The sequence below is a fragment of the Capra hircus genome, chromosome 7 (genome assembly GCF_001704415.2).
Source record: "Capra hircus breed San Clemente chromosome 7, ASM170441v1, whole genome shotgun sequence".
Taxonomy (NCBI): Eukaryota; Metazoa; Chordata; class Mammalia; order Artiodactyla; family Bovidae; genus Capra; species Capra hircus.
Window position 1 is genome coordinate 4278341 of NC_030814.1, and position 72089 is coordinate 4350429.

The 72089-nt window shown below is 42.8% G+C and overlaps 1 long non-coding RNA gene across 1 annotated transcript; it reads left to right on the forward strand.

Annotated features, from left to right (window-relative positions):
- On the forward strand, positions 19021-37436 carry LOC106502373. Its single transcript, XR_001295937.2, has 4 exons — positions 19021-19175; positions 19270-19395; positions 36823-36898; positions 37350-37436. It is a non-coding gene; the product is annotated as an uncharacterized LOC106502373 (long non-coding RNA).

The window sequence follows — 72089 nt, forward strand, 5'->3', positions numbered from 1 at the left end:
ATCTAGGGACAAAACAAGTCTCACTTACTCAGTCAATGCTGAGGACTGACGTTCCTGTGTTAGCCTTTGTGTCCCCAGGTGCTGGGATACAAACGTTACCCCGTCCTTGCCTTGAAGAAGCTGGCTGCCTATCGGCTGCACTCAGAACTCGCCTGGGGCGCCATCAAACGTCCCCAGGTGCCACCCCTTGAGATTCTGATTTGATTGGACCTGGGTACAGCTTGGGCATTAGGATTTTAGAAGCTCCTGTGTGATTCTTCCGTTTCAATCCATGAGACAATACAGGCTTCAGTCTGGCCTAAAGGATCTTAAATTTTAGTGCGTCAGAGTCACCTAGGGGATTTTTGTCAGGCATGCTGATTCCCAGATGGATAGGTGAAATTATGATTCACAGAATCTCGAGGGAAGCATAGGAATCTGGGTGGTTAGTAAGCGCTCCAAGAGAACCATGTGGAGCACTCCTGGACCTCCCTTCGAGAAACATCTCCAGTCTTAAGAGGGCAATGGCAAGAGTGAAAAAGATTTCAGAACAGAGCCCTAAGGTTGTTCGTTAATTGAAGAAAATGATGAGGACATATTAAGATTATTTACTCTGATGACAGGGCCAAAAAGAAAAATACTTTTTTAAAAGAAAGGGTAGAGATTGTTCCTCCTGGTGGGGGAATGTTTTGTGGGTGACCAGCTGTTCTTTATCTCCTCCAGGACAGATGACTAGCAAACGCCTTTAAACTGTAGCATGTGAGCTTTAGCTTATACGCAAGAAAGGAATTCCTGGCAGTAAGCATTGTTAAGCACTGATTTAGGTTATTAAGGAAGGCTGTGAAATTTTTTTTCCTCTAGAGGTTTTCAAAACCAGTATAGATTCTCATCTGTCTGGGCTGACGAAGGTATGATCTTGCTCAAAGGCAGAGGGAACCGACTGGATGAGTTTTTAAGTTCTTGAAAGGCTCTGACATGGGTCTGTATGAACAGCAACAGTTAATGTGAGTGCGGAGGGATTTCCAGAGGGGCAGGGGCAGGAGCCTGGCAGGCGCTCTTCCCAGCGAGACATTTCAGCTCATGAAAATGTATATATATGTATATATATATATGTAAGTGTTAGTCACTCAGTTGTGTCCTACGCTTTGTGACCCCGTGGACTGCAGCTCACCAGGCTCCTCTGTCCATGAGATTTTCCAGGCAAGGATATTAGAATGGGTTGCCATTTCCTTCTCCAGGTGATCTTCCTGACCCAGGGATCAAACTCAGTCTCCTGTGCTACAGGCAGATTCTTTTCTGATTGAGCTACAAGTCCATATATATATATGTATATGCTGCTGCTGCTGCTAAGTCGCTTCAGTCGTGTCCGACTCTGTGTGACCCCATAGACGGCAGCCCACCAGGCTCCCCCCGTCCCTGGGATTCTCCAGGCAAGAACACTGGAGTGGGTTGCCATGTCCTTTTCCAATGCATGAAAGTGAAAAGTGAAAGTGAAGTCGCTCAGTCGTGTCCGACTAGTAGCGACCCCATGGACTGGAGCCCACCAGGCTCCTCTGTCCATGGGATTTTCCAGGCAAGAGTACTAGAGTGGGGTGCCATTGCCTTCTCCGATATATGTATATAGATAGATAGTTAAAACTCTGGAAGTTGTCCCAGAGGCACACAGCAAGTGGAGGAACATTCATTCAAGAAAATTTATTCAGCCAGTAGGAACAGTCAGACCTCCTCTCCCGGTCCCCGCTCCTGCCCGTCAGCTCGATGTTTGGGAAAGATTTTTCTGGGAATTCTACTCTGGGTGACACAGCCCAGAAGACGAGGAGGTGTGGGCGTGGAAGGGGCCTCCTTCTCTCCCCAGCTCTGCTCTAGGGCTCCGCTTTCACTCTGCAGGGGCCAGGCTGCACCGTGCTTATCAATTCCCTCCCCCGCTCTCATTGCAGAAACTCTATTTAGGGCATGTGTGGCTGAAAGGACTGAGGTCCCCTGTCCCCCACCAGTCCCTCCGAGAGTGAAGACTACCCCAGGTGTGGCAGTCTGAGGGTACTGGGGCCAAGAAGGGAATGGCAACCCACTCCAGCATTCTTGCCTGGAGAATCCCATGGACAGAGGAGCCTGGTGGGCCACAGTCCACGGGGTCGCAAAGAGTTGGACACAACTGAGCGACTAAACAACAACAACTGCCTGTAGCCCAGAAGTGTGGCTACGCCGCCCTTGGGGAGGGGCGGGCCAGCCGAGAAGACGAGGGGCACCAGCACCCAGCCCAGCACCCACTGGTAGGGCAGGGGTTCACTCTGGAGAGGCAGACTGCTGTCCCTGCTCCCAGCTCCTGTACAGCAGCCTCCAGGTTCTGCTCAGGGAGAGAGGAAAATTGTAAACAACTCTGTTGGAAGGGACTGACTCTATTTGGAGCAGAGCTTGGAGAATTCCAGGCCTAAGGGTGTTTTTCTTTTTGTTTGAAACAATGGAGATCTTGGAGGAGAGCAATTAAGCGGGTTTGGTAGCTGCACAGTACTGGTAGCAACAAGTGAAACCGCAGACCAGCCAGGAGTTGAACAGAGGGAACCATAGGAAAAGGCAGCCAAGAGTAACCTGCCTGGAACCACAGTCCACCCTGTGGGTGGAAATAGCTGGGCCCGTGGACTAGTTTGAAGAAGGGAATGGCAACCCGCTCCAGTTCTTACCTGGAGAATCCCATGGACAGAGGAGACTGCTGAGCTACAGTCCATGGGGTCGCAAGGAACTGGACACGACTGAGCGACTAAGCCACCACCACCACCACCGTGGACTCACTACCTACTCAGAAGGACTCCAGGGGCTGGGCTGATTTGAAATCCTTTCCGAAGCTGCACATGGATCCCTTGACACAGGGCAGAAGCCTTACTGGCACAAGAGGTTTGAGCACAACCTCTGACCAAATGCTGGCTGAGCACTTACCTGCTCTGGCCGAGGGGCAGCTCCTCGGAAGCCAGGCTTAAAACTACGCGCATCACTAATTGGAAGATTGTGTTTGGCCCCAAGCGCTACCCTCTCAGGACCTACATATTCCTGGTTGATTGTGGGGCAAAAATATAAACCCTCTGAACTGTGATAGCAGTCTCCAAGTCACACAGACACTCAGTGGTAAAAAGTAAAGCCTAACTGACCGTGGAGGCTTAAAATAACCTTTGATACATAAGTAGATTCGGTGACAACCTCTGGGAAGGCAGGGCAAAAGATAAAAACAAGGGGAAAGTCATCTTAGCAGTGACATCACAGACTGCATATCGAGGGGAAAGAGATTTCACAGAGTCTGTTCAACCAGGTCACTGAACAAATAAATAAATGAAGCAAGCAACAATCCTTCAAAGGATGTCTGTATCCACAACCGCTACAATATATTATCAAAATTATCCAGTTCTCAATTAAAAATTACATATTCAAAAACAGGAAACCGTGACACATACACTCAGGAAAAAAAAAAAAAAAGGCAGGTAATAGCAACTGCCTTTGAGGGGCCAAGATATTGGACTTAGCAGACACAGACTTCAAAGTATGCATTAAAAGTATGTTCAAAGAACTGAAGGAAACCATGTTTAAAAACTTTAGGGAAAGCACAGCGACAGTGTCTCATCCAATAGAAAATATCAATGAAAAGACTGGAAGTTTAAAGAGAATCAAATGAAAATTCTGAAGTGGAGGAAAACTATAGCCAAAATGAAAAATTCACTAAGAAGGGCTCAAAAGTAGTTTTGAAATGACAGAAGAAAGAATCCGTAAGCTGGAAGTTAGATCAATAGTAAGTACATAATCTGAAGAATAGAGAGAGAAAAAGAACAAAAAAACACAGTCTTGGAGAAATGTGAGACATCATTAACATACCAACATGTATAAAGGCAATATCTGAGTGAAGAGGAGAGAGAGAAATGGGGAGAAAATGCATTTGTTGAGCTTTCTGGTCATGTAGTATTTTTCATCAAATTTGGAAGTTTTCAGCCATTATTTTTTTCAGACTCCAAGTATGATAACACAGAGAGATCCATACCTAGATACATCATAATCACAGTGTCAAAAGCCAAAGATAAAGAGAAAATCTTGAAAGCAGCAAGAGAAAAATGAATTGCCATGTACAAGAGAACCCCAAGAAGATTAATAACTAACTTCTCAGCAGAAGCAAGGGAGGCTGCAAGGCAGTGGGAAAGCACACTCAAAATGTGAGTGCGTAATGGGAGGCCGGATTCTGTGGACATTATTCCCCAAGGACTTCTCATCATGCACTTGTCTCTTTCTCTCTATCCTGGATGATTTCCTCATTATTCCCCACATTATCTCCTGATGCTTTCTGAATCCCTGTGTGGGAAGTATTTCATTATTTCACTTAGTACAAATTTATGAAAGTTTGCAAAGATAGTCCTAGAGCTTCCACCTCCTCTAGGATTAAGCATGCATCTTTGATTCTTATTTCAGATTGTGAGGACAGAGGTCTTTGTCACAGATGTTTGCTGTCGTTTGCCATCCATGTATTCCTTCTTATGATGGTACACCTGATATTCTTTTGGGGAACCATACCTCCTTCCTTCTGAGTCCATATGCTTTAATGTGAGGTTGATCTAAAATCCTGGCTTTATGGAGGGCATATAACAAAAATCTGTTTAATCGGAGATTTCCTCTGACCATACCGAATCCTGACGGTTTAGGGCTAGGCACATACCCAAGTCATGCTAATGAAACTCAGTTTGGAGACTCTGGTCAGAGCAGCTGGGCAGAAAGAGATGCCATTTCATTTGCGTTACTGGTAGGGTGGAAGCCTGGGGCTGTCATGGGCCGCCAAGCAGAGAAGGCCTCCTGGAGATCAGGCTGACGTGTGGCAAGGCGGAACTGAGAGCTGGGAGAGAGAAAGCTTGTCCTCATGGCATTATATCGAGCCACAGTGAACCCAGCTGTGACAGAAGGCCAATTTGACCTCTGATTATATGAACAATATAATTTTGCATATCAAGTTTGAGTTGGGTTTCTAGTGGTCAAAATCAAAAGGGTCATGAATAATGATACGCTCTTCTATACTTTTCACATACCTGTGAATATGTTAATTTTATAACTGAAAAAAAAAAAAAAAACCTTCTATACAAGAGGCAAATATAGATACCCAGAGACATGAAATTAGCTTAGGATGATAAGCCATTTTCTCTTTTTGTGATTTGCTTTGAAACTGCAACAACTTGAATAATGAATTCAAGACACTGATGCCAATTTGATCTTCTAAGAGCTCGTGTGTTGGACAGTGCCCAGCAAGTGATGTTGATCACAGTGTGACCACACCTATCAGTAGTGGGCCTACATAGAGAGGTTGTGGAGGTTCGAGTTGAGGGCAGAGTGGGCAGAGGTGACTAGTGCGAGCACCCTGAACATTAGCTCGGTGCCTTGTTGAGCTATGTAGGACATACGGAAAGATCCAAGGAGGCCACATTTAAAAATAGCACCATGAAATTAGTACACTGCAGTCTGCCCTGAGGAGCAGGCATGACCTGACTTGATGAAGCTTCACATGCAAAACGGATTTTATTTTTAGGGCATTCTATCTGGGATAACAATGGCTCTGCTGATAGGAAGGTGGTGGGTATAGTCTGTCTTAGTGGCTGGCACTTAAGCTTGAAAAGAACAAAACAGCATATTTAAACTGTCAAGTCCTAATTGTTTCATTAGACGGTGGTAGTCTTTGACAAAAGGAGCTGGCTAACTGCTGAAAGCAAGAATGATGAGCCGCGATTCCGGCAGGGCACTGGGGCGCTGCTAGTTACCTCTCCTCCTTTGTTTCTTCCCAGTTCATCTCTGTTACAAGGGAAAGTCTCATTTTCTAATATAATGACTGCTATTAAAATCAGTTAAATGCCTTTCACGAGCTCAGTGGGATATCTTCTACATATTTTTAAATGTGAATGAACCACAGAGGCAAGTTCCACCATTTGCCTGCGTCTGTGGGGTCTCCCGCATTCAATTTAATGTCAATTATAGTAACGACAGATATTTATTTAGGACATTGAAGCCAGCAGGATCCTAAGATGATTTACACATTTCAGAGTGGACCTGTCTTGTTTACCACTGACTTGCAGCCAGCTCACCTTTGATTCTTGAACCCTCGTCACCACCGTGTGGAAAATGGAGACCCTGGTGTCTGGCAGGAACCAAGGAAGACGTTTTTGGTAGGCAGAAGGCAAGAACTCAGCTTAATATCTTGATGGGGCATGGTAGAGAAAGCCCCAGGCTAGGCATTTATGGTAAATAAAGCAGTTTCCACATATTAATTTTATAAAGCATTTCTGCTCTTCCCTCTAACACTGCACATCTGTGAGGTATCAGGGGAGAGGCTGAGTGGGGGTGGGGGGATTCTGATTTATTTCCTGCTGCTTGGTGGAATAAAGACCCAGAGCATGTTTTCCATTTACACACATTTAAGAATTTAGAGGCTGCTTAGAGTGAGAGAGTGGTTATATTTCACCAAGAGACATCATAAAAGCTTTCTCCAGTCTGAAACACACACAGAAATCAGATCCCAGAGATAGCTATTTTTTTCTCAGGTACAAGGAACCAAAGTTGATTAATGCCCTTTTCAAGGGCCACAGGCTCCTTCCCGGGACATCCAGGGAGCGCTCGCAGAGGAATCCTCCCAGCTGCGGGGGGCTCTGTTCTCAGCGGGGAAAGGGGGAGACCCCTCCGCTGGTGGGCTGTGTGTGTGGACCTGTGCTGGGAGAAGGCCCCTCTAAGTTCAGAGAGCTGATTGATCTTTGATTCGGGTTTTTAAATTCGCCTTGTTTCAAACCGTCTATCTTTTTCCAAGGGCAGGCTTTCCTTTTAGCCAAGCTTCATATTACACACTGTATGTAAATATCAGCCAAGTTGTCCAGATTAGAGTCGGAAACGTTGCAGCCCACGTTTGTCATCATCCGGGCTGAGCTGCAGCAAGCTTGCCCTGGTCGGAGGGTGGTTCCCGGCCTGAATGGGCTCTCCGCTCTATTGGTGCTTGTTCAGTGTTGCAGAACAATGATTTTGTCGGAGAGATATCGGGCGTTTAAACTGCTCCTCCTGGACTTACGTAGGTGTAGACGGATGAAGGGTCCAGTGGTTGAAAAACTCCATTAAGCAAGAAGAAACCACCAGGAAATTGTGGAAAGTGTACTGAGGAGGAAAGGGGCTCCCTGAGCTCGAAACTCAAGTGGAAGGACGATGCCTACAGCCTTTCCTCCTCTCCTGGGGAAGAGGGGCCACAGAACATTCCAGAACCTGGGGACGCTCACCAGAAAGAAACTGCAAGCCACAGCGTGCCTTCCCGGTTAAAAGAAGGAGCACGCAGATGCTGACTTGTAGTGAGCAGAGCCAAGCACCAAGGCGTGGTACAAGGTTCCCCAGCACAGCCTCTGTTGCTTCCAGTGCGAAGGGGGCTTCAGCTATGGCTTCCAGCGCGTGCTGGCCCGGGGCTTCCCTTATTCTCCGGACTCACTGCCATCTCCCAGGGCACTGCTGCCACACGGCAGGCTCCTCGGAGGTGTGAAACGTTCAGAAGCTGGAAACAGGTGGTCCCTTGCCAGTGAGGACCATTGAGGCAAGGGAAATACACTTTCATTTTCAAATGTTAATTTGGTCTGACCCATGGAAGAATGTTTCAGTGGTCTAATTTGGCAGTCTAGGTCATAAGGTCATTTGGTTTTCTAGGTCATAAGATGAACAAAACCTCTTGCAAGGATCACCACCTCTCCCTACCCCCATTTCTTAAACTTTCCAACAATATATAAGTAGATATGGGGTGAGAGAAAGGGTTTATTAAAAATTACAAAATATTTCTGGTTCTGAAAAAAAATCTACAAATTGAATATTTGCATATATGTCCCAATTTTTTTTTATTTCCCAAATGCAAACAAATAGCCTGGAAACCTGGGAAAAATAGTTACTGACCTAGTTTTAAATACAGAGCAAATAGCCTCACCTATGGCGAAATTAAAGTATAAGGCGATAAATTTCTGTAGGTCTACACAGAACTAGACTATTGATCAAAATTGTTATTTGTGGGTTAATAGGTACATTGACTTTCTTATGTTTGTTTTTTTTCACTCTGAAAAATTAGTATTCACATTGTTTTCATGGATTGTTACATTATACTCGTGGATCAATCAAATGTTAAAGAAATGCTTTGGATACCAGGCCTCTCTATGTTTAAGGTGTTATCATCAAAACATCAACAGTAATTTATACACCCTTAAAACTGCCGAATTGGAATCATAGACGTAAACTGAATCAGGAATCTGCCATCACGAACCCTTTCAACCGGCTTCATGAGACTCTCTGAGAATGTGAATGGGATTATCCTGATAGAATGGTGTGGCTGGATGTGACTATAGGGGCGTCTGGCTTAACTGAGGAGACTCAGGTCTAGCGAGGTTGAGCAGGTAGCTAATTACAGATGGAGCTAGAGGTCAGATATCCATTTGTAGCTGGAGTTCCTTCAAAGGACATCTAGGAGTGCCAGTTTATAGAAGGTAATTAACACTTATCTTACAGATTCCAGTGTTATTTCTGTGAACTTTTAAAATAATCATTTAGCATGTTTTAGGGAAAAGAGTGCTCAAGCTTTACTAAGGGTTTTGTGCTAACTTTTGAATGCTATCATTTATAAGCACTCAGACACAAAGCCTAAATTTATATGCCAAGTGGGAGTAGAACAGTATGACAGGAAATTCCACTGAGAGAGCCCCTCTGCATTTGTCCCAGCCCTGATCCTTCCTGAGAAATGTGGCTCTAGAAGGTCTCTAAGGTATCCTTCAACCCAGAGGCCTAAGTTTCGATGTGGAGAAACGTGATTTGCCAAAAGGCTTTACTTATGTTTCACGTGTATAACCTTCTCCTGCTCCCAATCCTTGCCCCTCAGCCACTAAATCATATCTTGACTTTAACCACCCAGGGCATCCATTTCTGATTCTTTTGACTATCTAATGAAGGCACAAATAATTTGGTCAGGATTTAAAAATATAGTTTAAAATAACCATCTGTACATTATGTTGGTACACATTCTAGATCTTAAAAATAAGCCTGTTGTACAATTGCTTCAGCAAAACCGCTAAGACTCAGATAAAGGGAATAAGAAAAACGAAAAACAATGAAAATTTCTTACGCTTCAATACACTTACATGGAATAATAGTATATATAAAATATTAATGCTGCAGAATTACATTAAGTCAGCCTATCGTAGCATGCCTGACTTCATAGAAAAAATAAAATCTGGCATATCTAATGCATGATACTGATTAAAAACGCCACAAGTACTGGGAGGGAAGGAGGGAAGTTTAGACAATATGGTTCAATTGGCTCTGATCTATTAAAGTTGAATAATTTTTGATGTAGACAAAATGGTGGTAAGAATTACAGAATGGTAGGATTAGCTCAAGACAAAAGGAAAAAACCATTCTAATACTGCACTATTGTTTCTGGGACAGTGGGCAGGAGGGGAGATATTGAATACTAATAAGTAAGCTGCATAAAGAGAATGTAAGTGACATTATGATTTTTCACCCTATTGACTCACAAATCTTTCTTAAAAATTCGATCACTTCCCCCGTATATCACTTCCCTTCATGTGCTAGACATCAACCATGAGATATCTTGCTGTCACCTCAACCGTAATATCTTTCAAATGGAACTTCCTTGGTTCTTGAACACTGTCTCTTATAAAGCTCTTCTCTAGGTTACCCAAGTTTGAAATCCCGAAGTAACCCCTGACTTATCCCTGTTTTTATCAAGGAAACTTGGGGATTTTTCTCAAGAATCAACTCAATTCTCTACTCACCTTTTAGTGATGTTGTTGTTATTCAGGCTAATCTAGTAAATAACTGATCAAGAGACTTCATTCATTGCTCGTCTTTCCTCTGGACTTTGTAAATTTATTAGAATTCAGTGCAAGACTTGTTTTGCTTCATGGAATTTTGCTGAATTTTACCAAACTCATGCCGTTGCTCTTCTCTTTCTCCTCTAAACCTGAACAATAAGTTAATTTATACTGCTCCTCCCACTAAATTATTGTCTGCTTCAAGATGTTTGATGTTGTTTGCACATAGTATAACCTTCCCACTGAAATACAAGCTCCTAGTGTGCAGAGATTGCCTCTCACAGTCATTCTAAATTTCCTACAGAACCTGGCTGGTACCGTGGAAGTAATAGGTATATTAAGACAGTATGTGTTAATTGATTTCCTATTTACTGAGAGCTATCAAAAATGTCATTTATATTTTCATAAAAATGATCTTCATGTCTAGCTTCAGAAAATTAAGGGTGAGTTACTTATCTTATATATATGTGTGTGTGTTTGAAATTTGGCTATTTTTTTCCATGTCCCTGTAATTCTTTGCTGCAAGCTAAAGGCAACACCTAATGAGACAAGTGTGTGGGACTAAGGAAAGTTTGGTGAAAAATCAGAAATCTCTCAATTCTATGATATCTGAGAACCCTCAGAAGGTTATACAAATACAATCTTGTTTTTATCATGGAGTATTTGGCATTTTGGCCACTTCAAGTATAGATATTATTGAGGTCACATCACATTCCACACTAAGAGGCCTAAAAGCGATATATGTCAACCAGATTTCTGATAGTCACACAAAATTGGAAAATATAGTGAAAATGCAAATGTTTTCAAATTCTCTCGCGTCCTGTGCTTTATCGAGGTTATCTCCTATAACTGATTCTGTACATTAACGCAAATAGCGTCATCAACATTTAGAAACTCAGTCCAGTGCTAAAGATATCATCCAAAAAGAGAAGATGAGCAATGCTGCGTCAGATTCACAATAAATCTACGTGAGACTTTGAATTTTAGGCAATAGCTGTATTTATTTTTATTGTATTTTTTATGAGGAGCCTTTGGAAAAGCTTATGTTCCATGATCTGGTGTTTATGGTCAGTTCAGCCTTTCTTTGAAGATGAGCTACACTCATAGAATAGGCCATGACTCATTCCCAATGCTTATGACTACATGATGCCACTTGTAAGGTTCACATCTTTACAGCCTGATGGACACACCTCTTCTTGACAAGCCTGAGGTGCCTGGGCTCGGGAGAGATGTAAGTGTGTGACACCACAGGTTCAGGAATGAGCGTGCTCTTCCATTATCCAGGCTGACCTCAGTGTCTCTGGCTGTATAAACTAGTCTGTCTGCAGTGAATATTAATCATGTTGGCTTTAAACATGAGAGTCTTTTAAAAGAGAAGCTTCCCACTCCTCAACAATAACAAACAATTTAACATTGTGTTTAGCAACTTGTCAGCTACTTCATCTTTGTCAAAGGCATCCCTTTGGTGATTATATCTCAATCATGGCCAGGCCAGTTTGCAACGTGAATTATATAGAAGTTCTGTGCTGGGCTCAGTCGCTTCAGTTGAGTCTGACTCTTTGCGACCGCATGGACTGTAGCCCACCAGGCTCCTCTGTCCATGGGATTCTCAAGGTAAGAATACTGGAGTGGGTCCCCATGCCCTCTTCCAGGGGATCTTCCCGACCCAATAACTGAACCCTTATCTTTGGCATCTCCTGCATTGAGGGAGGTTCTTTATCCACTGAGCCACCTACAGAAGTGAGGTGTCCATAAAACAATTTAATAGCGTTTCTTAGTGTGAAGGAAAAATAAAAATTGAGAGAGAAATGAGAGAGACAGAGAGAGAGTGGAATAGAGAAAGAGAAAAAGAAAAAAAAAAATGAAAGGTTATAGGTAACACTCCTTAGGCAATACCAGGAGCTTCTACAGACTTCCTATAGACTGACTCACGTAATCCTTGTAACAACCGCATAAGATGGCTATTGTTATTATTTACATTTTTTCTGGTGAGGAAATTAAATCACAATGAGTAAATGTAGATTCAGGACTTGAACTGAGCAGTCTGACACCAGAGCAGAGTCTTTAAGCCTCTATGGCATATTTCTTTTCTATATAAAAATTGCTGGTTATTATTTTGAAAATAGTTAAAACACAAAATAAACTTGGATTTGAATTTTCTGTTTACTTCCCTGGTGGCTCAGATAGTAAAGAATCCCCCTGTAATGCAGGGTTCATCCCTGGGTTGGGAAGATCCCCTAGAGGAGGGCATGGCAACTCACTCCAGTATTCTTGCCTGGAGAATCCCGGGGACGGGGGAGCCTGGTGGGCTGCCGTCTATGGGGTTGCACAGAGTCGGACACGACTGAAGCGACTTAGTAGTAGTAGTAGTATGCAATTTATTGAACACTGAAATAGTCCACCAATCATTTGATTGTGAGTCCATGAAATGAAGCTGTTTGGTTGGTGGGAGGGGAATGAACTGACAGGTTGTTTCCACACAATGGGGAGATGACAAATGTCATCTGAAATCTCCTAATAGTTAAGAAATGCATCTACTCTTTGGGTTCAATTGGCTTCTTTTCCTCAAGTCTTATTCTTGATCACTTTGCTAATTTTATTTTAGAGTTTCATGCAGATGGGCCCAGACTTTGTAAATGTCAAAGCATTAGCCAGCAAATATTAATTAATGAAACATTCACTTCCTTCCCTGATGTATATGTCGAGAGAGTAGACTCTTGTGGGTACTCTACTGAGGGCTGATCAGTAGAATTAGTCATTCAGCCAAAAGCAAAGGGTAAAGTGTGAACATGAAGTGTGCCATGCTTTATCTACAGACCACGGGAAAACGACTTAATCTTGATAGTCAGTATCTGTTCATGTGAGGTTGAGCTGTGTGCTGTGCCCGGTCACTCAGTCGTGCCTGACTCTGCAACCCCATGGACCATAGCCCACCAGGCTCCTCTGTCCATGGGATTCTCCAGGCAAGAACACTGGGATGGGTTGCCATTTCCTTCTCCAGGGGATCTTCCTGACTCAGGGACTGAATCCAGGTCTCCTGTATTGCAGGCAGATTCTTTACCATCTGAGCCACTAGGGAAGCCCCCAGAAGTTTCGATAGTCCATATCTGTTCAGGTGAGGTTAACAGAGCAAAATTAGAAGATGAGATTTCATTGTTTTGTACAAAATTATTTCCAGGCCTCACTAGTGAAGTATTATGTGATGGAAATTGGCTGTTTTGCTGCTGGGCATCCAGGTTATATGTCAGTAGAACCTCCTCTCTCCCAACCTTAGCTCATTCCCAATCCTGGGGGTAGAGTGTGAGCCCAAGGCAATTAACATATCACATCCCCTTAACACCTGTGATTAATTCAAGAGCGTTCTGATCAGTCCATTAGGACACTTGGGAAGCACTTGAATTTAGGAGGATGTAGCCACGGGAGCTTCTGGCAGTCTGTTTGAAGCCGTGAGATTGGAGACAACGTTGAGGATATCAAAGTAAGAAATGAGAGAAAAATCCAACAGCAAAAAATTGCAGATAAAGCCATCTAAGTTCTGGACCATTCCTTGCTTGAATACAGAATATCTTGTCTTGTTCAATTATGAGAGCCAGCAGAGTTCATCTCTGTGCTTAAGCAAACTGGAAATGCAGCTTCAGTGATTTGCAATAGAAAGAATCCTAAAGTGAAGAAAGTAACAAAGCAAAACACTTCTTAAAATATGTTTAACTTCCTTATTGTGATATTAAGATGGTAAAGGTAAGTGGGACGACTCTAAACCATCTCCCTCAGCATTCTTTGCTGTTGGCATTGTCATTTCTTAACAGACACTGTTCGGGTGTCGCAAAATCCCCCCTCTTAGGGTGCACCCATATAGTTGGCGGTACCTGCGGAGCTGGTCATCCTAGAAGGTTCCACGTGATGCTGAGCTCCTGCCACCTCTTTGGGACCTGAAAAAGGTTGGGTCCATCTAGAGGTTAGACTGAGTTGAATGTTTTATCTCATTTGAGTATTTATACTACAAGACAGGATTATAACCAGAGAACAAGATGAGCACTTGAATTGCAGGTAGGGTTGAGTCTGGAGGTAATTTTCAGCTTTGTACAAACTGACTAGTAAGCAGAAAGCAAACTTGAAAAAAAGGAACGGGGGACTTCAATTGACAAGCCAAAAAAAAAAAAAAAAAAAAACGAAGAGAGAGAGGTGAGAAGACATGGGGTCTACAATAGATGACAGGAGCATCTAAGTTTCCGGCTTCCCAGTTTCACTCCTCCTGTAACTTAACTGAGTGTCTGGATTGTTCATTGATTCACGTGTTTATATTCACTTAACAAATAACAAGTAGCATTGAGACTCCTCTTTCGTGTTGCACTGTCTAGGTTCTACAGATAGAGTGATAAATTAGGCAGGTAAAGCTCCTGGCTTTGTCAGGGAGCCTATAATTTGGAGAGAAACCTGAAAGAAAGAGAAAGGGACAGGGTTGGGGAGGAGGGAGGAAAGGAGGAGGGAGAGAAGTAAGGAAAGGAAGAAAGGAAACCTGCCCATATGCGAAGAGAGAGAGAGGATCAGAAGCGCTTTGAAGGAAAATGTAGAAGTGTCAACAGACAGAGAGTGGTCCACAAATGCATGAAAGGATGACTGTATTTTTATGGGTTCACCAAGGTTTGAATCTCTAAGGTGACAACCGACAATTGAAGGCGGTGAGAAAGTACGCTACTCCGATAGCTGGAAAAGGAGGGTTCCGTGGAGAGAGCAGAAAAATGCCAGGATAGGAATAAGGGTGGTCCTGGGGAACAGCAAGAATGTCAGTGTGGCTGGGCCATGTAAGCCAGAAGGAGGCGGGAAGAACTTGAGATCAGAGAGGTGGGAGAATCTGTAGGGCCTTGCAGGCCATGCTAAGGCCATTTTGAACAGGTGAGTTGGAATTGCTTGTGTTTTCCTATAGCGATATTTCAGTCGGTTCGGTTCAGTTAGGTCACTCAGTCATGTCCTACTCTTTGCGACCCCATGGACTGCAGCACTCCAGGCCTCCCTGTCCATCACCAACTCCTGGAGTTTACTCAAACTCATGTCCATCAAGTTGATGATGCCATCCAGCCATCTCATCCTCTGTCATCCCCTTCTCCTCCTGCCCTCAATCTTTCCCAGCATCAGGGTCTTTTCAAATGAGTCAGTTCTTCGCATCAGGTGGCCAAAGTATTGGAGTTTCAGCTTCAGCATCAGTCCTTCCAATGAGCCCCCAAGACTGATCTCCTTTAGGATGGACTGGTTGGATCTCCTTGCAGTCCAAGGGACTCTCAAGAGTCTTCTTCAACACCACAGTTCAAAAGCATCAATTCTTCGGTGCTCAGCTTTCTTTATAGTCCAACTCTCACATCCATACATGACCACCAGAAAAACCATAGCTTTGACTAGACGGACCTTATAGTTCAATAATTGTGACTTTTTACTTAGAGCTAGCTTGAGTAGGTTTCTGTTTCTTGAAAACAAACCCCTGAGGAGAATAGTTATAAAATATTTTTCATAAAAATCATTTTTTTCTATTTCAATATCATGTAAAACTTTCACATATAAAAGAGGTGCTGCTGCTGCTGCTGCTAAGTCGCTTCAGTCATCTTCAACTCTGTGTGACCCCATAGACTGCAGCCCCCTGGGATTCTCTAGGCAAGAACACTGCAGTGGGTTGCCATTTCCTTCTCCAGTGCATGAAAGTGAAAAGTGAAAGTGAAGTCACTCAGTCATGTCCGACTCTTAGTGACCCCATAGACTGTAGCCCACCAGGCTCCTCCGTCCATGGGATTTTCCAGGCAAGAGTACTGGAGTGGGGTGCCATTGCCTTCTCTGATGAAAGAGATGAGAACAGTGCTATTGCTGAAAATTATTTTAAAAGTTCACATTTGTAACATTTGCTGCTCTAAAACCAAATTAATGAGAAAAATGATAGTTTCAGTGAACACAAAAATGTGAACTCTAGGCCATGGCTGATAAATGCAGTCTCAATCTTCAATTTTATTTTTGTATTTTGTACTTTTGTATTTTATAATGCTTACACAATATTGAAAAAAAATTCTGATTTGCACCAATGAAAAAGTGCAAATGATAAACAATTTTAATAGCTCAGGATTTGAAATCTCAGGATTTTCTTCAAATAAACTGACCTAGAAAATTCAACAATGGTTAATTTCCTTTAAATATTTGGACTCTTATCAATATCTAACATATTTGCATTCTTTACAGTGACCTTAAAAGGGGGGCAATCAACTTACACAAAAAAGAAAATGTTAGAACTCCTCACATTAGGTATGACAAATGTTATGCTTCTTTGTTACTGCAGAGCTGGCTGTTACATGCTGCTAGAATATACAACCAGTGAATCTGGCTGAGTTTGGGCTGACAAAGTTACTTCCTGGAATCATTTTCTGGAAAGAGCAACTTTGCTGAAAGGCCAAGTCAGAGCTACAACCTACTTTATCAATAATCCGATTTCAAGAAGTTCAAATGTACGCCCAGAGATCGTTATGAGGTCTTACAAACAGCCTACACGCATATATTACCATCCAATGGGTTAAAATTCGGTGTAAAACACTACTTGAGCTATTTGCTTTGCTATATTTTTAAAATTGTTTTAAAATTATCTGAAAAATTAAGTATTTAAATCAAAGTTTTGCAAGATGTAAACTTCCTCTGATGAATCCCCCAAACTTGAACAATTCTTCAAAAATGATGAATCAACTTAACCCTCAAGTATCACAGATTTTGAAACTAAAGCCCAGTGAGGGAACTGGGAAAGTGAGAGGTCGAGGACAAGAACGCAGGCCTGCTTGGCTCATGCCTTGTGACTTTGAAACTGCTTTTTTCTTAGTACCAGTACAGGAAGTATATCAAGATATTTGGCCTTCCAGGATTATTTTTCAGATTTTTTAACATATTGTAGTTTATGAAACATACTATAAAATCTTTACATTAATGTCTTTAGTGTCTGTAAAAGGACATTAAACTCCAGAATGAACTTCTAGTTACTAGAGGTAGCTGATATTAAAATATTCATGTAGTAGGAGAAAAGCCAACACCCCCGAATCTCTTTAACAATTGTGAAAGAGACAACTGGACACTTGTTTCTGAAGAGAGGCATACTGATCTGTCTCACCTGCTAGTATGTCATCTCCATGGAGTAAGGACTTTTTGCCTTGCTTACTTTTGAATCATCAGCTTCTAGAACAGTATGTGGCACATGGTAGATAGTCAATAAATTTCTGCTGTTTTGGAGGGCATTAAAGCCAGAGAAAGTAGCTCAGGACTTAATTCCTAATGCCCTTAGCTTAGGTGGAATTCATAAATAAAGGCAGCTTTATTGGAAGCTGGGGGTCAAAGTTCTTACAGTATTATCTTTTGATGTGTAGATTCACATCTTAAAGTCATTTCCTATTCAATTTTAAACAGTCGAGAGACCATTCTTACGTCTAACGTCTCTTAAAGCTTTTCAAGTTTTTAAATTTGGGTGTGATGAAGCTGTGTTGTGAATGGGCGATCCTGATTTTTATAATGCCTCCATTTCACTTGAGAGTGTGATTCTGAAACCTCAACTGTTGATATTAATGACTTGCTTCCTAAACACGGAGCGACAAGCAGAGTCTGATTGGTCTCAGCGGACAGTGTCTGTCATGGATGTGTAGGTGTATTGATGCTGGCCCATTAATGGATGCTGTGGATAACCTGAGTTTCATTTATTTAATGACTGATCTATTAATTAGTTTCTTTGCCTTACTTGGAATCTGGGTGTGTGTGTGTTGTAAAAACTAAAGACGGGAAAAGTTATAGAATCAAAACTCCATTTGTATGCTAATTATATCCAGATGCTACTCCAAGTTCTCATCCTGTTGAAAACCTGTCTCTCCTGTCTCTCTCTCCCCACTCCCCCCTCTTTTAAAATAAGAACCTGTCTCTTAAGCCTCCCTTTGTTTGGCATTATGGATATCACTGATTTAGTGGGCAATTTTCTTTGCCCCTGAGATTAGCTCCTCTCTTTCTTCCTTATTCCTGGGCTGCCACTCCTTGTCCTAACAATGGTCCTTTATGCCTTTGTGCCAACGCCTGGCTGCTGTGCTCATGTACTGGATGATTGCCAAGGGTGAAACTGAAATCTTTATGGAAGTGCTGACGCCAGGAGAGCTCCATGGAAGAACATAATAAGAATATGATCTTAAATTTCTAGGAGCTGTTCAGTTTCATAATGACACTGCTAAGTCTTTTCCTCAATTGCTTCCTTTACTGGAACGGCCACTGCTTCCCTGTGAATGATCCCATCGGAACTGTGGGAAGGCTTTGGGAAGAATGATGGACAACACTGAAGTATTGATGCTTTGGTGGAAAAAAGATCGCAATTTGTGGGTTGAATTGTGTCCCCCTCTAAAAGATGTGTTGAAGTCCTACCCCCAAGTACCCAGGAATGTGACTCTGACATGTAAACAGGGGTCTCTGAAGATGTAATTAGGTTAAAAGGAAGTCATGTTCGATGAGGGTGGGTCCTATTCCAGTGACTAGTGTCCTTAGAAGAAGACAAGAGACAGAGGGACAGACAGACAGGGAGAGCATCGCACGATGACAGAGGGCTGCGGAGGTCTGTTCACAAGCCAAGGAGTGCCAAGGGCTTCTGGCAACACCGAAAGACGAGAGGAGGGCACGACACAGATTCCCCGCTAGAGCCTCAGGGAGCACGGCCCTACTGACCTCTTGCTTTTGGACTTCTGGCCTCCAGAACCTTGAGCGAATACATTTCTGTTGTTTTAAGCCCTCCAGGTTGTGGTTAGGGCAGCTTGCAGAAATGGCTATATTCAAGAAGATAAAATGTGGATGACCTCAAGAAAATGCATTTTAACTATTTTAGTCATCACATCCTGACCTCTTTCCCAAAGAAAGAAACTTGTGAATAAGTCTCACAAACCATGTGTTTTTTCATGCTTTCCGCTTTCTTCCTCTATTATCTGGCACACAGGAACAAAATGGTCCTCCCCGCCACCCCCAACTCGCTGGGTTACTCAGTACCTCCCAGCGGCCGTTTTAGGAGCTGTCTTCTAAGCTCCAACCACGCTCTCCCGTGACCATGGATGGCTAAGGTCAGCCTTGCCTACTCAGGATGTGTCCCGTGACTTCCTTCCTCCTCCTCGCCTTATTCAACTGTCTGGCTGAGTGTTACATTTTCTCAGAACTGTGAGCTCTGCCAGGAGCATGTTATCTGGTCTGCTGAGTAAATACTGGGTCACTATATACGTGACCATTGCTGAGTCAAGATGTAATGTCTCACAAGCAATGTGTTTGTTTTAACAGGGTTCGTCTTCAAGGTGTGATTTTGGCAGAAAAAATAAGGCAAGAAGGGTGAGTTTCATGATGGGGAGGGCGTGGGTGATGGGAAGGGCAGATGTCTTGGGGGCACGCACACCTGTCATATCCTCTGGGTTTTATTTCACAGCCAACTGCCTACCGTCCCCGGGCTTTGAACGCTCCTGTGGGAGTTCAAGTATCGTCCCAGGGCAGGCTGCAGGAAGAGCTCCCAGAAGCATAAATAGAGCACACGCCGATAATTGCCACCCGAATAGTAAGATCTCAAAATCTGTTCACACTCCTGGTGCTGTTTTCATTTTATTTTCTCCAATATATTTTTAAACACAAAATTCCTCCTCTGTGAGGCACTTCCCTCCACCACCAAATGATGTGAGTTAAGGCACCCATCCATGTCAGTGACACACAAAGGCTCCGGTTGCTGTACAGCCTAGCCTTCTTTCATTAATCAAACACCCAAATAGTAAGCAAGTGTTGGTAGTAAACAGTTTTGGGGTGCGTATGTACACACACACACATACATCTATGCATATATTATAATAGTTATGTGCTATTAAATAAATCATTTGCCTGTAATTTGATACTTTGAATTGCTGACTGACGGGAATGAGCAATTAAGGTTTTTTTTCTGCCGTTGTATAGACACAGCCCAATTCAAAGGATAGGTGCCCAAAGCTAATTGCGTCTCTATTGTGACCTAGTCTTGTACAACTTTGCCTTTCTCACTTCGGTTTTCTGGGGTCCAGGTGATTGACTATCTGTCTTCTCTTGTTGAGCACCCACTCAGGAAATAGCTTCATGACTGTAGCACCTCAGCAATAAGATTTAAATAATGACAACTCCTACCGATTTTCTGCTAGGGTAAATAGCTGTAAGTACTTTCTGAAATAATAACGCTGGACTAAGTGATCATCCTCAGTTAATCAATGTGGAAACATCCTAGGACTTACTCAGGTCTAAACATCCAGAAGGTATCAATCTTGAAAGGAAGGTTTTGTTTCAGGTGAAATGCTAATTTCCTTCTATTTTTGTCATTGCCGACAGCAGTCCTAGGGCTACCGCAAACAAGGTATTGGTTATCGGCAGATGAAACCGGAGTCTTCTGTAAGGGAGGAAATTGTGTAACAGCGCAGACCCTGGAGTCGGGATGTTTGAGTTCAGATTGCAGCTCCACTATGACAGGCACCGTGTCCTTGGGCGAATGACTGAAATTCTTTTTCCTTGATGTCTTTATTCGTAAAATGAAGATAATAATAGTACTTATCGCATGTGGTCGTGATGATTAAATGATTTAATACATGTGACGCTCTTAGCAGAGTGTCTGGCACACAGTGAGTGAAAAGTGAAAGTATTAGTCACCCGGTCGTGCCCGACTCTTTCCAACCCCATGGACTGTAGCCCGCCAGGCTCCTCTGTCCATGGAATTCTCCAGGCAGAATACTGGAGTGGCTTGCCATGCCCTTCTCCAAGGAATCTTCCCGAGCCAGGGATAGAGCCCAGGTCTCTTGCATTGCAGGCGGATTCTTTACCATCTGAGCCCCCAGGGAAATGTACGTACTCAATAAATAGTAGCAGGTTTTTTTTTTTTTTGGTTTATGTTTTGAGTATTTCATCATTTAAAAGGGACTAGCCCTTCAGCTTCCTAGGTGAAGCTGGAACCAGGAGCTGAAAACCTTTGGTCAAGTGCATTCTTGCAGCTGAAAGTGAAGGCTGCTTTTAGCAAAAGAGGGTTTATGATACATCATCTTGAGGTCACAGGAAGCTATGGCAGAGACCAAAATGGGCTAAACCTGAGACGTGGACGAAGTCTATGCAGCTGTGGCAAAGGGCTTGCTTCTCCTCAGTCAGTAATGGCCTGAGTGGTCTCCAGTTGCTTCTCAATCCCGGATTACATCCCATATACATATAGCCCTATCGAGAGCCCTGCTTTAGACAAGATCTTGTCATTCTGTAGGAAACGACTGGTTAGAAACATGGGACAAAGTTCAAGTCTTTGCTAATATATTATATTTGCTGTTGCTTAGTCATTAAGTTGTGTCTGACTCTTTGCGATCCTATGGACTGCAGCAGGCCAGGTTTCCCTGTCTTTCACCATCTCCCAGAATTTGCTCAGACTCATGTCCATTGAGTCGGTGATGCCATCCAACCATCTCATCCTCTGTTGTCCCCTTCTCCTGTTTCCCTCAATCTTTCCCAGCATCAGGGTCTTTTCCAATGAGTCAGCTCTTCGCATCAGGTGGCCAAAGTATCGGAGCTTCAGCTTCAGCATCAGCCCTTCCAACGAATATTCAGGTTTGTTTCCTTTAGGATGGACTGGATTGATCTCCTTGCTGTTCAAGGGACTCTCAAGAGTCTTCTTCAGCATCACAATATAAAGCATCGATTCTTCTGTGGTCCGTCTTCTTCACGATGCAACTCACATCTGTGCATAACTACGGGAAAAACCATAGCTTTGACTATACGGACCTTTGTTGGCAAAGTAATATGAGTCGTCAAACAAAAGGATTATCCAAAAAGTGATGTTCATTCCTGAGCTGGAGACTGGCCCAGGATCAGGAGAGAGGATGAACCAGCGAAGAGGAAATAAGGTCAGAGTGCAGTGAGGCTAAATCAGGAGGCCTGATGTGCAGAAATGAGATTACTATGGAATTGCATCTTGTTGTTGTCGTTCAGCTACCAAGTCATGCCCAACTCTTCGAGACCCCAAGGACTGCAGCATGCCAGGCTTCTGTGTCCCTCAGCATCTCCTGGAGTTTGCCCAAGTTCAGGTCCACCGAATCGGTGATGCCATCCAACCATCTCATCCTCTGTTGCCCTCTTCTTCTGCTTGTAATCTTTCCTAGCATCAGGAATTGCTTCTTACCAGGGCATTAAATGATTCAAAAGCTCACATTTGTAAAAATCACAGAAAATTATCCTTAAAAATCCCTTTTACTTCATGAACAATTTTTACTTCATGAACGATTCATAGATGGTTTTGTACATACAACCCTACATAGTATGTGTCTAATACATGAAAAATAGTACAAATGCAATACTGCCTTTTACAGAATTTTATAATATTTAAAACTGTATATTGAGCATAGATACTTGACTTCATTTAGGTTAAATGCACCTATTATGTGATTCTTAAAACTATGTTTGGGCCCTGGGCCGATTTCTATTCTCTGCGCTATGTGTTCTCCCAGGTTTTCTTAGCCTGCATATTTTTTCATGCACCTTGACACCTAAAGGCTAATGTATTTATTCAGAAGAAAAGTAGATGATAAAAGGTAATTTAACATGTGGATACTTTGTTCTCCAAGGTTTTAAATATTATAGGCAATTGGCGATCAGTTGCAGCAAAGGTGCCTCTAGGAAAGTAAAAACAGAATTCATGTATCCATGTCTGTTTCTAGGAGGGATTGGCAGGGTTTCTACATTTTAGTAGATCAGCAGGAAGAAACCACATGTGCCATCACTGTAAGATAAGTCACCAAATAACGGAGCATTTCTGCTCGACTCTTCTTGGTCGTTTACTTCCCAGTGAAAACAGAAATCATATACACAGGTACAGCCTTAAATACTGAATGATAAACCAAATGCTTGTCATGTGACGGAGAGGATGTCAGGGGATCCCTTACCCCCAAAGCTGGTCTATAATACAGAATTTTATTGTGAGAGATTAATTTTCTTTGTTTCAAAGTTAGCCCTGTTTTGGAGTAGAAATATGTTAGACCTGACAGTCGCTTTGCTAGAGCCAAGCAACATAAACCTCCCTTTCTTCTTTCTAGGTAACGTGTACCTGGCATTTCCAACCTCCCTTGTTCTGGCCCGCAGAAGGCTTGTTGTCTGCGTTAGGTCTGGGCTAAAGGAATGTCCGTGGAAGGGATGTCTAGCATGTCTAGCTCTGGATTTAAAATCCTCTGCTTAATTTTCCAACATTTCTTTCCCACCTTGGTTATTGAGAAGGTTATATTGGAGATGGCACCATTTGAAACTGGAAGCAGCCTCATTTGTAGGAAAGCCTCCTGAGAGCTTTATATGCTCATCAGACTATATACAAACGACAAATACACCTTTACATTGCTAAGCCTTTGGGATTTTTGAGGTTGCTTGTTATAGCAGCTAAGGTTATTTATCCAAATAGAAATGTTTATATCAGAAGTGAAGCACTTCCATTAAATGTATGTAGTATTAGCATTGACTTAACTGTTGAGAGCTAAGTAGGGGCTTCCCTGGTGGCTTAGAGGGTAAAGCATCTGTTTGCAATGCAGGAGACCCGGGTTCAATCGGAAGATCCCCTGGAGAAGGAAATGGCAACCCACTCCAATACTCTTGCCTGGAAAATCCCATGGACGGAGGAGCCTCGTAGGCTACAATCCATGGGGTCGCAAAGAGTTGGACACGACTGAGCAACGACACACACAGTGAGGAAATTGATATCGAAGTGTGTGAAGACGGCTGTTCATGTGAGGTGGTGGCAAAATATTTAGTACAACCACCACCTGCGATAAATCAGAGGTCAGAACAAGTCCCTGCTCAGTCTGCAGCGTTTGGGGTAATGGCTGAAATGAATCAGACCGTTAGTTTGGGCCAGCAATTACAGGCTAAGGTATTACACAAAAAAAGGTGGGCTCAGGAAAAACTTGGCTGGTTTACAAACATAAATGAGAGGGACTAGATGGAATCCAGAAATGTTAGGGTGAAAATGCTGTTCCTAAATCCTCAATAGGAAAAGTGAGGTTAAAAAAATTGTTAGTTGAATCAAGTAACTCAGGGCAAAGGTCAGATTAAGGATGTGTGTTTCCTTAGCTGATTATCAACCAATTCCTGCTTGTGATTTACTGATAAGGAAGATTACCTCATCCTCCAGGTTGCAGATAGCCTCAAGTTCAGTTCAGTTCAGAAGCTCAGTCGTGTCCGAATCTTTGCGACCCCATGAATTGCAGCATAAAAAGGAAATGGCAACCCACTCCAGTGTTCTTGCCTGGAGAATCCCAGGGATGGGGGAGCCTGGTGGGCTGCCGTCTATGGGGTCGCAGAGAGTTAGACACGACTGAAGCAACTTAGCAGCAGCAGTAGCAGCAGGCCTCCCTGTCCATCATCAACTCCCGGAGTTCACTCAAACTCACGTCCATCGAGTCAGTGATGCCATCCAGCCATCTAATCCTCTGTTGTCCCCTTCTTCTCCTGCCCCCAATCCCTCCAAGCGTCAGAGTCTTTTCCAATGAGTCAACACTTCGCATGAGGTGGCCAAAGTACTGGAGCTTCAGCTTTAGCATCAGTCCTTCCAAAGAACACCCAGGACTGATCTCCTTTAGAATGGACTGGTTGGATCTCCTTGAAGTCCAAGGGACTCTCAAGAGTTTTCTCCAACACCACAGTTCAAAAGCATCAGTTCTTCCGTACTCAGCTTTCTTTATAGTCCAACTCTCACATCCATACATGACCACTGGAAAAACCATAGCCTTGACTAGACGGACCTTTGTTGGAAAAGTAATGTCTCTGCTTTTGAATGTGCTCTCTAGGTTGGTCATAACTTTTCTTCCAAGGAGTAAGCGTCTTTTAATTTCATGGCTGCAGTCACCATCTGCAGTGATTTTGGAGCCCCAAAATAAAGTCTGACACTGTTTCCCCATCTATTTCCCGTGAAATGATGGGACCAGATGCCATGATCTTAGTTTTCTGAATGTTGAGCTTTAAGCCAACTTTTTCACTCTCCTCTTTCACTTCCATCAAGAAGCTTTTTAGCTCCTCTTCACTTTCTGCCATAAGGGTGGTGTCATCTGCATATCTGAGGTTATTTATATTTGTCCCGGCAATCTTGATTCCAGCTTGTGCTTCTTCCAGCCCAGCGTTTCTCATGATGTACTCTGCACAGAAGTTAAATAAGCAGGGTGACAATATATAGCCTTGACGGATTCTTTTTCCTATTTGGAACCGGTCTGTTGTTCCATGTCCAGTTCTAACTGTTGCTTCCTGACCAGCATAGAGGTTTCTCAAGAGGCAGGTCAGGTGGTCTGGTATTCCCATCTCTCTCAGAATTTTCCACAGTTTCTTGGGATCCACACAGTCAAAGGCTTTGGCATAGTCAATAAAGCAGAAATAAATGTTTTTCTGGAACTCTCTTGCTTTTTCCATGATCCAGCAGATGTTGGCAATTTGATCTTTGGTTCCTCTGCCTTTTCTAAAACCAGCTTGAACATCTGGAAGTTCACAGTTCACATATTGCTGAAGCCTGGCTTGGAGAATTTTGAGCATTACTTTACTAGCGTGTGAGATAAGTGCAATTGTGTGGTAGTCTGAGCATTCTTTGACATTGCCTTTCTTTGGGATTGGAATGAAAACTGACCTTTTCCAGTCCTGTGGCCACTGCTGAATTTTCCAAATTTGCTGGCATATTGAGTGCAGCACTTTCACATCATTATTTTTCAGGATTTGAAATAGCTTAACTGGAATTCCATCACCTCCACTAGCTTTGTTCGTAGTGATGCTTTCTAAGGCCCACTTGACTTCACATTCCAGGATGTCTGGCTCTAGGTGAGTGATCACACCATTGTGATTATCTTGTTCATGAAGATCTTTTTTGTACAGTTCCTCTGTGTATTCTTACCACCACTTCTTAATATCTTCTGCTTCTGTTGCTGCTAAGTCACTTCAGTCGTGTCCCACTCTGTGCGACCCCATAGACAGCAGCCCATTAGGCTCCTCTGTCCCTGGGATTCTCCAGGCAAGAATACTGGAGTGGGTTGCCATTTCTTTCTCCGATGCATGAAAGTGAAAAGTGAAAGTGATGTCGCTCAGTTGTGCCCGACTCTTAGTGACCCCATGGACTGCAGGCTACCAGGCTCCTCTGTCCATGGGATTTTCCAGGCAAGAGTACTGGAGTGGGGTGCCATTGCCTTCTCCGTCTGCTTCTGTTATGTCCATGCCATTTCTGTCCTTTATCAAGCCCATCTTTGGGAGAAGGGAATGGCAAACCACTTCAGTATTCTTGCCTTGAGAACCCCATGAAGAGTATGAAAAGGCAAAATGATAGCATACTGAGAGAGGAACTCCCCAGATCAGTAGGTGCCCAATATGCTACTGGAGATCAGTGGAGAAATAACTCCAGAAAGAAGGAAGGGATGGAGCCAAAGCAAAAACAACACCCAGCTGTGGGTGTGACTGGTGATAGAAGCAAGGTCCGATGCGGTAAAGAGCAATATTGCATAGGAACCTGGAATGTTAGGTCCATGAATCAAGGCAAATTGAAAGTGGTCAAACAGGAGATGGCAAGAGTGAATGTCGACATTCTAGGAATCAGCGAACTAAAATGGACTGGAATGGATGAATTATATCAGATGACCATTATATCTACTACTGCGGGCAGGAATCCCTCAGAAGAAATGGAGTAGCCATCATGTCAACAAAAGAGTCTTAAATGCAGTACTTGGATGCAATCTCAAAAATGACAGAATGATCTCTGTTCATTTCCAAAGCAAACCATTCAATATCACAGTAATCCAACTCTATGCCCTAACCAGTAACGCTGAAGAAGCTGAAGTTGAATGGTTCAATGAAGACCTACAAGACCTTTTAGAACTAACACCCAAAAAAGATGTCGTTTTCATTAAAGGGGACTGGAATGCAAAAGTAGGAAGTCAAGAAACACCCGGGGTAACAGGCAAATTTGGCCTTGGAATACAGAATGAAGCAGGGCAATGGCTAATAGAATTTTGCCAGGAAAATGCTCTCGTCATAGCAAACACCCTCTTCCAACAACACAAAAGAAGACTCTACACATGGACATCACCAGATGGACAACACCAAAAACTGATTATATTCTTTGCAGCCAAAGATGGTGAAGCTCTATATAGTCAACAAAATCAAGACTGGCAGCTGACTGTGGCTCAGAACATGAACCCCTTATTGGCAAATACAGACTTAAATTGAAGAAAGTAGGGAAAACCACTAGACCATTCAGGTATGACCTAAATCAAATCCCTTATGATTATATAGTGGAAGTCAGAAATAGATTTAAGGGCCTAGATCTGATAGATAGAGTGCCTGATGAACTATGCATGGAGGTTGGCGACATTGTACAGGAGACAGGGATCAAGACCATCCCCATGGCAAAGAAATGCAAAAAAGCAAAATGGCTGTCTGGGGAGGCCTTACAAATAGCTGTGAAAAGAAGAGAAGCAAAAAGCAGAGGAGAAAAGGAAAGATATAAGCATCTGAATGCAGAGTTCCAAAGAATAGCAAGGAGAGATAAGAAAGCTTTCCTTGGCGATCAATGCAAAGAAATAGAGGAAAACAACAGAATGGGAAGGACTGGAGACCTCTTCAACAAGCCTCAAGTTAGCTCGTTAAACTGGAGGAGACAGGCTTGAGGGTGAGAATGCAAAGAAGGGAATCTCATTTACAAATTGTATCTCAGAAATTTGGGAGTGTTTCCTGCTCGAGGTGAATGTGCTGGAAGCCTATTAAATTGTTGAGGGAATTGCGTTGCCACAGAAATAGTGAATCCAGACTAGAAAATTCCTTGACTAAATTTTAAGGAACTCTCAGGCCCTTTAGCAAATGCTATCATTTCACTTTTATTATTTCCCCAGCCTGTTTCGGGACACAGCTGACACATCTCAGCCCTGTATCTTTGCCCTGGGGGACTCTGTCACCTGAAGGACTGCTTGGAATTTGCACTCCAGGAGTGACCTTACATCAAGGAGAGACTGGAGTTTCTATATCCCTCTTGGAAGCTGCGTTCCACATAGCCTTTCAGAGGGTCCCCAGAGGTTTTGAGCTCCAGCTTGTCTACTAAAATCTCTCTAGCGGTAATCTACTCATGAAATTAAAAGATGCTTACTCCTTGGAAGTAAAGTTATGACCAATCTAGACAGCATATTAAAAAATAGAGACATTACTTTGTCAGCAAAGGTTCGTCTCAACAAGGCTATGGTTTTTCTAGTAGTCATGTATGGATGTGAGAGTTGGACTGTAAAGAAAGTTGAGCACAGAAGAATTGATGCTTTGGTGTTGGAAAAGACTGTGGTGTTGGAAAAGACTCTTGAGAGTCCCTTGGACTGCAAGGGTATCCAACCAGTCCATCCTAGAGGAGATCAGTCCTGGGTGTTCATTGGAAGGAGTGAATTTGAAGCTGAAACTCCAATACTTTGGCCACCTGATGTGAAGAGCTGACTCATTTGAAAAGACCCTGATGCTGGGAAAGATTGAGGGCAGGAGAAGAAGGGGACGACAGAGGATGAGATGGGTGGATGGCATCACTGACTCAATGGACATGAGTTTTGGGTAGGCTCCGGGAGTTGGTGATGGACAGGGAGGCCTGGTGTGCTGCGGTTTTGTGGTTGCAACGCGTCGGATGTGACTGAGTGACTGAACTGAGCTGAACCTACTCATGAATGCTTGCGTTACTGGCTTGCCTTCCTTCCATGTGTTGCTCTCCACTACTCACAGCGCTTTTGAGATCACCTCCCACTTCGAGAGCTTGCACCAGAATCCTTGGTCAAAGGCCTTAGTTTTAGGCAATGCCCATTAGCACAGGTCTCAAGCTTCTGTGAACAGCAGGCAGGGCTTCAGATGCTCTATAGCCTCCAAAGAGGCCATCCTCTGAAACACATCTCTCAGATGTCAGCAAGGCGGACAAAGGGCAAGAACAGGCTGCCTAGAAGATGGGCAAAGGGCTAATGGAGAAGAGCTAACAGAGGAGTTTCTCCCAACGAACAGAATCAAAGCCAAATTAGGGAACGGGCCCACCAGTCTCGCGGAACTACTAGACTACTCTCTAATTCTCATTCCTGTCTCTAAATAGAAGTCTTTCTCGCAGTTGCCCTGCCTCTCTTCCACTGCTGTATAGGGAATGCGTAAATGAAGAGTCGCTAACTTGTCTTTTTGGTTCATATGCGGTGGCGACTAGCTTAGTTATACCCTGCTTTGGTGAGAGGACTGCTCTTTGCCCAGAGAAACAGAACTTTGCAGTAGATGGCGTGACGAGAAGATACTGCGGGAGAAGTATTGAAATAGATATTTGATGACCAGAAAGGAAGGGGATTTGCGTAACAGACTGATCAGGTGTTGGCCAATCCTGTTCTAGTCTCCTGAGCACAAAAGAAAAATGCATTCTTTCAAAGTTATTCAGTTATGCAAGGCATGTGGGTGAATATGGCGTCTGTGACTTCCAGCCCTGGCCATAGAGTCTCCTGTATCACTGCCCACATACTGTCTGAACTCTTCCCTTGGTAAACATGTAGGCCGTCTGTGGGAGATGGCGGCAAAATGAAGATGGGAGGCACTTTCATCCCTGAGCTGCTACTGGGAGAAGACATGCCCAGGGACATTCCCCAAGCTTTAAGGACCACAAATAAACCTGCACTTTGTTAAGCCCCTGAGATGTTGGGATTGCTTGCTACAGCAGCCAGCACAACTCATGAAGACTCATAGAGACATCATCTTAGTATATTTATCCTTCTCATGTTCTTTGACACACGTAGAACATGCTTTGATGATGGAGAAGGCAGCGAGTTGATGAGGGGATCCGTGAACATTTAGCAAGAAAGGGAGTGCTTCAGAAAGAAACCAGAAGATGCCAAAAGTAGTTCACACATTTTGGCCTGGAAATTACCCTTGGTTCTCCACTGGACACTACAGCACTATAGAGGGTATATGATGGTGTGCGTGTGTCCGTACCGTATCCATACACATGAGGAGGACAGAGGTGAGGCCAGCCATGGGTAGTACAGTACAGCAGGTAGCCTCCTCCCTACATCCTGCAGTGACCCCTTCAACTTCTCCTTCTTTGTCCATGCCCAGCCTGTTGTTGTTTCACAGTCAGTACTGTGCCCTGTATAATATCCATAGTTCCAAGGACAGATTGCCAGAGGGGCTCTGACAAATCAGGGTGGCTGGGGAAGCTCTGCCAGGAAGGGAAGAATTCACAGACCGGGAACGCTCTCTGAGTTAAGGGCTGCTCTCAATCCCAGCTGGCTATCAGCTAATTTCTACAAAAAGATGCCCTTTTTCCAGAAGCATTTACATGTCAACTGGAACTTCCAGAGGATTTCTATGGTTTTAAGATAATCTTTTTTTTTAAAATTAAAAATCATTATTAATAGGGGATTTATGGTAATACTGAAGAAGGAAATGGCAACTCACTCCAGTATTCTTGCCTGAGAAATCCCATGGACAGAGGAGTCTGGCGGGCTACAGTCTGTGGGGTCACAAGAGTCGGTCACAACTTAGTGACTAAGCCACCAGCACCACACAGCAATACACTGACATGGTTCAAAATAAAAATAACACACCACACAAAACACTTGCGTCCATTCTGTGTTACCTACTCTGCCCTCTGCAACTAAACACTTTAACTAGGCTTTAATATAAATTCAATCTTTAATGACAAAATTTCAGGCGCCAATAGCTGATGGGGAACTATTTTAAGACAGGGAACACGCTCCTCAAATTACACAGTTTCATAGTGCTTTGGCCGTCTATTCCAACTATTGCAAAATGGTCCTGAAATTGAGAATAAACACTGAGCAATTGTTTCAATCGACCTGCACCCTACCAACCAGAGACAAACCATTTGATTTCCATATGTTCAGATTAACATAGTTTAATTTAAGCGCTTGGTTGCTGAATTAAGCACCTAAATGTTCAGTTCAGTTCAGTCGCTCAGTCATTTCCTACTCTTTGCGACCCCATGGATTGCAGCACACCAGGCCTCCCTGTCCATCACCAACTCCCAGAGTTTGCTCAAACTCATGCCCATTGAGTCGGTGATGCCATCCAACCATCTCATTAACTCAGAGCAGATTTTAATTCTGAGCAACTTTAATCTTTGTAACAAAGGTTTACATATGTATCTTATCCATTCTCTGCAGACATATTTCCTATCTTTCTGTGGGTATTCAAGTACAAAATGCTACAGCGATTATATAGGTACCAGTATCATAGCCCTGCTGTGTTCTGCCAGTGCAAATGCAACCAGCTATACCAGACTTCAAAGATGTTTTCCTATAGATTTTTCCTATTACTTTTCTCTATGGCAACAGCTCCAGAAATGTTACCCCCCTTTTATTTAGAAAAACCAATTTTATTTGAATATAAAACCCTGAATAAATTTGGTCTTAATGTCTTTTTGATATTATCTTTTCCTTGAGTTTCATTCCTTGTGACAGTTGCACCCAAAATTATAAGTAGTAAAAAACGAAAAGGCAGTTCTGGATGTTAAATACTAACCATGTGTTTGGGATGGTTGGAGGGGAGGTAGGGATCGCTGGGCTTTTGGATCTATACGACAACAGATGTAAAGATCAAAAAGGGAAAATCAGGAGTACGAACGTGGGGGAAAATACTTTGAAGTATGAGTGTTTTTTACCAGAGGAAACCAATTTTCCCAATTTACTCACATAACACTGGAATGAATAAACCCTTGGTGTTCATGAGCTGATGGCTGAAACGCTGGTAAACAGGCTAGCAGATGGGAGAGGGCGCTGCTGGTTCTGTCTTTTCATTTTCGTCTATTACATAAGGAGATTACAACAACAACAACAACAACAACAACAAATGAAAACAGAAATGAGGTTTGGGAAGTACTTGGGACTACTTAGAATTCTGAGTGAAAGGACAGATGGGGCGCTTTGAATAACTGATACGTCTCTGGAAGCATAGGATCAATTAGCCGACATCTCTGACTCTCTCTGCTTCGTCATGTCTTAAGTATATCAGGGAAGCAGATTTATGAGACGCTATCCTTTCGGTCTGAATGGTGAAATTTAAATTTGTTTATGGTTCAGCATGTATAACTACTGTCCAAAATTTTAGTCAGTTTGTATTGCCCTTATTTAACGAGCAATAATTACTATTTGGGGACCTTCAAAGCTTGCCGGGCTAAGAAAGTCTAAGAAGTCTTGGGGCAACAGTCTTATGTGGTTTTTAGAGCCCTTTGCGCTTCGTTTTTCTATTTTTTTAAGAGGTTTCAGGATCATCTGTTTCCTCTGGCTTCTTTGGAATGACTGTGGACAACTTTGCTTCTTCCTTTGGAGTATGCGTTCTGGTGATCTCAATGAACAACATGTTGGACTCTGCAAATTTGTTTCCATATGGAACAAGTTAGCAGCTATTTAATTTCTAAAAATGTTTATGAAGTCCACAGCCCATTGTTATTTTTAGAGAGGCTTGTTCAGATCTTTGCCAGACGGTTATTTCAGGACTCCAGAGATTCTTTATGAAACTCCTCCAGAAAGCACACCACCTTCAAACAAGACTGAGTTATTGTAAAGATTAAAATGAAAGCATTGATTCCTTGTCTTATTCACATTAACCTTCTTCACGTAGGAGTTAGTCTGTACTCCTTCACGTTGGAATTAGCGACAGGACAAGCAGGTATTTTTAAATTAGAAGATTTGCCTAGAAGCTTATTTGGTTTTATAATCAGCGAGTGAACTGTATTCATATTTGACCAAAAACATATATGATAGCTTAAGGAGTCATGTAAACACACAAACTTTTTTAAAAAGCTTATCTTAATTCTTCTATTTCTAGGATGCAAAGTGAGCCATAAAGACAGTATTTCATTTATGCTTATTTCCAAGCTTCGATATCCTGGTCCTTAGGTGGATTTAATTTTTCTTCTTGGCCAGTTAGCCCAGAGTTACCCATTTGTTCGAGGATTTGGCACTTTTTAGCATTCAGCCTTCATTACTCCTTCTGAAAGCTTCTTATGGTTGAATGTTGAACACTTACAAAAGCGGATGGGTATTTAAATGTGAAAATGAATTCTTATAATTAGACTTACTCTTTTTAATCAAGGATGCAAAATACTGTTTCTTGTTCTCAATGAAATTTAGAGGATGAAGTTGAGAAAATGCAAAAGTGAATGCATCTGTTTCTACCTATTTGAAAATCTGAGTCTTTCTTGAATTGTTCCTATTTGATAACATTCTTCTCATTATGTGGTTACTTAGTTGTACCGTAAGGAAATATTTGAATTATAAAAGTGCCAATTTGGGGGCATTAGAGGAACATATTGTGGGTGACGCTTATCTCTGGGTGGCAACTGAAGGCAAAACAATTGTGGAAAAAGGAAATGCCTTGAGAAAGGAAGTGAGTGAAGAGAATGACTCATGGAAGGAAGTGCAATTTGGCTTCTGATAAGTTTGGAGTTGTAGAAACCATAATAATTTTTCACACACATTACCTGTTGTGGAAGACATCATAGGCCAAATAGTAAAATGAAAGCTCTTTTATTCTTTTTAAAGTTGGTAGAGATTCAATGGAGATTTTTTTCTTAAAACATTAATTTTAAAATAAAATGAATTTGTCAGTCTCAGGAACCAGTCTCTCTAAGATGAAAAATAATTTTGTTTTGATTTATGCATTTAATATTTCACACTGGAAATGTAAAACTACAGCAGTTATTTTATAGTGACTGAGATCAGGAAATATGGAGGTAATTCATTATATTTATTATTTTCCTTATAAAACTATAAATCAATGTTATTGAAAATTAAATGTATGGTCTTTTGTGGGGGCATTTCTGAGGTATAACACTACTTTCCATAAGGCTTTCTAGGATCTGACAGCAACTTGAATTATTCATAGAAGCCTTGGATTTTCCTTCAACCTAATCAAATTAATAAAACAATTTCAGTTCTAAAAGCTATTAATGCTCTGTGGAAAAGAGCAAAAATCATGAGTTTATCTTCAGTTTCTTTCTGAATTTTATGTACTTTTGGGGATCACCAAGTCCAAAAGCTTAGATGGTAAGTCAGGATACTGACTGCTATATCATTGCTACTTTGCTAGTGCGACACCGTTGTGTGATAATTCTTGTTCTTCCTGTATCACTGTGCTCCCAAGGAAGACTATTAGTTCCCTGCAGGGCCTTTAGTGATCCCTTTTTAAGAAAATAAAGAAATAAAGAAGAATTATAGAGAAGCATTCTAGTTTTCAGGATTAATTACCATACTTAACATCTGAAATGCTTTTGAAGTCTTCGGTAAAAAGGAATTATAACATGTGATGAGACAAACATAAGCAGCTATATGAAACATGCAGACAGGAGCAGGGGTACTCTCTCACTGGGTCCAGTAGAAGAATGAACATTCGCTTGATCATGGAACTGAAATGATTTGAAAGTTTTGGCATCCAAGGCAAGAGGAAAGTAAGTTGACTATATAACCCTCCTTCTCCAATCCCAAAGCAAGCATATGTATTGGTCTGTGGAGAAAAACTTATTTCAGAATGTAAATTCAAGAAGAATTTTTTTATGTGTTTCTTTGTACAAGGGATTTTTAATAAGGTAAACAATGCCTTCAACTCCAGCCTCATCTTATAGAAATATTGTTCAAGATGACCCTTCTTGAACCAGTGCTCTCGGAAGGTTGAGGACATAATATTAAACCACTATTCAGTGAAGGTATTCCTCCAGGGGCTCAAATAATAAAGTATTCCACTTGGGGAAGAGCTGGCTTAATACAGGACAGAATCCAGAAGAAGGAAGTATCTTCAACTTTCCTGCAAGATCTGTCTCAAATTTCAGATGTTTTAAGCAGGCTCATGGTAAGTCCTGGGTCACAGGCAATTTCAGGACACAGTTCTGAACCAGAAACTCATAGGTAGGAGTGAGGTACAATTGTTCTATTATGAAAGCCCAACCTGCATTTCACCCACTCAAAAAGCATTCTGAGCCTCAGCACAGTCATGGGTAAGTGCAGAGTTTGAAGACAGTGCCAGTGTTGCCCAGATCTTCCTATTTGCCTAGCTATTGTAAGCATAGAGCATGATGGATTTGAATTAGCCAGAAAAATGTTTATTCTATGTGCAGAAGGTCCAGTTTCTAAGCAGAACTATATTTTGATAACCCTGCCAGGAAGAGTAATCTGCAAAACACACACAACATACCTAAATCTGCGGAATGGTATTATTTGAAAATGTCTTTTTAAATGTTAGAGGATGCTTACCAGATGTTACCAATTTTGATGGAAATGAGACTGAGGGACCCCTTTAGATTTTTACAAACTGATGAGTCCACTGCTTAAGGCTTTTGTTTGTTTTACTGTCAGAGAAAATTCAACTGTTTGGCCAACATAAAGAAGGATGTTTGGCATCTTGCTTGCTGTAGCAAGAGGGAATGCGGTTTATTCACGGAATGGCTTGACGATACCATGTATTTGAAAAAATACAAGCAGTGAGGCTAGAACGCAGCACTCTTGGAGACCAATTCAAGATTAGACAAGTGTTTGCTAAAATGCCCCTGTGTTCACTCATCTGCTCATAGCCTAACGGTCATATCAAGTTTGGGTTTTCGTCCCACAAACTGATGAAAGATGGGTGAGCTAAAAGGAGGCAGGGTTAATACACTGGAAGCTGAAAAATGGTGCTAGAAATCAGTTTGTGGCTTACAGTTTAAAGGACGTGCCCAACAGATCAAGCAGTTGAAATTAGGAACACCAAGAGTATCCATTTGTAAAAGTCCTCTGCTGAAGGGCTTTGATCTGTAACTTTCCTGAGATAGAATGTGGTAAGAATGGATTGGAGATAATTTGGGGGACGAATGGAATCTTCTAAAATCACTGAAGTGATTTAACTAGTACTTTGTCTTGAAAACTGTTATTGTCTTCCATCAACTACCTAAAATCTGGAGACAGTCATGTGAATTTAAATGGAGATTTATGCTTCTATCAATTGTCTCTCGAAAGTCAAATGATAAATAACCATTTCTCCATATCTTCATTGTTCTCCCTATGCTCAAAATTTAAAGCTTCTCACTCAAATCTTACATGCTTTATAAAATGTACCACTTATTTTTTGTAGATATATAACACATCTTATCAGAGAAGGCAATGGCACCCCACTGCAGTACTCTTGCCTGAAAAATCCCATGGACGGAAGAGCCTGGTGGGCTGCAGTCCATGAGGTTGCTAAGAGTTGGACACAACTGAGCGACTTCACCTTCACTTTTCACTTTCATGCACTGGAGAAGGAAATGGCAACCCACTCCAGTGTTCTTGCCTGGAGAATCCCAGGGACGGGGGAGCCTGGTGGGCTGCCATCTATGGGGTCGCACAGAGTCAGACACGACTGAAGCGACTTAGCAGCAGCAGCAGCAACAGCAACACATCTTACATATTTGCTATATATTTATAAATTCTGACAAGTTTTTGATAGTGGAAGAGGAGTGTGTTCGTTTCCTGTGGGTGCCATAATAAAACCCCACAGATGAGTGTCTTTAAACCACAGAGACTTATTCTTTTCATATTTCTGGAGGCTACAAGTCTGAAATCAAAGTGTTGGAGGGCCACGTTCTTTACGAATATCTAGCAGAATATCCTTGCTTGCTTCTTCCAGCATCTTGGAGCCCCAGGCCTTCCTCGGCTTGTGGCAGCCAGCCTCCAGCCTCGGCCTTGGTCTTCACAGGGTCATCTTCCTTCAGTGTACCTCGCCTTTACTTCTGATAAAGACATTGGTTATGTTAGATTAAGGACCGACCCCACATCAGAATGACCTCCCCGTGTCCTAATTAACTACACAACTGCAGGCAGGTAAAGTCACATTTGGCTGGTTAGGACTTCCATATACCTTTGGGGACATAATTCGACTCAAAACAAGGGCATATTTTGCTTTGTTTCTTTGGTCAAGGGAAGACATATCAATCCTTCTAGAATTAAGACTCTGTAAAGCCATGCCTTTGTTTTCCCAGGTAAACAGACAATACAGGGATTATTTCCTGACTTCCTATGATGTGAAAAGGAAAGGTGGAAGTTTTTGAGGACTTGGTGAGACATACTTTCTATCTTGATTTCTTCCCTGTGCTATGATTGCTACATATTCTCATTCATCCAATTCTGGAGTCAGACTCAGGAATAATGATGTTGAAAATTAAAGTATGTTTAAGGAAGAAGGAAATAATTTCAGGAGAGCTAGGTACCAACTTGAAGAGTGCAAATAAAATGAAATTATAATCTTAATTGATCATTAATGTGGATGTCTCTTAGATAGCCCAGAGGGTACCCTTTACACTGTTCAGTTACAGAGGATGATTTTAACCAGTTATTTTCAGTCAAGTTTCAAACATTTCTCTCCATAGAAAAGAGCCAATGGGAAACTATTTTCTGATCCAAATTTCCTTTGCATGGAAGGAGATGTGAATTCACCATTCATTAGTTTAATGACCTTGGGTAAGTATACCCATTAATCTTTGAATTTTTTTCTGCATTTGTAAAACAGGAATAACAGGAACTTAACCATTAATTTTGGAGAAGGCAATGGCACCCCAGTCCAGCACTCTTGCCTGGAAAATCCCATAGACGGAGGAGCCTGGGAGGCTGCAGCCTATGAGGTCGCTAAGATTCGGACTCGACTGAGCGACTTCACTTTCACTTTTCACTTTCATGCATTGGAGAAGGAAATGGCAACCCACTCCAGTGTTCTTGCCTGGAGAATCCCAGGGACGGGGGAGCCTGGTGGGCTGCCATCTATGGGGTCGCACAGAGTCGGATACGACTGAAGTGACTTAGCAGCAGCAGCAGCAGCAACCATTAATTTAACAGGGCATTTTAATATAAAAGTCATTTATATACTATATAGTCATACATACAAATTTAAGAATTTATTTCTGGACAGTGTCTTCAAATAGCCTTCAAGAGGCACTACGGCACAGCAGTCTTGAGCAGTGGTTCTGAATAAGACTGATTCGGATGGAACCTCAGCTCCATCATCTACAGAGGTGTGACCTTGATCTCTGTGCCTCTGTTTATTATCTGTGGTGTTAGGATAACACTGTTTGCTTTCTAGGTTGTTGAGAGGATTATGTAAGTTAATACATTTGAGCAACTAGGACAGTGCCTGGTACGTGGCAAAAACGTAGTAACTGTGGACTGAGGAGGATCGTTGCCATAACCTCCAGCATTCAGGTCTCCCTAGCAAGGGCTTAGAACACACACGTCTAGAAGACAATGAGGTTGGTTCCAGAGACACAGGCTGTTAGTCAACCCAGCTGAAACCAGCTTAGGCAAGGGGAAGTGACTGCCATCAGCGCCCAAATCATGTCAAAGGTTTCTCTCCACCCCCCAACTCTGCCTCTCGTCTGCTCCCTCTTTCCTAGTTCTAGCAGTGGCCCGAAAGCTACACTGATTTCAGAGTTTTCATCATTTTAGAATAAACCCAGTGGAACACAAGCAAGCTGTAAAAGGCATTTCCCACAACGAATCTGCATTTCACTGGTTAAGCAGTATTGGTCACATCCTATCCTTGACCCAACCCCTATGGCCAGGGGTGGATGGCTGCCTTAAAGTGGTTTAGAGACTGAGGCTGAAGGAAGGGCAGAGGCTGACATGAAATTTAGGGCTGGTGAAGAAGGGAGGCTGGATGTTGGCAAAACAAGTACCAAATATCCATCAAAAGCCAATGCATCTTGGACAATTGCCTAAAATACCCTTGATGTGATTAATGTGTTGAACTAATTACAAGAAAATTGTATAGTATGGAAGCACAGATTTTATTATGGGCAAGTACTAGGAGATGATGTGCTTTGAGTTATCATGATGCTGTTAATGTCAGGCATCTAGGCTAGTGAGTTCCTTATGTTTGTTTGGATGAGGTAATAATTGAGGGTATGACCCATCTTCATTTTTTGCATTGCAAAATATGGCTTCACGTTAGTGACAGAATTGAAAGGCTAATTTAGATGAACCTCTATGAATGCTTCTTGTCTAAAAAGCAACTAATATCTTTTAATTGTTCTTTTCATTTAAGTGTGATAGATTGAAATGTTTTAAATCAATTTTTCAAGTGATTTAGACATTAAAATTGGCTTTGATCTTTTCACACGCTTTCATTCTTAAGTTTGTGTTATACTGCTAATGTAATGTGAAACAGAATAAAAACTGGGCTTGACAGCTAAAAAGGAATAATCATGATTTAAATGAAAACAAAAACTGTAGACATGTATTTTTGCGACTCCAGTTTTATAGAAACCCACTTTCATGACTATGGACTTAATAAACTATCATTTTAAAAAGAGACTACAATGGCATTTACGTAAAATATCATGAGCACAAAGTAAGAACGTATGGTGCCAAATTTTCCACACTATTCCAGAAAAAAAATATTTTATTATATTATTACTCTTTATAGAGAAAAAAAAAGCCTTATTGTAAAAGTATTAGCTAGCCAGAAAAATGTTACAAAGATCTTAAAATTAGGCTGATGTAAATGGTTTTCCCAGGTCTTCCCTGCAAAAGAAAAATACCAGTAGTATACTGAAGCAAAAAAGTCTGGAGAAATCACAACACTAGACCTTGCGTTGATACATGGTGCGCTTCCAGCAAAAAGAGGTCCCCAAACTCCATGAGAATTATCTGTTAACAAAACAATTTACTTTGTATCTCATGGGCCCCCATGTTTCATTATATTTTCGTATGTTTATTTATACAAATTATAATCACCTAAAGACACTTGAAAAGTCATTTGGTTTAAGGATTACAAAGATGGAGTGGTGTCTTTCACTTGTATCAGAAATTTTGTAACTGATTATTTCAAATCGGGGTGTGGGTATTTATAAAAACTCTTTGAGAGAAAGAACTGTGCTTCTGACAAGCTGTCCGAGGTCGATGCTGTGTTGCTTGGCACTCGAGAATAATAACTGTGAGTGTGTCTGCCACAATGCCTTTATTACCCGAGTGTTGGCTAACAAGCGAGTGTTCACTGGCAAACTCCGCTCTATTGTACTCTGACCCCGAGTCTGCGTGAGGACCACAGTCTGGTTCAAGGCTGGCCAGACTGGGGTGGGTGGTGTTTTCCTAACAGGGCTGGTTTGAAACACAGCTAGCTAGTCCAGCAAAAATATACTATGGGAATCAGTCTGTTCTCTCGCAGCGAGGGGAATTCCCAGCCAATACATTTGATTGTACTTGTGTAAACAGCCCAAGGATTTGAAGCAAAGATCTGACCTAACTTTATGAGAAACCAGCTCCTGCCTGCTTGTGCTGGACACACCCAGCTCAGAATGCTCTTTGTTAAATCGCCCAGGCTCTGGAGACGGTGCAACGTAGACAGCAATATCAGTGTGGCCGTTAAGAGTTGTTAAAATACCGAATGACGCCTGAACTAGTTGGTAAATAGCCACTGTCTTGAGTCGCCTCCTGTACCTACAGCCCTCAGCCATCTTCCCTCAGACCCTGGACCCCTGAGAACTCCCCAGGATTCAGCAACTCGAGGTGTATGTCGGAGCAGAGGCCCCGTGTCCCAGGGCTAAAGACGGTGTCTGCCCTGATTGCCCAAGGCCTGTATGCTTCTGGTTTTGGAATCTGTTGAATGTCACCCTGACAAAGAGCTAGTGAAATACCACTTCCGTGTTATCAGTCGAAGACCAACCCCACCGCGCCCCCCCACCCCAATCTCAGGACCACAACCATGATCTGAACAAAGGAAAGAGACTGCTGCGTGGAACCAGGGGGCCTCCGGGTCCCTCCGTCTCTTGAAGGACAGTCCTGGTATTCAATGTGATTGTCGTCTGTCCCTCCTTGTGCTCCCTGCCTCCACTTTGGGGGCTGGTTCTGTTTATAATTCTTCTTGGGGCTTACAGCAATTGCTCCAAAGTTCCACGGTAGAGCATTTCTGCTAATGAGCATATGCCGGAAAAGTGTGGGTAGGATGATAACAACCCACCCACCTTTAAGCTTATTTTAGAAGATGCAAACATTAGAGAAGGAAAATTAATTAATGAGCAAGTGAAGACAAATGCCAAATAGCGTGTGTCAGAGACTTCTATATTTCCTTTCTTACCCTTTTCCTTTCCTTTAAAAACCTAAATTCTATTGTATCTCTATGGATTTAAAACCCTCCAGGGGCTTCTCATTGCTCTGAGAACACAGCTCTCGTCCCTTACGACCTGCAGGGCTCTCCGTGGTCCGGCTGTGGCCCCTCTTTCTGCTCTGATCTCACACAGTTCCTGCCCTTCCTCACCCTGCGTCTCGCACACCCTCTTCCCAAGACCTGCTCAACTGACTCCTTGTTTCAGAGCCTCTGCCCTAGTTGCTTCCCCCGTTCCCACTCTGCTGTGAGATCCCATCTATCACTGAGTTCTAATCTCCTTAGAGAACCATTTCCTGATTGCTTTTTATGATATCACTCTCCTTTGGTTTATCCCAACCTCTAATCACTATCTGAGATAATATGAATAGAACAGTCTGCCTCCCTCCTCCAGAATGTGAGTTATTGTGAGGGCAGGGACTTTCTCTGTCTTGCTCACCATCACAGTCCCGTGCATAAAAGAATGAGAAGCAGTGCAGCAGATAAGAAGCCACATAAAGCAGTGGTTAATACGCGGGCTCTGGAGACAGAAAACTTGTGTGAGAAACTCAATCCTACCTCCAAACTGCCGTGTGACTTTACGAAGCAACAGCACCCATGCTGTAGGGGTCTTGTGGAAAATTAAGCAAGCTAATACATTAAAAATTCATTTAGAACAAAATCTGACACATGATGAGCACCACATACTTATTTGACAGTTTTTATTGTTAGAATGTAAGCTCCATGAGGGCAGGATGTTATTGTTTTGGTTACTGACCAATCTTCAGCACCTAGAATGTGTGGCTTGTTGGCACTCAAAAACTAATATTCAGAACATTTTGTCAAAAGTATCCTTTTTTAAAACTATATTACTGTTAGCTGTAGGATCAGAGAGTAAATTTTTCTAACTTCCTATATCATTCCCCTTGCCTCCTCATATTATAAAGAACATCACACCTTGGTTAAACATCAGGGTTACTTAATGCCTGGAATTTCCCGGTTCTGGTCAGTATGGTCTACGTAAATTGCTCCAACTTGTTAATTGATAATACTCTTTCTTTCTAAGCCTGGCTGGACCTTAGAGATTCTTCTCAAACCAGAACTGCAGGATAACGATGCAAGGTAAGACCTTACCACCATAAGGTCTAGGGAATGCGTTGGTTCTAGGGCTGATAAACATGGAGTTGGTTGCTATTCTACGGTCATCTGAAAAACCTACCTGTCCTTGCATCCTATTGGTCATTCAGAAGTGAGAGGGAGAGAAGGAATACTATTTCTGATTTCTTCCCATGACACCATGGGGTTTTACTTTTAGGTGGTAGTTTATGCTCATATCACAGATAACAGGACTATGGGAAATTATTAAATCTCACTTCTTTAATTAAATGTTCTCCACCTGACTAACAGCAGCAGAAGAGGTGGGAACCTGAATTCTCTCTGCACTCCTTAGGTGTTAACACTGCCTCAACATGAAAATTAAGTACTACGGGTTTCTCTCACTTTAAAAAAAATAAAATAGAAAAAAGTTGTATATATGGACAATTTGAGATACCAATAAGGTTATCAAAAACATTCATAGGAGAAAGCTACTATTAGTCAAAAAATCTTAATTTTCTTTCAAATTTAGTAGGATTTTGTTTATATTGCTGAAGTTGCATTCACATTTTTTTTTTTCCTTTCTGACTCAGGTATTATCTAAACTGGTTGGTTGGAGTGTGGCATTGATGAGCTCAGAGTCAGGGCTTCAGCTCCCTTCCCTCCTTCAGAATCAGTCAGAGAAACACAGGGAAGGCTGTCCTGCAACCTCTGATCCTGCCCTAATTCTGTTACCTGTGCCGCACGGCCAGGTGTTCATAAGGCAGGGGCTTCCTTCTTGCTTTCAGCGTTTATTACACAGTTGCTGCTGCTATTCCCTCCACTCCAGATATTACTGATGATAAGATGCATCATCACTCTAGTATCAGGGGTAAAAGAAATCTTATTGCATTAAGTAAAACCATGGATTAAATGTATAGAAATGTAAAATATGAGAAAATATATTTATCTCGGAATTCGAAAAATATGGGTTGGAGTATAACTCTATTATTACGAGGAAATGACACAGAAGTATATATTTTGTACTTTTGGTGGAGACACCTTTAATTTAATACATATTTTGTTAGATCTAAAGCTCAGTGTTTATATGAGACTAAAGTCCTTGCCCTCTATACTGAGATAGTATTCATTCATTTGTATATTTATATTATTTTAAATATATAATTGTTGTATTTATATGTGAAACATTTTATAAGCATATAGTTACATAAAAATACTGTTGTCCCTTGAACAACATGGGTTTGAACTGCATGGGTCCAATTATATGTATTTTTTTCCCACTAAATATTTACTACAGTACTTCATGATCAATGGTTGATTGGAACCAGTGATAAGGAGGAACTGAGGGTAACAGAGGGCTGTATAATTGGATTTTCGATGGCCTGGAGGGTTGGCACTACTAATCCCCTTCATTTTTCAATATATATATTATATTCATGCATATAAATAAATGCATAAATATAAATACCTATACATATATTTATAGTATTATTCATATAGGTAGCCCATTTTCATGTACCAGTAAGGGAGAAACAGTAAATATAAAATTAAATTACATGATAGTGATAAGACCACAGAACAGAAACCAGGAAACCTGCTAACGAGTACCTAACTAGACGAGCAATCTACTTTCGAGTTGGCCTGGGAAACCCCTGAGGAGGTGACAGCTGAGCTAAGACCCAGATGAGCTGTCTCGAGAGGAAGCCACGAGGCAGCATGTCCCAGGCAGCGGGGACAAGGTGAGAATCGCCAGGCAGAAAGGAGACTGTCCTGTCTGAAAACAGCCACGGTAACCCCAGAAGCGAAGGAGTCTGGAGCTAGCGAGTGAGGAGCTAACGCGCCGCGAGCTCAGGAGGGTAGGGTGGAGAGAGATGGCAGAGGGGCTTGCAGGCTCCGGCAAGGAGGCTTTATTTTGTTCTATAATTGGGGAGCGGAACAGAATCACGATCTATTTGGCTTTGCACTAAAGAAAGGCTTTCTGGATAGTTCTGTGTGTCCCAAAGTGGGCAAGAATGGAGGTGCAAAGCCCACTTCGGGGGCTGCTACAGGACAGAGGTGATGGCAGCTTGGCCACGGGAGAGTGGAGACGGCCGGACAGGCTCAGGACACGTTATGGGCATGGAGGGGACACACTTTGCTGGTGGACTGTTGTCTGAGTGGGGAAAGAGGCATCAAAGAGAATTTTGACTTGAGCAACAAGGTGGGTGGCGCTGCTACTTCCTGAGATTGGAGAAGAATGGGTTTTTTGGTGGAGGGGAGGGGAAGTCATGACTTCTACTTTGGTCGGCCTGTGACACATTTTGAGGGTAGTTTTGAGGAACATCTACGACACGTTTCAGTAGAAATTGCAATGGGTCTAGAAATCACATAAAACAAACAGGTAACGTGAAGATTTTAATGTTTTATATTGGCTGTGGAAAACGTGGGATATTTAAAATGAAGAAACTAAAGTTACTGAGATGAAAAATTATCTGACAAGTTAATTCTGGAAAACCACCATCTGATTCCTGAATTCTTATCTTTAATAAGGAATATTGTTTGTTGATAGGGCACTATATGGTAAGATACATTTGAAAGATACATTTCAAGAAATGTTTATAACATGAAAATGCTAGCTGCTCAGTCATTTCCTACTCTTTGTGATCCCATGGACTGTAGCCCACCAGGCTCCTCTGTCCATGGAATTCTCCAGGCAAGAATACTGGAGTGGGCAGCTATTTCCTTCTCCAGGGGATCTTCCCGACCCAGGGATTGAGCCCAGGTCACCTGCGTTGCAGGAAGATTGTTCACTGTATGAGCCAAGCAGGAGGAAATATTATGTGTGTGCGTGCAAGCTTAGTCACTAAATTATGTACAACTCTTTGTGACTCCATGGACAGACAGGCTCCTCTGTCCATGGGATTTTACAGGTAAGAATACTGGTGTGAGCTGCCACTCCCTTTTCCAGGGGATCTTCCGGACCCAGGGATCCAACCCAAATCTGTTACATCTTCTGCTTTGGCAGGCAGATTCGTTACCACTAGCGCCACCTGGGAAGCCCCCAGGAAATATTATATAAACTCTTATTACTGTTATTCCCTCAACTCTGAGATAAAACTGATGATAAGATGTGCCATCATTTCAATATCAGGAGTAGAAGACGCTTTATTGTATTAAATAAACCATGTAATCAAATATTTATTTCTGTAATAATGGCATTTCAGTTACTACCTGTAGGCCAATGGGTATTCCAAGCACTAAGTCCAAGCTGGCTAAAGAATGAGAGATCAAAACTTAACAGATTGTTTTCTGGTAAATATTTGCAAGACTGCAGGGTGCACAATAAGTTCTTTCTAAAATATGTTATGATCCAGACAGAAAATAGCACATTCCTTGGAGTTCTTACAGGTGTATCATATTTTGTTAATATATAAATAACTCTGGACTGACTTAGGAGTAATGAACCACAAGGCTCAGTAACACGGTCTTGTTTATGAGGTAGTCAAACTCAAGCAAGCGAGGATATCAGAGCTTTTATTTATATAGTGTGATCCACGTACGGAGGCTTTCTAGTAGGTCAATGGTGCCAAAACCAAAGATGCGGGAAGCCGGTTGTTATAATCTGGGTTCCGTGGGGGAGCCAGCTGCAACGGAGACTCGTGTGCAGTCGGTCTATTGGGAGCGGTCTTGGAGAGACCCTCCGAGCGGGAAGGGTGATACAGGGCTGTGCAGAGAGGGGCTGAATACCAGTGCAGCTGCACCAGAGCCCTCAGCCACACTCACACGGAGCTCCCGGGGCGGGGTGACTCTTTTGAGATGTCTTGGACTGAAGTGACGGGCCTGAGCTTTTGCAACTGCCTACTGACTGGTAACTGGGTGTGAAGCAGCTTCCCGCAGCGGAGGGTAATCTCCGAGAAGGGACTCATTTGCGGGCTGTCAGGGACCTCCCTGGCGGTCTGGTGGTGAAGATCCCACTGCAGAGGGCGTGGGTTCAAACCCTGGTTGGGGAACTAAAATCCTGCATGCTGTGTGGGTACGAGCAGTGAATAATGCAACCAGCAGTGGGGGGATGCGTGTCTCAGACCTGAAAGAGGGTGCTAGAGCTAGCCTGCGTGCCACTCAGCCCCACCGGCCTTGTCCTCCCTATCCGAGAATGACTCCCTTAGGATTCCAAGATGAACGGTAGCCCCCCACCAGAGCCTGCAGTCTCAGGCCTGCAACTGACATCATCTCCTTCCTCTGCCACCCCTTCTGGATCCCTCAGCTTCAGCCTGCACTCTGTTGGTCTAGGTGGTTTACCTAGACCTTAACTTTGACTCACATTTTAGCTCTGAAAGGTCACCCTGCCCTTCTCAGGTCATAGCTGGTGTGCTGGTCCATTGATTTCCAAATGAATGACTCCTTGGGGAAAGCATTTCCTGACCTGCTAGTCACTGGGCTTAAGGAGCCCAAAGTAACTAAGAAGTAGTTTAAAATATGGTAAGACTCTTTCTCTCTCCCTCTCATGAAAGCATTCTGCTTTAACCCATGCCAGGCAAGAAGAATTGTTGCCATCAGTGGAGGCCAACACTGAATTCCTGGAATGGCACTATCCCTTGAGGAGACGAAACATATTTTGGTGACAAGTCTATTATACTGGACTTCTATTCTGGAGTCAACTCTATTTTACTACCTGTTGCGGAATGGGAGAGGTCCAATGCCATTGATTGCCACCATGTGACGTTTTAATTCTCCAAGAGAGGATAACACTGTTGGGGCTCAGTTTTAGCCTTGGATGCTGGCAGATAGTCCATTCAGGTGCAGAGCAATTAGATAACCTGTAGTGAGTGGGAAGTCTTGGACCATCATATCCCCCATTCCTGCGAACACGGCTACTCTGTTCATACAAACATTGTTTTAGCATGGGGGTGGCTGATGATGTAGACTGTATAATGTTTGTTGGCCAAGTCATCTCGTCACTGTGTTGACCAGGGCCTCTTCTGGGGTGCCTGCTCTCTGGTGGGCATTAACACAAGCTACCCACACACCTCTTTGCCTCACTGTCACTGATCTTTCAACCTTTCTCCTTCCAGGCTCCTGACTGACTATCGTTTGCCACTTTGGGGTAGTTTACTTGCCCCAGGCCACTTCCTTTTCCACACTAAGTAGATGACCAGTAGCATCATCTGAAGCTCCAGTGGGAGACTCTCCTCACTGATGACTTTCAGGTTTACCTTGAAGTGCAATGGTGGTTTAGTTGCTAAATCGTGTCTGACTCTTGCGACCCCATGCGCTGTAGCCTGCCAGGCTCCTCTGTCCGTGGGATTCTCCAGGCAAGAATACTGGAGTGGGTTGCCATTTCCTTCTCTAGGGGGACCTTCCTGACCTAGGAATCGAACCCAGGTCTCTTGTATTGCAGGCAGATTTACCAACTGAGCTACAAGGGAAACCTATTCAAAGTGCAATGGCAGACCATTCTTGGTTTGCAACTGCATCCGAAGTTAAACCATCCATGACGTCTTCCTGCAGCAGCTGTTCTTAAAGAGACACCCCACTCCCGCACAGTCAGGTGTGAGATGAGGAGACACTGGTGGAATGGTGAGATGACCTCCAAGGAGGTGTGGAAAGTAGGGATGAGCGGAGAGAGGTGTTAACCTGACTCAGTAGCCGGAGAGCCTTCAGCAGGAGCTGAGAAGCTAGTTCGGCTTTTTAGATCCACCTTGAATGGAGCAGGAAATTAATACACCTCCCTTGTGGTTAAAGTCTATCAACTGTTGACGCCTCAGTTGAAACACCACCTCTGATGTCAAGATTCTCGTCTACGTTCCTACAGCTACTGCCATAGTCTTTCTACGTTTATTGTTCTCTGTTTGCTCTCCCACCTTTTTGTCTTTTAAACCCCTTACACCTGCTTGAGAGCCACACCTGTGCGCTAGGGCTTTCCAGCCTCAGCTAGCAAAATGCCTGGCACAGAGGCTCCGTCGAGTCGCGCCGCCTCTTTTGCCGTTATCTCACTCTGAGGCTTCCCTCTACAATTTAAAGCCACCACTGATGCCCAGGTGTAAGCGACCTTGTTTTCTGTTGTGAGGACTCACGCTGGTTTAGAGTCTGGGCAAAAGGAGAAGGTAGCAGCCCTTGCAAGTCCGCTCAGATGAGCTTGGAGCGTCCCAGGCACCGTGAGCGGTCCTTCCGCAGTGCGTTCGTGGAGATGCGCCCGCAGCCCTTGAACTGCGGTCCTCACTCCGCGGCATGGCAATGAATATCCCGTGCGGGTCTTCACCCCAGCCTTTCGGCTGTGCTCCCGGAATCCTGAGACATGGCTTGCAGTTTTCCACGAGCCCTGATCTTGCAAAGCCGCTCTCTGCAGTGCGCTGTGACCCCTGTCTTCTGAAGCCTCTAGGCCGGTCCTGCCTCAACCTTTTGTATCACCTGCTATATTTTTATGGCCGGAACTTGATTATTTGCTTCCCTCAGGCCCGCTCTTTTGATTCTCTAGAGACTGTTTTACAAATCAAAAACAAATACCCAAATTGACTTCTCCTCAAGGCTATGTGCTTGCCTCTGGCGGACTTGGGGGAAAGTCACCGGGTTCAGAAGAAAAACACATATATTCCCAAACATTATCTTGCCGCATGCCAATCTCATTATAGACAAATACCGGTGAAATGGATGAGCAGTGGTGGATACACAGAGGTGAGTTGAGAGGAAGCGGAAAAGGAATATCAAGGTTTTGGTCGAGGAAGTATTTTTCAACTCTTGACTTTCGGGTTTTACTTGGTGGTCCTTATGCCACTGGTCGATAATCTGTTTGTGAAAACCTCTGGGCTAGCAACTGAGTAACCTGGAAGATTCTGTCAAAGGCTGCGGTGAAGAAAGCTCTGGTTTTTAGGTAACCGGATGAGAGACGGTGCAGGGTGGGTAACCCAAGCATCCGCCTCTCCCACATGCCCTTTCGGGAGTCACATTTTTTAATATAATGGGAGAGACAGTGGCTTTATCCTTAGGATTCTCAGTATCCCCAGCACCAGGAGCCTCTCTCTGTCACTCCGCTTTCCTCCGGCCAGCACTTCCTCTGGCCTGATTACCCTCCCGAGCTCCTGGAATCAGGCCCCACGATGCCGTGAGGACCTCTGACTCCTTGCCCAGAGAGCCTGCTTGTGGCCAGGCCACACGTGTCTGTGTTCCCCGATTCCTCCATCCTTCATAGCACGGCCGCACGAGGGGAAGAGGTACCCGACGGTGCAGGGACCGAGCTGATGACGCAGGAGGAGACAGCGAGCCCTGAGCCCCTAGGGGAGATTGTCTCAGGCCACAGTGTGGTCTTACGTCTCCCCAGGTCTCTCGGGAAACCTGGGTGCTTTATTTCCCTTCCCGGCGTCACCTCACCGGCTTTCAGAGGACCTCCTCCGTCCGTGAGAGGTTTGGTCTGCTCTCCGGATCCCATCCTCCTAGGGTCCTTACCCCTTCCCTTCCTTCTGTAATGCAGAGATTCCTTTCCAAGACTTTGAAGTGACCGCCTGTCAGGACGTCATGATACCTCTTAATCTGGGGTCCTCAGTGTCCCGGAGTGTCTCTGGGGGACCAAGGGGAAAAAAAATTCACCTCTCCAGCCACGTTTATCCCATTTGTATGTGGCGGAAAATCCGTGGTCATTCCCAAACCTCCGCTAATGGTTTTTAGTGGGTGACAGCGGAAGTTTTCAAAGGATTTTTCAACATGACACTGGAGGAAAGCGGGCGAAAGGGAGAAGATAAAACTAGCTTTGCTCTTTGATGAAGTCTTCACCCTGGGAGGGGGTGGGCTTTTCATTCTGTTGCTCAGGAAGGGCGCTTGCATGCTGATGGCTGCCTAGCTTTGTTCCTGCAGTGAATTTCTTTCATTCTCTTTAAAGATGTTAGGATCAGATGTAGAGAAACCTCCCTCACCTCCTCTCCCCTTCCCCTCCTATACTGCCCAGAAGCCTGGTTTTTTAAAACAAGCTCAGGTATTTCACCAAGTGATGCCTCCCTAGTGGGGAAAAGTCACAGCTTTATTGATTACAATCTTGGTATAACATCCATAATTGGAGCTTTCCTGTAACTTGGTGCCAAGCTGCCTCACCATGTTCTCTAGGGACTATATATCAAATGCTATTTTTCATGCTCCTGTTTGTTGATAAGGGTTTGATAAAACCACTGGTTTGACCTGATATTAGGTTTCCAGAGATGAAAGTGCTGGTATAGACTGCCAAATGTCCTCACATACACTGACAATTCATACCAATATTTTAAAAGAAAGGTAGGGCTCACGGGGGTGTGGGGGGTGGGGAATATCTTTAGGTTTGGGTGTGTGTGTTTTCATCCCCTCCCTTCAGCATGTATCTGTATTCATTGCAAACACTTTTCAATCAATAATTAAAAGTGGTAAACAGGTCTACAGGGGGAAAAAATCCTTCAGTTCGAGCTTAATATATTGCCTCTCCCAGCCCCTCCCTGACACAGCAAGTTACTGAGGAGTCTGTGCCAGTAAGTAGGGAAGGATGGGGTTGATTAAAAAGTAAAACCACACAAAACCTGACATCCTGTTGTGAGTTTAAAAATAAAGCAAAATGACTATTAGCAACGCATGTTGATTTCTGTCAAACTATCTTTATCTGTGCGGTAAGGACGGAGAAATAACGCAGGGCTTCTTGTCAGCGTAACTTTGGGCTTTATGGGAATTCGTGATTTTTTTTTTTACCCCCAAACTTCTGTCTTTCTTGTTTTCTTAGGATGTTTCTTCCTCCCGTGGAGGCTCAGGAGACACCTATTAGTCAGTCTGGAGCCTCCAGGTATCTGAGTTGCTGCAGGAGAGAAACATGATGTCTCTCCTTTCATGGAGATGTGTTGCATGTTTACCAAGGTGAAAGGATTAGTGCCCGGGAGATCATTTGCTTTCATAAACTTTAAACTAGGGCGGTGAAAGTTTCATGCCTTGATTCTTTTCCAACAGCTCTCTCTCTCAGCAAGGCAGAGAGGAGCAAGCTGAGACCTACAGATTGCCAGCAGACTTTTCCAACAAAATTGCCCTGTCTCAATCAGGTACGCTGGGTGGGAAGGGAGAGCTTCTGCCAGCTTTCTCCCGTCTCTTCCACCACGTGGAGAGACACCCGAAGCATTCCAGAGGGCTTGATAATCAAGATGAAATACTCCAGGTTGCTAAGTCTCCATAATACCCAAACCCCAGACCATATGTACCGATAACTCACGTCCTCCCTAACCTTTGCGTTTCGCATGTAACCTCCCTGTCAAACACTGCCTTTCTGGTGCTTCATATAGGATAATAAAAAATCAAGAAGAAAACTGAAGCGAGGCACTCTTTCCATTTAGTGTGAAAGAAATAGCAGTGGGCGTAGAAACTAAAAGTTTTGCTCTCTAGCAATTTATAGCAGGTACTTTCCCATATGGCCGATTTCTAAAAGATGATGATTTAAAATGTTGGTTTTGAAATGGAATATAACAGAAGCTAGACTGGCCGCTGCAAAACAAACCATAGCCCCAAAGCTGGACTGAAACAAATTCCAAACCAGGTAAAATGCAAGGACGCCCCTGTCCCCAAATTACTTGAGAAGTAACATAGGAAAATAAAAACAAAAATAAACTAATTTCTACTCTCTATATTCACCTTCTTTTTCCCAACTCTCCCCCTGGAGGTTAGGGTGTGGCGGGAGTGACTCTGCCCTTTTGTTAATGCATTTATGAGGTAATGGACATCACTCTCTTTTACAAGGCAGTGATCTAATTCCCAAATAAACTCATTAAATGACAGTCTCCATTCTGAGCACTGGAAACAAGGAAACTGCGAAAAACTAAAACAAGTTTTCACTGTGAATTCACAGATGTCCTGTCTTTATTTTTTTATACAAGCGCAGGACTGTTATCTTCAGAATAACCAACATCAGAAACTCTCAACATTAAACTGAGAGCCCATTGATCAATTCTACCTTTGGACAATTTAAAAATCTGTGAATTATCTACCACCCCACTCATCTGCAAAGAATGACTTCACCTTGCATTTCATCTCTAGGGGAACTAGGTAAGGTCTCTTTTAAATCTTTGCTACAAAACCTACAAAGCCATTCAATACTGCCCACCCCTCATTTCCTTCCCTCTGTGTAGAATATTTTTTTTAGTTGATAAGCCATGTCTGACTCTTTTGCGACCCCACCAGACTATAACCCACCAGGCTCCTCTGCCCTTGGAATTCTCCAGGCAAGAATGTTGGAGTGGGTTGCCATCCCCTTCTCCAGGGGACCTTCCAGACCCAGGTCTCCTACTGACAGGCAGACTCTTCACTACTGAACCACCGGGATGGGGGAGCCTATTATTTCTAAAGCTTCCCTGTCTTTGCTTTAGGTCTCTTTTTTCCTCTGCTTCCTGGCTACTGTTCTCTTTTTATTCCTTATCGTAAATCTTTCACCTTGTCTGGGATCCTTTCATCAGTGTTTACATGTTGGTATCTCAAAACATACGGAAACAAACGTTAAACGTTAAAAAGTATTTTTTCTTGATTGTAGTTCACTCTCCTTGCTTTTCTCCTTCCTTTAATAGTTACACATCTTTAAAAAGTTGTTCTTCCCCAGTGACCTCAAGTCAAATATGCATTTCAACAATGGTCAGGTTACTTGGTAGACTGTATGCCTTGCAGGCTTCTCTGCTGGCTCAGTGGTAAAAAAAAAAAAAATCTGCCTACCATGCAGGAGACACAGGTTTGATCCCTCTGTCGGGAAGATCCCCTGGAGAAGGAAAATGGCAATGCACTCCAGTATTCTTGCCTGGGAAATCCCAGGAACAGAGGAGCCTGGAGGGTTATAGTCCATGGGGTTGCAAAGAGTCGAGTACCACTTAGCGGCTAAACCAAACCATGTAGGCTCTGATCCTTAGAGACAAATAAGGCTTCTTGGCTCCTCTTTATAACCGCCCTTCTAGGGGGTGAGTTACAATGAATGCAAGTCTTAGTTTGAAATCTGCTCCTTATAATATTTATTAGAAAGTAGGTACAAAATTCATACAACCAGTTCTCATAAAATCAGCTAAGTCCTTAATTGCTGTTCTTTGGCAAACATTTACCCTAAAGCAGACTTTGAGATTAACTACAGAACTTCTAGCTGGATTAGGCATTAGAGCTCCATACATATGGGGGTGGGGGCAAAGGAATAAATTGAGTTATAGATCCAGGCTCTAGTTACAAGATATTAGGCTGTTAGGTTGGCTGGATTCTTTCATTTCTTTGTGATGGGGGTGGCAGAACCCACATAATCTCCTTTGTTCCCCAAATATCATGAACACTACTCATTGAACACACAAAAATTTATTTCTAACATCCATTATGGTAATTAACTGTCTAGGATAGATAGTGATAATATCTGAAATGCTTGCCTAGATGCTTGCCTATTGCAGATACTCTAGATTCCTGGCTGAATTCTCCAAGTGCTCACTAACCTCACATTGGGGTCTGATTAAAGCTAACTCACACACATAAAGTACACCACTTATTCTGAAGAACTTTAAAGTATATTAGTACCTAGTTGTCCAATGGGCATCTTTCTCCCTATTTCTGCTTTTTTACTACCCACAGCTCAACGCACTCTTGTCTGGCTTCTGTCTCCATGTCCAATGAACTGGTTCTAAGGTCATTACAAACCTTCATGTCAAAGAATCCAGTGGGCATATTCTGTTCCTCATGGCACTTCACTTGTGGTTACGTTCAGCACCGTCGATCGCTTCCATTCTCTAAATACCACACGGTACAGGTTTCCTTCCTGCCCCACTAAGCCAAGTCCTGACCTCCTTGGCTGGCCCCGCAGGCGAAGAAGAGAAAGAGAACTAGCAGAATGGACCATTCCTCTTGGATGACTTCCCTGGGTTACCTCATATTTTAGTATCTGTTGCTCCCATCAGAAGATGATAAAACACAGGACCAAGCTCTTGTGTGTTCCAAATACCAAGATCAACTAGATGCCAAGGAACCAAGAAAGGAGTCTGAGCAGGACTGGCTGTGGAGGTAGGAAGCAAGTCATCAGAGCAGAGAGCAGGAAGCACGTTTCAGGACCAGGGAAACAGACAACCACAGTCAATGCTGCTGAGAACAGACAACCATAGTCAATGCTGCTGAGAACAGACAACCATAGTCAATGCTGCTGAGAACCTGATGAAGATGAAGTCACAACGTGGAGCTTGTTGGAGGTGGTGCCAACGATATCAGTGCAGTGGGGTGTACGGAAGACAGATGGCTGGTTAAATGAATGGGAGTTAAGAGTGTGAGAGTTTCTTCTGAAAAGAATTTTCCTGTGGATTGGAGCAAAGCAATGGAGTGACGGTTGGAAGGACTGGAAGGGACGATAGGGCCAAAGAAGGTTAAGGAAAAAAATAACAACATCGCATAAACAAGACTGAAGCATGCTTGTAGGCTGATGAGAAAGAGCCAGTACAGGGGAAGAAGCTGGTGGGGGGTAAAAGAGCACTGAATCCTCGGCAGGACGGAGGGGTTGGATTTTATACTAGGAGAGGGGTTGCTCCCTGACAGCAGCAGGAACGTCCTTCCCATGTAATAGGGGTGAAGAAAGAAAGTGGCTAACTTTGCAATTTTAGAGCTGAGATGAGTAAGGATCTAGTAATTTTTAAAATGACTGGGATCTTCAAAGAGTTAGAAGGAAGAAATCATCCTTTATAAAAATTGTGTGTAGATACCTTGTTGGAATGCTGTAAGTGGTTGCTGTGTGGGAAAGACTTTCTGTACATTATACAAAAGTAAAATAAAGAATATTGGTGAGTGTGTTTGTGTGTGTGTGAATGTTGTGTGAGATGCCTGTAGATTTTGCACTTTGACTTAACTTAGTTAAGATAAGCATGTTGTCATTATTTTAAAAATTTTGCTATGTGATTTGAAAGTCACCTATTTCAATGGAAGATAATAACAAAAAAAGATGATAGTAATAAATAACTTGATTCAATAAAATCACTTTCTTAGCCGCGAAGCCAAATGATAAAAATAGTGATATGTTGACTGACCCCATCCTGTTCCCATAAAAACCACCCTGGCAGTTCAGCGTTGGATGGGTAGGTTCTATCAGGAGAGCGTGCCTGGCTTTGCCTGTGAGAACTTCAGCTCAAAGGATGAAGTACAGTGTTTTGCAAGTTTGTAAACAAAGTAGTTTTTCTACAAAATTTACCCCTGTCATCACACAGAAGCCTCTTGAAGGAAGGCTTTTTGATCAGAGATTAAAAATACCAAGTGTCATTGGACACATCCATGCTTAAATACTTTTAGGTATCATCCTGCTCTCAAATTTTGGATTCTTCAGTTTCCTTTAAATAGAAACAATTATCTTGCTGACTTTTCCAAAACATGGCATTTCCACTACCATTGGGGAGAGATGGGGCCAGTGTTTACACTGTCATGCCTGAACTTCTACGCATGTATTTTTTTTCTCAAAGGTAACTCGATATTCATGTTACTACTAATTTTCCTTAGAAAAAGAAGTCTCCCTGTCATAATTATAGGCTTAGAGCAAACATACAGTAGGGGAGAAACACAGAGCTTTGTAAACATTATGGAAGAACCATGCCAAGTACACGCATAAGATATGGGGAAACTCTGGATGAAGTGTTCTTAAAAGGATGTCTAAAGAGTGTTTTTGAAAATAAGGCTTTATAAGGGCTTTAAAAAATTCGCTTTTAGAGGAAGTATTAGCTTGTTTGGTTGTACAGATAATCCCCCCTTCCTCCATCAGTGCCTTGCCTCCATGGCCCAGTGGATTGAAACAAAAGGTGAGAAGTTCTTCTCATCCATCTTAATGGGGTGTTAACGACTGTGGAGGCTGACTGCGACCATTGAAATGTGAGCGCTATTAATCACCCAGAAAAAAACACAAACATCCAGCTGGAGCCACTGAAATGTAATTGCAAGGGACAGTTGGGTCCAGCTTTGTTTTTGAATGAAGACTTGTATTTAAAAAAATGAGCTGCCCACCCTCCCAAGCAAGTTTGGCAGATTTAAAGCTAAGCTAAATAGGCAATGGCCTTCTAACCTTCTATTGAAATTTAAAGAGCTGGTTTCTCCCCTGAACTTACCCACTTAGCCATTCTTTATCCAATGAATAACTTTTATCAGCGGTGCAAATTTGTACCAGGCAGTCACTTGCCAAATTATATTTCCTTAAGAGAACTTTTCATGTACCCTTTGATTTGGATGTGTGTTTTAAAATCAAGGGTAATTAATTATTAATTAATTAAAATAATTTTCTGTTTCTACAACTTTCTTGATTTTTCTTGTAATGAACTTGTCCAGTCTGTCTGGAACTACTGTTTTTCTTTCTTTTTTGAAGTGGGGAAATCATGGCTTTCTCATTGACAGAGTTGACAATATCCGCAGAAATTAAAAATCTGGGGAAGAATGTCTTATTGTTGATAGTTTGCAGAGTGGGCTAATGAGAAAAAAATGGAAGAGTGGATATATACCACTCTATGGGATATCAGAGGCTCCTTTCTTTTAGTCTTATTGTAACTATTAATGTGTCAAATTAACAGAGGTACAAGCTGTACAAAGTTTCTATCAAGGAACGCGCAGTTCAGTGTGTTCCTGGCCACTCATTCATACGTTGCCTGAAGTCTGAGATTGGTCATCAGGAGATGGTTTATTTATTTTTGTGCTTCTATAGATATTAAGACTATGCCAAAGTGCACCATTTGGCTTCAGAATATGGGGACATGGAGGCAAGGGGGCCCTATTTGGTCCAATGTGCTTTGCCTCTGACATTATACTTGCCCAGCCGTAACTATCACTGGGAACAACGGCCTGGCCTGGCCTGATCTGACCCTGCTTCATGTACAACGTGCAAGTCTTGGAGGGTGTTTATCTCAACTGTGAGACATGTTGGTTTTTATTTTTGGACAGGAGCAGCCAAGCCACTTTTGGTTTCTGCTGCTGCTGCTGCTGCTAAGTCGCTTTAGTCGTGTCCGACTCTGTGCGACCCCACAGACGGCAGCCCACCAGGCTCCCCCGTCCCTGGGATTCTCCAGGCAAGCTTCTTAAATCTGTACCTTGCTTGTTGCCTGGGGCAGAAGGTACTTGGAAAGTTAACAAAGAAAACAAAATACTCCAGTTGCCTCTAAATTAAAAAAAAAAAAACTTATCTGTGGGTTAGGCCTTTCTCTCCTCTCTGTCCCAAAAGAGAGAGGCAGAAAAAGCTGTGGATTTAGTAAGGCTCACATTCTAGGTTTGGAAAAGGTCAAGTGACCACAAATGCCTGATAAAGTGTTTGCTTTTTTTGCATATAATATTTGAATTTTAAAATACGATATTTAAAGCAATTATTCTTCAGAAATCCACTAACTTCAGATGAGTAGGTCCTCAAGAGCTAAAAATACTCAGCGCTCTGCAAGAATTGTCGCTGGTGCTGTCACTGAGACTTCAGGGAGGATCTGAAACTTAAGACATTTAGGTATTACCATCCCCTTCTCCAGACTACATGTGGGCGGAGAGAAAAGGCAATTTGAGCCTTTACCAAATAACATCAACATATACATAAAACAGGCTAGGTACTGTTGTTGGTCTTCCCCAATTCTTTACTATGAAACTCAAGGGCGAATCTTTGGAAAAATAATAAATGCTACCCTCATCATCTTCCTATTGTGGATTATCAGTTATACTTTGTTGAGTCATTCCGAACTGAAATATGTGGAAAATTCAACATTATTCTACTATTTCTAAGCTGTTTTTTTAAATTTCTGAAGTTCCTTCTCCTAAAACTACCTGTGTATAAAGACAGTTATATAGAAGGGAGATGGAAAAACCTGACTGATTTAGTTTTTCCACCAGAAGCCCTGGATTCAAATATTCCTTGGCTTTGATTCTGGCTCTGTAGTGGCCTCACTGTGTGGTCTTGGCAAGATACTATGTTTTTGTCTCAGTTTCCCTACCTGTAAAAAATGATTAATTACACTAGCTTACTCAGTACCTCGTAGCCTTGAACACCAAATGAATGATTGCAAAGTGCTGAAAATTACAGGAGATGGTAGACTTCCAGGGTTACAGACTTATTTTCTTACAAGGTGTGATAAAGTAAAAATGAGGTTTCATTAGTTCGTATAAGCAAATTGAAATTCCTAGACGAAAGGGGCTGGAGAAATTCAAAGTCATTTTATGATAATTAATAATAGGCGGTGTACCTCTCTCTTTCACCTTCCTCGTCTAATCAGCGTACATTCCTTGGCTTAAGGGGAGTGTTCTTTCTCCAAATAACTTTTATCTGCAGTGTTGAGACATTCCTTAACATGCTTTATGGATATGGAGTTTTGAATGACTAGAAAGAACTCCCTTTTTCATAAACTCTTTTTTTTTTTTTTTCCAAGAAAAGGAGGCTAGTTGGTTCTGGTTCCTAAGCCCGTGGAAATCTATTTATGAGACGCCTTCACAGATCCTGTTCCTCTTTGTGAGACCAGAACCTCTTTGCTTGCAGGTCTGTGTTCATTCCACAGACATTCTTAAGCAAGTTTCACTCTGTCTACGTGGAGAGAAGGAGATGGAGAGAAGGGAGTGGCAGCCCACTCCAGCATTCTTGCTGGAGAATTCCAAGGACAGAGGAACCTGGCAGGCTACAGTCCATGGGGTCTCGAAGGGTCACACACGACTGCGTGACTTTCACTTTCACATGGAGAGATTCCACTTTTACTTATATAATTTTTTATTAGTTATGCATTTACAAATACATATACATGTATAAATATACAGGTACAGTCTCAGATTATATCTCTAGTTTTAACTCAAAACCTCTGTTAAGCAAGAATAATAAATGGAGGGCATATATACTTAACTTTAAAATACTTAAGAATTTGCAAGGGTTGAGAATAGAGAGCAGACACCTCAAGTGAAAGGAACTTGGCATATCTCTGACAAAAGTGAGCCTCACCTGGCTGAGGGGATGGGACGATACGGAGCCAGCTTTGCTTTAGCCAGAGTAGAATTGGCAAAGCTAAATACTTGGCTCCCAGCACCTTCGATCTGGGTCTTTCACCCTGCCTAGTGAAAACCGTACTGCATAAGTGTAAAGTTTATTTGTACAAAAGAGTAAACAATGACGTACCAAAGTAATATCTGGTAGGAAGTTTATTGACTCTTATTCAAGACATTAATAAAGATTTTTTTTTTTATCACACTGAACTATGCTGGAATTACGGGGAACGGACTATACAGTCCATGGTGTCACAAAGAGTCGGGCACGGCTGAACAGCTTTCACTTTTTCATCTAACAGATAAGAGATGCCGTGACCATTTAGATGACTAGAATTAAGTAGTGAGAGAAAACGTTTCCCAAAGCAGTAGATGATTTAATGTCAAACAAGAGTGGCAGATGGTGAATGCTGTGGGCCTGAGGTACTTTAGAAAGTGCCCACAGGAAGCAGATGTCACTGAGGGTTAGAATGGCTGCAAAGTCTTGGAGGCAGATGTAATAGCTGAGCTCACTCTTGGTTTGGGCTTAGGGACTGATGTGGAGTGAGATTTTTTTTTTTTTTAAGCTTTCTAAACTTTTGCTGAGAAGATGAATGAATTTCTGGAGGTCTCCTGTACATCATGGTGACTATAGCTAATAATATTACATCGTACACTTGAAATCTGCTAAGAGAGCAGATCTAAAAAGGGAGTCAGTCTTAAGTGTTTTCACCACTTCTTCCACACACAGTAAGCATGTGAGGTGGTGGGTATATTAATTCATTTGACTGTGGAAATCATTCTACCGTGTATATGTATGTCAAATCTTATACCCCTTAAAATTATACAGTTTTATTTGTCCATTATATCTCAGTAACATTGGGAGAGAAAGGAATTCAGACTGGAGGGTTGTGGGGAGAGTTCTAGGGAGGGATGACCACCATGTGTTCATGAAAAATGAGTTAAATCTCTGACGAGAGCAGAGGGCCTGCCTGCAACTCTTTACTGAAAACTCACTGCAATTTGTAGACTGTCCATGGAACTATATCGTGTCTAAGTACTATGTAATTTTCCACTATTTGCTCAAGATTAAAAACCTGCAAAGTGAGCTGGAACAATAGTCTTTTGCGGAACTGAGGCTGGGTGGCTGGTACTTAGTGGGGGGAGGTAGTTTTGGCAACTCCTATTAGCAAAACTAATAATATGTAAGAGTCAGCACTTAAATAGGCTGAAGCTAAATACAATCACTGTCTATGATAGATCTTTAAGCAATTGTCAGTATAAGCAGGTGAGCAAGGCAAAGTCCAGGTGGGTGATGCAAGAACTTTAAGGAGTTCTTAAGATTGCTGTGACAAAAATTACACCATAGACTAGCTCCTACATTTTTAAACATGTAGAAACTCTCCTCAACGCCCCTGCTGAATGAAGGGATACTGGGGAAATAGCTGATAACTGGAATCTAGAACGAGAATGAAGGACAACCGGTCAGTGACTAACCTCGTTTGACTGTTGTGAGAAGATTTCTATAAACTGAAGTTTTACAATCTAATTAATGAGTGTTAAAAGCCACTGACAAAGAAAAATGTTGCCTTTTGTTTTGTCTTGTTTCATAGTTCCATGTAAAGGTGGCTGCCATTCAACGAACAGAGGCCTGTTACATTCCAGGCTCCGCGTATGTGTTCTCAGATATTATCTCCAATCCTCCCCCAGATCTCCAAGGCCAGTGCTGTGATCCTTCTCTTACAATAGGAAAAGTAGGAAACAGCTTCAGAGAGGTTTAACAGCCAGGATTCCAAGCTAGGTGGAGGTCTGGTCCGTACTTTTTCCACTATGCTACTCTGATTCTTCTCTGTTTAAACATTAACTTAAAACCATATTATCACTCTACTAAAATCTCAAAGTAACATTACCCAGAGTACCCTGAGTCCGATTTGAGTTTGTTTGTTTGTTTTAATTTAATTACGCGTGTGTAAGTCTGGAGACATTTTCACAAGAGAGGCTCAGTGCACCCACAATCTGCATACTCCATTTCTGAGTCTGACGCTGTGCGTTGGGGGAAGGTGCAGGGCCAGCACCCAGAGTCCCGTGGCCCTCCTGTATTAAGGACTGATACTGGCACTGGGGCTGCCAGAACCCATGTGTCCCTGTAGATATCAGTCCTTAATGCAGAAGCTGGCAATGCTTGAAGACTGGAAACGGCTACAGAGGTTGAGGGATGAGGAGTTCAAAAGCCGCCCTGCTACGTGGGATCCCACATTTGAGACTCTTTCTCTTTTGGTCAAGAAGCGAATCAGTTCAGTTCAGTTCAGTTGCTCAGTTGTGTCCAACTCTTTGTGACCTCAAGGACCGTAGCACGCCAGGCCTCCCTGTCTATCACCAACTCCCAGAGTTCACCCAAACTCATGTCCATTGAGCCGGTGATGCCATCCAACCATCTCATCCTCTGTCATCCCCTTCTCCTCCCACCTTCAGTCTTTCCCAGCATCAGGGTCTTTTCCAGTTCTTTGCATCAGGTAGCCAAAGTATTGGAGTTTCAGCTTCAGCATCAGTCCTTCCAGTGAACATTCAGGACTGATTTCCTTTAGAATAGACTGGATGGATCTCCTTGCAGTCCAAGTGACTCTCAAGAGTTTTTTCCAACACCACAGTTCAAAAGCATCAATTCTTCTGCGCTCAACTTTCTTTATAGTTCAACTCTCACATCCATACATGACTAGTGGAAAAACCATAGCCTTGACTAGATGGACCTTTCTTGACAAAGTAATCTCTCTGCTTTTTAATATGCTGTCTAGGTTGGTCATAAAGGAAACGACTAACCCGCCAGTTTTAAGTTAAAACATGGTGCTTCTCTCAGTGGACAGGGAAAAGAGCACTTGCCCTCTCTGCCTCAGCCGAGGGGGCCCTCCAATTTGTGGCTCATCAACCGTGTGCTGCAACCTTGGCCCAAATTCACCCCTGCGCCTGGGGACTGGCACTGGTTGAAAGGGAGGATGGTGGCCAAGGTGCGATCTGGGTGAACAGAAGGGAGTAGCACCAACCCGGAGCCCCTCTCTCATCCCCAGCCCATGTCACTTCATCAGACAAAGCTACTTCTTTGGCTTCCAATGCTTCTTTTTTTTTGTTTTAGAGGCTTAAAACAAACAAACAAACTCAACAGCACCCTCACTGTTTATTAAATACAATTCCTCAGGTATAAAACCATCGACAGCTGCCTTCCACCTTGCAGCTTCAGCCCCTTGCTGCCACTCTCCACCGCTCAAGAAGATTCAAAATAAGTTGAACAAACTTTGACCCTGTTTTACTTTCCAGCACCCCCATTTGTTCCCTGGAAAATTCATTTCATTAGATGCTGGCCGGGGCCACGTGGCGTCTTTGTGGAGCCTCACGCCCCGCGCCTGTGCCCGTGCGCTTCCCAGGCCCGTCCACCCGATGGGTCTCTCCTCGGTGTGTGAACACATGAAGCCCACCGCCTACTCATCAGTCTTCTTAAGTGTCAGTCTTCCATTTCTCAGCTTCCCACTTATGCTCAGCCACTCACGTGACCCAGTGAACAATTCCTTTTGTCTCTCTTCTCAATCACCTTTTGTCCCAGCAAGAAAACTGGAGGCTGTTATTTGGCCCTTGAACAAGCTTCAGGGTCATGTGGTAGAATTGGATAAGAACTATGGATTACGAGCCTGTGGGCAAGAGGACTTCTTCTGGTTCGGCAAGTTGGGACTTTGAGCAAGTCTGTTTGTCTTTCTGAGCCTCGGTTCCCTCTTCTGAAGAAGGGTTGGGTGATTGCTCTCTGATGGCTAAAATTCATTCAAGAAGTAGCCATTGAGTGCCTGCTTTATGCCTGAGACAAGTGCTGCGGAGACAGTGGCGAGAAGAGACACATAGTTTGTGCCCTTGCGGAGCCTAGGTGTGTGGGTATCAGCTGTCAACAAATGACTCACAACATGCATTTAGTGCTATGAAGGGAGGCACTCTGTGCCACAGGAATTGTCAACAAGAGCTATTGACCCAGTGGGGGCAGAGGAAGGAGATATGCCAGGAGAGGAGTCTGGGGAGAGGCAAGGGAGATGGTGCAGAGTCAACTAAGCAAGAAGGAAGAGAGGTTAGCATTTCAGGGAGGGGAAACGGCAAATGTAAATACCCCCAGGCAGATGGGAGCAAGGTATTCAGGAAGAAAGGAATGCAGACCAGCAAGGCTGAGAGAGACCACACCAAAAAGAGGCGTTCAAGATGAAGCTACAGCGGAACAAGTCAGATTGGTGAAGCCTCGGAAACCAAGACCCTGAACTACATGCTAAGTACAACTAGAGAGTCTGAGAGCAGTGGAGGGGACTGAGACTTGGTTTTAAAAAGGGCACTCTGACCCAGTGAGAAGAGAATTGACAGGAGGAAGTAGGAAAGATAAAAAGAGGGAGTCTTTAGGATTTCCAGGCAAGAGTAGAGGAGAGTATAGCTTGGAAGTGGGTGAAAGCAGAGGACGGAGAGAAGCAAACTGTCCTCCAAGTTACTCTGGGAGTGAGCTGGACACTGGTCTCTGTCTCAGCCTCGCATGCGGCTTACCATTTACTCACTTTGTCTTGGTCATTCTTGGCCTTATGTCCCCCTCTCTGTGGGAAGCAATTCTAATGTCTTGCTCACCTTTTCATCCCTTGAATACATCTATCTAATCTGTGCATCGTGGGTGTTCGGGTGGAATCCACAGTTTCTCCATGAGCAGCTTGGTGTGCGGGAGTGACACCCACCCCAGAGACAGAACCAAGGAGCTCCTTGGCTGGCCAGAGTGCCTCTATATACCAGCTAAAATTTCTCTACCCCTCCCGAGGAAACAAGGACAGGGGATGGGCTGTGGGAGGAGGAGGAGAAAGGCGGAAGATTTGGCCTTTAAAGATCCTACTGTGGAGTCCCATCCTTCCTGGCTTCCCCTTCTCCCATGCTAAGCCTGCTCATGGAGTTCTCCCATGCACAGAGTTGCCTGGTTCTTTCAAGTGTTGTACAAAACAGTGGGAGCGAGTTCTGGGGGGCCAGGATCGTAGCTGAGGCGGATGAAGTCCCCTTGCCTGGTGCTGGTAGGTTAAAGGTTCAGCTCCTTCCAGGCAGCTACGAGGTATTCTCTGAGCTCTGGGGTGCTCCCCTCACAGTTGGGGTCCTCCTGTCAGCAGTCTGCTGACACTGTGCCCTTTCTCTCCTCCTGGGCTCAGGTACCCTTTTCAGCTCTTTCCTGGCCTTCGGCAGAGCGCAATGCTTATTTGGGTGCCAGTTCTAGCTTTTTGGGGGTCTGGCTGAAACCCTTCTTTGAGCTGCCAGTTCTTCAAAAATTAAGAACCCTGTGCGGGTTCTGTCTGTGAATTCCCTTTCTTCCTAGAGGTCCCCTCTTTCGTACTCCTCCAGGCTTCCATGACTCACTCTCCAAGTTCCGGGACTTCAGAACAGTTCATAATGCATTTCCCTTTCCTTCACCTACTTTGTTAAAGAATCAAAAAAAAGGGAGAAGAAACTTTAGACGTCCTCAATACCCTTTCTTGTCCCTTCGAGCCTACTTCTGTCTCCACCACAGTTCTTTTATAGGACTCTGTAATAGACGATAATGTGCTAAAAACAACGTCTGTAAGGCTCTGGGAAGTCCTTATTGTCTTTACAATTCGTAATCCCCCCACCTCTCAGCGCCTAAGCACATTTAACCTTAGAAAGCTGAGACGTCTGTGATCACCCTTCATTCTGTACTTATTTTCTGTTGGGAGTGAGACATTTCCTTGGTTGATAGCTTTTCAATGTAGAATTAGAAAACCTTAGAGGTAACCTTAGAGAAGACCTGAAATGTTATCCATATTTTTAGTCTATTGTTGAAAAATCCGAAGGCCTGCTGAGTCAAGAAGTTAAGCCTAGATCATTTCATTATTTAGAACTAATGACTCAAATTTTTGTCTTCAAAGGCCTAATTCTCTACTCTATGCTTTATAATTCCCTTTAATTCTCTCCTGAAAGTTGTATAGCAGGACAAAGACAAGTGTATGTCTACAGGGCATTGGATCACTCATCCATCAATCATTCACCAAATATTTATTGAACACCCATATAAGCATGGCAGTGTGCTGGTGCATAACTAATAGGCGTAAACAGCCAGCTTTAAATGCAAACCGAATATGATTTTAATTTCTGTCAACCACTTATAAATTTTAAGTTCTTTTCCTGAGAACTGAAGAAATAAACATTTTTGTAGTTCTCACGGTAGTTTATAGTTCCATAATGTACAGAGAGTCATTTTAGTAAGGACAGGGAGAAAGCCATCTATTCATGGTGCCGATTTACAGATTTCTTAAATTTTATGTAAATGTTTTGGCACAAAAAGATATTAACTTTTACTGTTTGTGAAAAAAATATTGGGAATTAAGGCCATTCTCAGAACAGCTACATGTTTGATAAGAGTTTGGGAACATTTAGATTTAGAAGGAAATTATTATAATGTTAATCATTCCTGAAAACTGTGATTGGGTTGGTTGGTTGTTTATTTCACAGGTAGGTTGGTATCCTAACTTGAAAGGAGTGGATTGGATAGCTGAGCTGTATCTGAAATTGCACTTGACTTCATTTTCATGTAGAAAAACCGAGGTCATTTTTTCACAGCTTCTTTATTAACTACTTCCCTTCAGATTTAGCTGTCTGTGGTCATTTTAAATAGCATGCATCGGAGACAAGGACCAGGCGTGACAGTAATTGCAAACGCGGAAGCAACTGTCCAACCCACAACCCGGGGTCGAAAGGATCTTCATCCATTTGAAGATAAGAATCAAGATGTTGAGGATTCTGGGTGCTCTTCCTCGCTCCAACTCTTTCACTGTGTGACCTCGGACAAGCCGCCCACCCCTGTGGACACCCTCCTCACCTCTCAAATATGAATAAAATCTCCTGCCCCTCCAAGGTGCAGTGCTGTTCTGAGGCCCAAATGATCGCTAATACAGAAGTGCTTTGAAAACCCAATGACCTTTGGAAACACAAGGCAGTTTTACTCTAAAACTCCTGAATTCTGACCAGTAACAGAAGTGTTTACTTGGCAACAATTAATATCTCCTTCCTTTACATGTGTGTTTGGAGTCTGTGTTCATATTTCACTTTGTAAACTTTCTGTTGCTCTTCCTTTGGAACTGGCAGGAGAGAGATTCACTCAATGCTGCTGCAAATTCGCAGGCCTCTGTCACTCCTTTGAAGGATGAAGAACAGGAGGGAGTTTTGTCAGAGAGACCCAGTCTGATGGACCCATGGACAGCCACCAGTCAGCTCCCATTCCCACGGAGTCATGGGGACACTTCACAGATGACTGATGGAAGTGTCCAAGCTGTGTTTACAGTGCGTCTCAGTGGTGACTATACCAAATGCTTTTTTTTTTTTTTCACCAGTGCTGTGGAGTCTGTTGTGTCCTGGTAGAAGGACTGAAAATCCCTTTGTCATGCTGAATTGCAAAGAACATGCTTTTTCACATTCCACTGGTTCATTTTATAAGAATGTATTGAGTGGGCATCATGTTGGGCCCGAGAATCCGGCAGTGTTGTCGGGAAGACAGATGCCGTGGAAAAATTACATTGCATAGTGACACAGTTTCAGGCTGAGGTAAAGCTGGAATACCTCCTCCAGACCTGCGTGCCTTAAGCTGGCAGCGTCAGAGGATATGCGACCCAGAGGGAACAGCTGCAAGACAGTGGAGATTCCGACAGCTTGGTCTCTGGGAGAACAAATTTCCACCCCCATTCTATGCTTCCTCTGGTGGGCACTCAGCCGGGTGACGATAACAGAAGTGGGAAATAAATTTGGGGCTTGTCTGAGGTAACAGCAAGAAGTTACTTCTCTTAATGCACTTACATGGCAAAAGCATTTAATTAATAAGCAAGCTCTTTGTCCTCAACCACCATATTCTAGATAGGGACACAACCGTCAGACAAGGTGAAGATTTCTAACCTGGGCAGAAATCTAACTGTTAGGGGCCTGTAATATTATGCCAAATGTAGTCTGAATAAATGATATGCTTGTGCACGTAAATGCCAGTATTTTAAAAGTGCACGAAGGAAGTGCTGTCATGAATAACAAAATACATCCCCTTAAAGTTACTAATTCACTATGTCCCTTTACCGTTATGCATTTTCCTTTCGTGTGTGCGATTATTCTATGTCTCTCCCCATTAGACTGTGGGTTCTGCTGTCTGTTTTCCACTCCATTAAGTCCCTGAGTACTCAAAGAATGTTTGTTAAATGTTGATTAAGTATATTTTCTCAACCAACAGGTTGAGAAATTACAAAAGTCCTGTGCTGTCCCTTGGAATTTTGTAATATTAAAAAGGTGCCTTCCTTTGGGTTGAGGTTGTGACTCTGAGTGTGAGTCAATAAATGAAGGATAAATAGTAAAAAAAGACTCGGATTAGAAGGGACAAGATACAAAAACTTAAAGCTGATGGGTTAGAGACGATGAACTATGGAATGTCACCTCTGCCTTCATCTCCTCTTGTTTTGCTTTAATACTTTCTACATTTCTAAAAATTCTCACAAATCTTGCCTCATGTGAGTTTTAAAATAACACATGAATAACCATATGAGAGGTGACAGAATGGCTGATGCCCGATTCTTTTCTCTTACAGAGTTGCTGATGTCAAGGCTGTATATTGTAGCCATGCTTATTTAACTTATATGCAGAGTACATCATGAGAAATGTTGGGCTGGAGGAAGCACAAGCTGGAATCAAGATTGCCAGGAGAAATATCAATAATCTCAGACATGCAGATGACACCACGCTTATGGCAGAAAGCGAAGAAGAACTAAAGAGCTTCTTGATGAAAGTGAAAGAGGAGAGTGAAAAAGTTGGCTTAAAGCTCAACATCCAGAAAACAAAGATTCGGTTACATCATGCCACAGCAAATAGAAGGGGAAACAGTGGAAACAGTGTCAGACTTCATTTTTCTGGGCTCCAAAATCACTGCAGATGGTGATTGCAGCCATGAAATTAAAAGACTCTTGCTCCTTAGAAGAAAAGTTATGACCAACCTGGACAGCATATTAAAAAGCAGAGACATTACTTTGCCAACAAAGTCCATCTAATCAAGGCTGTGGTTTTTCCAGTGGTCATATATGGATGTGAGAGTTGGACTATAAAGAAAGCTGAGCACTGAAGAATTGATGCTTTTGAACTGTGGTGTTGGAGAAGATTCTCAAGAGTCCCTTGGACAGCAAGAAGATCCAACCAGTCCATCCTAAAGGAGATCAGTCCTGGGTGTTCATTGGAAGGACTGATGCTGAAGCTGAAGCTCCAATACTTTGGTCACCTGATGCAGAGAGCTGACTCATTTGAAAAGACCCTGATGCTGGGAAAGATTGAAGGTGGGAGGAGAAGGGGATGACAGAGGATGAGATAGTTGGATGGTATCACTGACTTGATGGACATGAGTTTTAGTAAACTCTGGGAGTTGGTGATGGACAGGGAGGCCTGGTGTGCTGCAGTCCGTGGGGTGGCAAAGAGTCGGACACGACTGAGCAACTGAAATGAAATGAACTGAACTGAACTGATGTTTGAAGGACAAAGCTGAAAGGACTGAAGAGACTGTCCTTTCCTCTAAGTATGGTTTTACACTACAGAGATAGAATTCCCCAAACACCAAGGTTCTTAGAAAGACAGTGGCAGGGGCAGGGCAAGAATCTAGTCCTACTCAGACTTTTCCTGCTTCACTTTGCTTCCTGTTTGTTGAGATCAGGTCTATCATCACTCAAATAGTTGATCTGAGAGGACAATGTGGTACAACTTAGGATTTAAATATGGATTCAGATTTATACTTCATGTCTTCAATCTTCTGTTTCCATTCACTCTTTCAAAATATATGCTCCTCCAAACTAGCAACAGCTCAGAGAGTCATCCAAAAATACAACTGTAACCATAAACTTGATGTTAATGTTTATCTAATTCTACTGAATATCATAATCTTCTAGTCAGCATGTATTTATTCTGTTAAGTCTTTACAAATATGCCACTCACCTTAATAAGAGTAAATATGTTCTTTCTTCACCATTCAGGAATTCTTTCTACATAATAATTCTCTTCTGAAGTCAATAGCACTGCCAATTCTGCATTAAGAAAGATAAAGACATAAAACAGTGTTGTAATAAATATCTGGCAAGTCACAGAGACACTATTTTAAGGGAAAATGGTCTCAAGACACGTTACTGCTTTCTACTTGCTGTGGTGGCAGAATTACATGAGGGCACATGGCTAAAGTGACCTCTATTACACCATTAATGAGATTTATAGGAACACTAATAGGTAGATCTCAGCCCCACTCCATCAATAGTGATGCAAATTAATTCAGTTCTAACTATTCTACTTGGGGTTGCAAATAGTGATGCAAATTGCCTGTTATACTGAACACAGACTCTGAATGCTCTAAATATGTGTGCAAGGAACATGATGCATGCGCTGACACCATTACGAAAGGAGTGAACGGTGTGCTCTCAGTGACACACACAACCTCTCGTGACACGTCCGCTCTCATCATTAAGGAAGAAGTGTGTCCTAACTAGAGACTTCAGGACAGATGGTGAAAATATTTCCCAACAACTTTCAATGCCACTGACCCTTAGTCTTTGTCATCAACCTGAGCAGGACTTGTAAGACCATCTGCTGGGCTCATAGAAGCATTGGCATTTGGCAAAGAGTAAATGAGATTAAAAAATGATGCTGAAGAACAGCTCGGGCGTGGAGGAATTGGAAAAATATATCAAGGCAGTATGATTAAGAGCTGACTTATTGGAAAAGACCCTGATGTTGGGAAAAGTTGAGGGCATGAGAAAGGGACGACAGAGGATGAGACGGTTGGATGACATCACTGACTCAATAGACATGAGTTTGAGCAAGCTCCAGGAGATGGTGAAGGACAGGGAAGCCTGGTGTGCTGGAGTTCAGTGGGGTTCAGCTCAGTTCAGTCGCTCAGTCGTGTCCGACTCTTTGCCATCCCATGAATTGCAGCACGCCAGGCCTCCTTGTCCATCACTAACTCCCAGAGTTCACTCAAACCCACGTCCATCGAGTTGGTGATGCCATCCATCCATCTCATCCTCTGTTGTCCCCTTCTCCTCCTGCCCCCAATCCCTCTCAGCATCAAAGTCTTTTATAATGAGTAAACTCTTCACATGAGGTGGCCAAAGTATTGGAGTTTTGGCTTTAGCATCATTCCTTCCAAAGAACACCCAGGCTGATCTCCTTTAGAATCAACTGATTGGATCTCCTTGCAGTCCAAGGGACTCTCAAGAGTCTTCTCCAACACCACAGAACAAAGGCATCAATTCTTTGGCGCTCAGCTTTCTTCACAGTTCAACTCTCACATCCATACATGACCACTGGAAAAACCATAGCCTTGACTAGACGGACCTTTGTTGGAAAAGTAATGTCTCTGCTTTTTAATATGCTATCTAGGTTGGTCATAACTTGTCTTCCAAGGAGTAAGTGTCTTTTAATTTCATGGCTGCAATCACCATCTGCAGTGATTTTGGAGCCCCCAAAAATGAAGTCTGACACTGTTTCCACTGTTTTCCCATCTATTTGCCATGAAGTGATGGGACTGGATGCCATGATCTTCGTTTTCTGAATGTTGAGCTTTAAGCCAACTTTTTCACTCTCCTCTTTCACTTTCATCAAGAGGCTTTTTAGTTCCTCTTCACTTTCTGCCATAAGGGTGGTATCATCTGCATATCTGAGATTATTGATGTTTCTCCCAGCAATCTTGATTCCAGCTTGTGCTTCTTCCAGCCCAGCGTTTCTCATGATGTACTCTGCATAGAAGTTAAATAAGCAGGGTGACAATATACAGCCTTGACGTACTCCTTTTCCTATTTGGAACCAGTCTGTTGTTCCATATCCAGTTCTAACTGTTGCTTCCTGACCTGCATATAGGTTTCTCAAGAGGCAGGTCAGGTGGTCTGGTATTCCCATCTCTTTCAGAATTTTCCACAGTTTCTTGTGATCCACACAGTCAAAGGCTTTGGCATAGTCAATAAAGAAGAAATAGATGTTTTTCTGGAACTCTCTTGCTTTTTCCATGATCCAGTGGATGTTGGCAATATGATCTCTGGTTCCTCTGCCTTTTCTAAAACCAGCTTGAACATCAGGGAGTTCATGGTTCACGTATTGCTGAAACCTGGCTTGGAGAATTTTGAGCATTACTTTACTAGCATGTGAGATGAATACAATTGTGCGGTAGTTTTAGCATTCTTTGGCATTGCCTTTCTTTGGGATTGGAATGAAAACTGACCTTTTCCAGTCCTGTGGCCACTGCTGAATTTTTCAAATTTGCTGGCTTATTGAGTGCAGCACTTTCACAGCATCATCTTTCAGGATTTGAAACAGCTCAACTGGAATTCCATCACCTCCACTAGCTTTGTTCATAGTGATGCTTTCTAAGGCCCACTTGACTTCACATTCCAGGATGTCTGGCTCTAGGTGAGTGATCACACCATTGTGACTATCTGAGTCGTGAAGATCTTTTTTGTACAGTTCTTCTGTGTATTCTTGCCACCTCTTAATATCTTCTGCTTCTGTTAGGTCCATATCATTCTGTCCTTTATCAAGCCCATCTTTGCATGAAATGTTCCCTTGATATCTCTAATTTTCTTGACGAGATCTCTAGTCTTTCCCATTCTGTTCTTTTCCTCTATTTCTTTGCATTTTCACTGAGGACAGCCTTCTTATCTCTTCTTGCTATTCTTTGGAACTCTGCATTCAGATGCTTATATCTTTTCTTTTCTCCTCTGCTTTTCACTTCTCTTCTTTTCACAGCTATTTGTAAGGCTTCCCCAGACAGTCATTTTGCTTTTTTGCATTTCTTTTCCATGGGGATGGTCTTGATCCCTGTCTCCTGTACAATGTCATGAACCTCATTCGATAGTTCATCAGGCACTCTGTCTATCTAGATAGATCTAGGCCCTTAAATCTATTTCTCACTTCCACTGTATAATCATAAGGGATTTGATTTAGGTCATACCTGAATGGTCTAGTGGTTTTCTCTACTTTCTTCAATTTAAGTTTGAATTTGCCAATAAGGAGTTTGTGTCTGAGCCACAGTCAACTCCCAGTCTTGTTTTTGCTGACTGTATAGAGCTTCTCCATCTTTGCCTGCAAAGAAGATAATCAATCTGATTTCGGTGTTGACCATCTGGT